The sequence below is a fragment of the Bufo gargarizans genome, chromosome 2 (assembly GCF_014858855.1).
Source record: "Bufo gargarizans isolate SCDJY-AF-19 chromosome 2, ASM1485885v1, whole genome shotgun sequence".
NCBI classification, from domain to species: Eukaryota; Metazoa; Chordata; class Amphibia; order Anura; family Bufonidae; genus Bufo; species Bufo gargarizans.
In genome coordinates, this window is record NC_058081.1 from 579964033 (window position 1) to 580036121 (window position 72089).

Sequence of the window (72089 nt, forward strand, 5' to 3'; positions counted from 1 at the left end):
CAAGGGGTTAATTGGGGTGCAGGGGGGTGATCTGGGGCTAAGTGTAGTGTTTGGTGCTACTCACTGTGAAGCCTGCTCCTCTGCTGAGACCAACCGACGAAAAGGACCAGCAGAGGAGCAGGGCAGCCATTTAACACATCATATTTACTAATATAATGTGTTAACTGGCTTCTGATTTGAGATTTTAAAAATCGCCAGCCTGCCAGCCACGATCATTGGCTGGCAGGCTGGTGACGTGACCCCCCCTCTAACTTTTGCCGGCCCGCGATGCGCATCCGCGGGCCGGCTAAGCGAGTCGTCTCGCGAGATGACGCATATATGCGCGACTGTGTGCAACTCTGCCGCCTCCGGACCGCGATCCTGCGTTAGGCGGTCCAGAGGCGGTTAAAAACAGGGTGCCACATGTAAAGGAGCTGAAACTCCTAAACCCTTCATCCAATTTTGTGAATACCCGCAAATTAAAGCTAAAAGTCTGGACGTTATGTCCATTAGATAACTATAAATTGAATATGTTTTATTAAACAGGTAATAAAAACAAAATTTGTGTCAGTGTCCAAATATATATGGACCCAACTATATATTCCAGTACCCATATCAACTACAGAGCCCCTTTAAGACAGTATGGAAGGGAAAATACAATTTTAACAGTAAGCTTTCAGCCTCTTCCTGAAACTGCTCTGGGGGAGGTGGGGTGTTTAATCTTCTGATCCATTTTATGATGCCCCAGAATGACAACATAGAAAACCATTACTTTCTGTATTTATTTGCAGTAAAGAATTCAACTAATGGACCTTTCACGTCTCTGCCGGAAACCCACAGCCAGGGAATTTCCACGTAAAACAAATAACAAGATCATTTCTCAGCTGCACAGAGTATTTCAGGAGAGGAAATTAAGAAAATTGGAAGGTTACCAAATAAACTGTAAGATGCTTCAAAGATCCCTTACAGCACACAGTATTTCAGGAGTATGCTGACCTTGTACGGGGCAGTGACTTGCAGCAGAATTATACTCTGCAATGTGACGACTCTGCATGCAATGTTATGTTGTGTAGCTTCTCTGTTAAATGGTTGCCTGACACATCGGGGATATGCTCTGGAATCCCGGTTGCAGATTCCACCAAGAAAGGGTGGGTTCACATCACGTTTTTTCCCACCCCTTTTAACGTACAGAAAAAAATATACCTTACTGCGGCATCCATTCACCATAGAGTTCCATTGTTAAAAAAAAATAAAAAAACACTTCGTTTTTTTTTTTACTGGTGTGCTGCATTTTTTTTATCATTTTTTTTGTAACTTAGACGTCAAATAGAGGCATAAAATGGTGTTTTAACAAATCCCAATCACTCACAGCTAGGGATGAGCGAATCTACATCGGATGCTTCATCCAAAGTCGACTCGCATAAAACTTTGTTGTATTAATGTATGGAGTTCCGTACAGTATTAGAATATATTGGCTCCAATAAGCCGACATTACTTTGCAAAGTCTCACGAGGCTTTGTGTAATATCTTCATGAACTAACCATTACTGTAAAAAACTAATACCGAATTCAGTACCACTTAGGACCGAACCAGAGTTCAGTTTCAATATTGTTTTTACATTAATAATTATCACACAAAGTCTCGCAAGTGAACGGATCCGCAATCCTGAAGGAGCGGTTCTGAATAGAGGCACGGAACCTCACGGAAGCACTACGGAGTGCTGCCATGGGGTTTTTCTCAGTGCCTCTGCACCGCAAAAAAAATAGAACCGGTTCTATATTTTTGTGGTGCGGATAGATCACGGACCCATTCAAGTTGAATGGGTCACGATCCGTCCCGGCCACCTAACGGACGTTGCCTGTGCATTGGGGACCCCAAACTGCGGTCCCTAATGCACAGAACGGCCACACAATGGCCGTGTGCATTGTTTGCATGAGGCCTTAGTCATATCTCTTTTCTGGGAAAGCTGTGTGACTTATAACTAGGTAGATCTGCCTTTCAGGGCTTTGAAGTTGTGGTCCCCAATGCATGGAACAGCTGAGCAACGGCCGTGTGCATGAGCCCCAAGGCTTTCAGAGTTGCACCCTTGCTCGAGGGTGTCGTGAGACAAGGGGAGAGAGATAGTCTTGACATCCATCTGTCACAATGTTTTTTTTGTTTTGTTTTTTGCAAAAACCCATTTTATGTGAACAGGTTTAACATTATTATGTTTTTATGGGACAGTGTCACCTACACACTTTCCAGCAGTATTACTGACCCCCCTCCCTGTATGAAAAATCTCTGAACTTATTCACAAACCTGCCGAGCCATGAAAAAAATCCATACAGTAAACAGATGACTGGAGAGGGGGATGCAGCTGCAGTTTCTCACCCTAAGGGTCCATTCACACGTCCATTCATTCTCTATGGGGCTGGAAGAGATGCGGACAACACACAGTGTGCTGTCCACATCCGCATTTCCGGCGCGCGGCCCCCGAAAAAAATAGAACATGTTCTATTCTTGTCCGCGATTGCAGTTCTATGGGGGTGCCGGCCGGGTGTATACACTACGGACGTGTGAATGGACCCTAAACCGTATGAAGGGATGGAGATAACCAGGACACATTTGCTTGGTTCACAGCACATAGGAAAGCGCCGACATTGATTCTGGAAGAGCTTGCTCACTCGGCAGGCGTGGAGAGACAACATGGACATTTACAAAAACCTAAAAGCTGCAGGTTACACCCAGCAATTCTGGCTGCTCCACATCTGCAGCTGGAGGAGGAGAGAGGTTTCTTTTAATCTGAAGAGGCAATTTAGCTATTGGGACATTCCTGTTAAAATTCACCAGTTTATTGTCTTCAATTTACAAAAAAAAATTAAAAAAATAAAAACACATGAGAACTTTAAGGCCTGGGCCACACTGTAACTTTGTATTGAATGACAACTGCAGTCCACAAGATTGTATTCAACTGAATGTATTCATATGGACTGAAGCTGTGATTAAAATCACAGTCTCATCACAAAAAAATAAGAGGTCATCACTTCTAAAGTCTCAGAAGACCCTTTTAATTTGCCTTCAAACAACAATTTTCTTATAATTTGTTGTTGTCCCTCTGTTACACCTCCGAGAAATACATTAATATACTGACAATTGTGCTTTAGCATTCACTTTATAAAAGAGGCGAGTCCCTACAGCACCGACTAAACACTGTCAGGCTATGTAAGGAACACCCAGCTGTCAATTTATTCAACATTTCTAGAAGGAATAACAGAAGAACAGTATACAAGGTGGAATGCTAAGAAAAGATGATCCAAAGCGGTTATATTATGAAGGCGAACTAAAAGAGACATGTCAGAAGAGGTACATGACTGACCAGACAGTGGCTCAGACGTGTGATGTCATCACTGAAACAAAAACTATTAGAAGATTTGAAGGTTTAAAAAATAAAAATGAATTTTTTTTATTTTAAAAAAGTCAACTATAAAAATAAAAAAAATTAAAAAAAAATACATAAAAACACCTTCTCAGCATCTCCCAGCTTCTTTAAACTTTTGCAGCAGTGGTTCGTCTGCCCGCAGGGCGTAGGTCAGGGCACGCTTTGTGTAGTACTGAGTGTCCAACTCTAGATTCTGTATGACGTCACTCAGGAGATGGGCGCGCTCCACAGTGATCCCCGGTGCCTCATGCCCCAGAGCTACAAAATGCACATGTAGGTGGTAATATGAGGGTTGGTAATGAAGATAGATCCGGAGCTGGTTACCCTCGACGTTGTACCGCTTCAATATAGCTGCCTAAAAGATGGACCCCAGACAAGGAAGAGAAGAATGTGCAAGTATATAAATGATGCGTATATGCAGACCGTACTCTAAAGAAACATTCATAGCCCCACAGTGTATGTATTCTTTAAGCACTTTAAAAGGGAATGGGTCATCAGAAAACAATCTATTGTTTATACAGCCAGGTCCATAAATATTGGGACATAGACACAACGCTAAGATTATTGGCCATGGTGATGGACCATGTGATGAGCGCAGGTCCTCAAAGAAGACAAGCCGCTGTAGCGCAGCCTAGTATCGGTAAATGTCAAATCTTGGTATCGAATCGATACAGGTACAAAAGTATCGATTGGGTATCGATAATTTGATACCCACTACGACCCTACCTCTGTGTATAGATAAGACAGGATCCACCATTCACAATAGGCGATTGTCAAATCTATTCTTTCTATGCTTTCACAGAGCATGCCTAGAATACTCTATCATAGAAGTCAATGAGGTGCCCTCATGACCATTGTGTCTATGGCCCTTGTGGCAGACCCCCATAATCCTGTTCAGAAGATAGAATGAAAAAAAATAAAAGAAAAAATCTGTAGTCAGAAAATCAGATTTGCCATCTAGTTTTAACTGGCAAATAACATTTTTGGCGACACTTTTCCTTTAAACACCCAAACTGCTCCGTGGTGATCTACAATGGACTAATTATACGCCTTTGAGGTTTATGTTCACGAAATCTGCGCTTTGAGCAGTCTGGCCGCGCACAAACCTTCCGCTGTGTGAGCAGGATTTAGACTGGACGGTTTTCAGTCTCAAGTAATTCTCCATCATCACTCAGACATGTTAGATAGTTTCCTCTTCCTTAGGTAAACTCAGTGTAATTGATATTACTATTTTGGACTACAAATCACTTGAAGGGGAGCAGTGCTGCAGTACCCAGACACGGCCACTATACGGCGCTGTGCAGTCTGGGTGCCGCAGCTGATTGGAAAGGGTGCATGGTGTCAAGCCCCCACAGATGTAATATTGGTGACCTATCTAAATGAGAGGGCATCTATCAATTAGGTAGACACAACCCCCTTCCCATTTCTCACCTGTCCCTCATGAAGGATATTCTTCAGCAGTGGCAGATGATCCCCATTAAGATCTCGTAAGGACTTGATGCCACGCGGGTGACAGATGGCGATCAGGTACAGATCATCTACCTATTAAACAAGAAAGTCATAAAAAAATAAGCATTTCATAGTAGGGGGCTATAGTTGGCAGGGACAGAAATCTAACCCAGGCCCTGGTATCTGAGGGTCCTTTTGCTACATAAGGGGGGCACCAGTATTATACATGGCAGGTGGTGGGAGTCCCGTTACAGATTTTGCACCAGGGCACAGAAGCTTCAGGTTACTCCTCTGTTTCAGAAAACTGGACTCCTCCAGAAGACACACTTGGGGAATTTAACACTATTTAGGATCAGGGGAGGGGGGAAAGGTTCAGGGAGATACTGCATTACATAGCTGCTTCCCAGATATATCACCTGATTCAACCTAGTGCCAAAATAATAACCCCCCAATGTAATCTCAGCAGAGGCTGGATCTTGGATGCCTCCTCTTTGGCTCATTGCTCGGATGCTGAATGTGATACGACAATTAGTGAATGGATCATCGCGGCCGCCGATAAGGACAAGCTTGGCATTTCCAGAGAACACAAACATCCACTTTGAGGACTAAAACAAGAAAGATATTAAATCTCTCATGCCTGCAGTGAAACGCGAGGACGCTTCAGGACGTCGGCACCAGTCAACTCTCAACAGACCATGACACTTCTCCAATACACTGCTGGAACGTCATCCCTGCTCCTCAGCTTGTCCTGATTGAGATTACCCATGTCTTACTTCTGTTTCTGGGAAAGCTTAGTGACTAGCAGTAAGGTTGCCACTCCCAAAGAGGCTGTCGCCCAGCTTTCCTATTTCAGGAAAGCTGGATGTTACATGGTTGTATTGGCTGCACTAACATGCTGAAACAGACGAGTCAAGATACACACAAGACTCAGTCACCTGATCTGGACTAAACCTTGCATCTTGATGGTTTCCCATTGTCAGCGCTCTCCATCCTCCGTCTCCCATATGACAACTGTGCAGTAACAGGATCCCAGGAATTCAGGGCCTTGATCTTGCCAAACACAGCGTCATTGTACACAGCAGAGGAATCAGAAAGAGCCGGTGACAATCCAACACCAGGATGGAAGGATTCACAGACCGGGGGGAGATAAAGAGCGTATACTTGTTCACTGCTGTACACAAGAGCTCCTGAGGATAAAGGCCTGATTACGGATGCCAGTGGACCTTAAAGAAGACCTGTTTTAATAGCTACATACATTCTCCATGTAATGACAATTCTGGAGCATCTATGTTGTGCCATTTCTTTATTATTCCTGCTAGAAATTATGAATGAATTACTAGCAGTCTGCAGTAAGGGTAATGAGGGGAGGTAACAAGTTGGGGGGCGGGGTGTACCTGCACAGTATGAAAATGGCAACACTGATTCATTCTGTGCAGGTACACCCCCCCCCCCCCCCCCAAACTAGTTACCTCCCCTCTGTACCCTTACTGCAGACTGCTAATAATTCATTTATAACCTCTAGTAGAAATAATAGAGGAATGGTACAACATAGAGCCATAAGAATAGATGCTCCAGAATTGTTAGTACATGGGGAATGCATGAGACTATTAAAAGAGGCATGTCAGGAGTAGTGAAAGGTCCTCTTTAAAAGGTGTGTTCCCGGATTACTATGTAGGTTTTTAACAGATAAGGATACTTTCACACCTGCAGCAGAGTGATATGGCAAGCAGTTCTGTTGCTGGAACTGCCTAAGAGATCCGGCAAAACGTATGTCAATTGATTGCATTTGTAAGACTGAAAAATGCCTGATCAGTCTCAAAAATGCATTGAAATGACAGATCCGTCTTTCCGGTGTCATCCGGCAAAACGGATCCGGCATTTATTTTTCTTCACCTTTACTTTGGTCTGCGCATGAGCAAGCCGGAAGGACGGATCTGGCATTCCGGCATTTTTAATGCCGGATCCGTTACCAATACATTCCTATGGAAAAAAAAAATGCTGAATCCGGCATTCATGCAAGTCTTCAGTTTTTTGTGCCGGAGATAAAACTGTAGCATGCTGCAGTTTTATCTTTTGCCTGATCAGTCAAAAAGACTGAACTGACGACATCCTGAACGGATTACTCTCCATTCAGAATGCATGGGGATAAAACTGATCAGTTATGCCCCTAGGATGGAACTCTATACCGGAAAACAAAAACGTAAGTGTGAAAGTACCCTAAGCTTATCTCCCCCATGTTTTTTTTTCCCAATTTGGACTCCCCTGACCCGTCTTCACTGTGGTTTGTTTCCATCCTGTATGTAGAACTTCCTGTTGCTGTGTCCAACCAAACCCATGATGCACTTCATATTCCTCTGTCACAGCATCAGCACTGCCCCCAACAACACCCAGCTAGTTTATAGCTCCTCCCACCAGCTAGTTACATAGACACTCCCCTAACACCCAGCTAGTTTATAGCTCCTCCCACCAGCTAGTTACATAGACACTCCCCTAACAACACCCAGCTAGTTTATAGCTCCTCCCACCAGCTAGTTACATAGACACTCCCCTATCACTGCCCCGCCCATAGACATAACATCACAGGAAATAGGAAAGGGCTGCACTGACACGGTTATGTGACCAGAGACCAAAACAGGAGATAAGAGCAATAAAAAGGTAAAATAATGACATTACAAAATTACTGCTACCATCATAAACAATATTAAAGAATGTTGATGTAAACTGGAAAACCCCTTTAAAGGAGTTACTCCAAGAAGAATATTATGCATTTAGAAGGGATTCTGTCAGTGGTATTAACCCCTTAAAACTGCTGAAGGCATTATATAGGTGACAGGGAGACCTGATTTTCAGAGCAGAGGGCCATTGGTCACGCATGCTCGGTCACTCTGCCCACAGCTTTTTGCTCTGCTTGTCGGGAAAGGAGCAGAGCTTCAGCAGTAGCATACTGTAATGTCAGCTGCCAGAGGTGAACGGAGACAGATTCTGTCCTAGAAGCCTGGATTAGCAGCAGCTTTAAGGTCTCACAGAAGCAAATGATAAAATGGGTAGTGTTGAAATCCTGAGTTTAACCCTAAGGCCTCTTTCACACGAACGATATGGATTGGCTCCAGATGCGTTCAGTGAAACTCGCACCATTTTGCAAGTAAGTTCAGTCAGTTTTGTCTGCGATTGCGTTCAGTTTTTTTCAACGCGGGTGCAATGCGTTTTGATGCATTTTTCACGCACGTGATAAACTGAAGGTTTCCAAACTACATCTCTTAGCAACCATCAGTGAAATATGCATCGCACCCGCACTTGCTTCCGGTTGCAATGTGTTTTTCACTGAAGTCCCATTCACTTCTATGGGGCCAGGGCTGCGTGAAAAACGCAGAATATAGAACATGCTGCGATTTTCATGCAACGGAGAACTGATGTGTGAAAAAAACGCTCATGTACAGAGACCCATTGAAATTAATGGGTCAGGATTCAGTGTGGGTGCTATGCGTTCACTTCACACATCGCACCTTGGCGGTAAACTCATGTGAAAGGGGCCTAAGGGCGTGTCCACACAAACTGATTTGCTGTATATTACAGTACCAAAGTGAACGAGATCCGTCGAAATCTCATCCAGGCACTGCATACATTTTATATCCAGAAATTGACCCGCTGTGCAGATTTTTCAATCCAAAGCATGACAGATTTTCCCCCAAAACTTCAGCATCATTGCAATTCAGATGCATCATTTTATACATTGAATACACATGATTTGACGCACATTTGCCGATTTGATGTAAAAAAAAAAATATATATATAATAAAAAAAATGCTGTAAATCAGTTAGGGTGGACATACCCTAGGCCTCATTCACAGTCAGTATTTTGCATCAGTATTTGCAAGTCGAAACCAGAAGTGGACACGAAAAAGTCTAATGGACATAACGGTCTTAGATAGTCTCCAAAATACTGACCAAATGACTGAGGCCTTACACTTTATTTTTGCATGGCCATGCAGTATTAAAGCGATATACTTAGTGGAGGTCCTGTGGATTTGATGGGCGCTTCTCCTTTTCACCAGACGCGTTTCGGGGCGTCTACACCCCTTCCTCAGTGGTCCACTGAGGAAGGGGTGTAGATGCCCCGAATCCCGTCTGGCGAAAAGGAGAAGCGCCCATCAAATCCACAGGACCTCCACTAAGTATATCGCTTTAATACTGCATGGCCATGCAAAAATAAATCAAGCTAAGTCACCGGTACATCTGAACCTGCCTAAAGAAACATACGCCGCTGATAAGGTACAACTCCGCGTAATCTTGCGATACTGTGACGCTGCTAGTCCGAGGTGTGCGACGCAAGACGCCGAGTGCTTTCCTGCACCGCTCGCCCCTCGTGTGACAAGACCGCGAACGTCCCAGCAGGAGGCAGGTAGGAACCTGGAAATTACTTCAGCTAACACTGTAACATCTAGTGACAAATAGTCACCACTATATGCGGACATAAGATCACTACAACGTGTCCCAGACAACTGACTTTTGGTGGCTATGGTAGCTGAATAGAGACTACAACTGTTAACCCTAGATGGGTTGTATACACTCATTACCATCTACCATTTACGATAGTCACTGGTGAAAGTGACCTGCTGAACAAATATATAGAGCGCTGCTCTCTTGCTTTTTGAATATCATCCGGCGGATTGAGACATTTGTACACAAAGTGTGACTCATTGATAAGAGTTGGTTATCTCAGGGAGCAAGTTGCTCCGAATTGCTCAAAGTGATATTTATAGCAATACAAACGACTCTCGTTATCCATTGTGGGGATAGAGTGTGCAAATATCACTCCTCAACCAGTGAATCTAGTCCTTGGCATTAAGTGAATGTTTTGTATCTTATATTTCATTAGTTTCGTGTGATATACTATTTTATTTTCAATATTTTATTCTATGTGTAAACTTCCCATTAAATATTTCCATTATGGTACAAATGTTGTGAGTGCTCACTCACTATTCTTTTTTACATTACGCCACTTTGGGGTAGGGCACCCCGTTTTGTGAGCTAGTAGCACCCCGCATAGTCATTAGGTGTGAGCCAACCCCTTGCATTACATTTATAATAATTCATAATTGATAATCTGTAAATAATTTTATATTATATCAGTTTTTGGCACCCGCTGACACCAGAAATAACACAGTGGATGCAGTCGGAAGCAGAAAGCCTGTCTAGTGGCCGTAGAGGTCTGTGTAGTTTGCAGTGCGTGAGCAATGGCTGATCAAAGTGTCGGCCCCCAATGATCTGATATTGATGGGCTATCCCGAGGATAGATCACCAGTATCAAGAAACTGAAGAACCCCTTTAAAGTGGGTGTACGATTTATTTATATTGATGACATGTACTTGGGATAGATCATCAATATCAGATTGCTGGGGTGCGACTCCCAGCACCCCCACAATCAGCTGTTTGAAGAGAAGGTCACGCTCGTATGAGCGCTGCCTTCCCATTGTTGTTTACCTGCTCGCCGTCGCAACGGTCAGCACGTGTAATTACATCCTACTCACTTATATTTTGGGCAGCTCCTTTGTATTCACTTGATTGGGAAGCAGCTATCCCATAGAAGTAAATAGGACGGTGTAGTTGTAAGTACACTGCTGCAGGCGGTGAGCAGGTAAACAAGAAGTGAACACAGTGCTCGTACCAGTATGGCCTTCTCTTCAAACAGCTGATCGCCAGAGGTGCTGGGAGTCTGACCCCGCCAATCTGATATTGATGACCTATCCTGAAGCTAGGTCATTAAAATAAAGCGGTTATACCCTTTAAGAACCTTTCACACAGGTCAATGGGGTACATTTACTGTAGAGTCTGTGCATGTTTTTAGGGTAAATGTGCCCCAATGACTGGCAATGAATGCTCCTTTGTAGTTTGACTGAATTCCATAGGAAGTCAATTAACCCATCAGTATGTTTCTGGAGTAAGGGCCCTTTAATAGGGGCCAAGGATCAGGACAATTATCATGAACATTCATTCCCGACATTGCCCCGGTGTAAAAGGGATGTCGATCACCTGTTGCTCGCATTTTTCATGTGCAGGAGGATTCTGCAGATAAATAATGAATCACAGGGTGCAGTGGACTGAGCATGCCCCAACTGGGGACTGGAATTAATCTATACTTGTGGCAATATGCCTTTAAGAGATTCATGACCATGTAACTGCAGACACATCCGCCCAACATGGAAGTTCCTCAAGAGAAGCATTACAATTCATGCCACAAGCAGAATACTTACTGTACAGGACTGACCCTAACCCCCCCCCCAACTTTGCACAATAACCCAATGTCACCTGGGCAAACAGATGACTCCTTTCCTTTCTGTGTGCACCGGAAACCGATGAGCGTTCACTGCAAACCAGAATCTGTGTACTAGGTCGGAGCTCCACAGCGACTTACAAGCAATAAATCGCACGTGCACATGAAAATGCATTGTGGCATTTTATGTACTAAACTCCTATAGGATCGCATGACATAACATTTAAAACATTTAGGATAATCACATAAAACCAACTGAGGATCCACTCCCTACTTAAAGGGGTTGTCCTCTTTATTTATAGTGATGACTTATCCTCAGGAAAGGTCATTAATATCAGATTGGCAAGGGTCCGACTGACCAGCTGTTTGAAGATAAAGCACAGCTCATACAAGCGCTGCCTTCTCTTCTCTGTTTACCTGCTCGCCATCCGCAGCAGCGAGCACTGTAATGCTCTGTAATAACGATGGCGTTCCTATTCACTTCTAAGGGACGACGCCATCCTATTCATTTGAATAAGGACGCCATAGTTGTAATTACACTGCTCACCTCTGCATTTGCAACAGCGAGCAGGTAAACAGAGAAGAGAAGGCAGCGCTCATATGAACGCTGCCCTCTCTTCAAACAGCTGATCGGCGGGGTGTCGGGAATTGTCCCCACCAATCGGATATTGATGACCTAGCCGTAGCATATCGCAGGCGAGTTTGCCCCTATAATCTTGCATGAAATCCCACTGCAATACATTACGTGCGATATGTATTCGCAGAGCCCTCTTACCATATACAGTGCAGGTTCTATGAGAAAATAACCTCTCATTGTAAATATAACAGCAGTTCGAGGGACAGAATTAACTATTTGTTACTCATACCACTGACCGATGAACTATTTAAAGGCAAACTCCACCCAAACACAGATAACAGGACACATACCCAACTCCACTTGCAATTCAGGGTGGAGTTAAAGGGTGATACACTAGGACAGTGATGGCGAACCTATGGCACGGGTGCCAGAGGCGGCACTCAGAGCCCTCTCTGTGGGCACCCGCGCCTTGGAAAAAGTCTATGGCGTACCAATATGCTTTAGACTTTTCCTGCCATTCATCAGCACAGGACGCACTATGAACAGCACAGGCAGCGCACTAAATGTAGGTTATTAAGCTATTATAGCTAAATGATAAAGTACATGGAAGATATACTATATTGGTATTCAGGTTAAATTGCCGTGTTGGCACTTTGCGATAAATAAGTGGGTATTTGGTTGCAGTTTGGGCACTCGGTCTTTAAAAGGTTCACCATCACTGCACTAGGATTTGTCACCAATGTCAAATAGGTGTGGGATTCACCTCTGGGAACCCCACCTATCTTCAGAACTGGGCCCCTAAAATGAAGGAGTACACCATGCATGCGCTCCATTCACTTCTATGGGACTTCCTAAAACAGCAGAGCGAGCGTGCTTGACTATTTTCAGAAGCCCCATAAAAGTGAATGGACAGCACATGCATGGCCACCTCTCCACTCAACGCTATGGGACTGCAGTGATTGGAGGGAGGGTGGGACACACACCCGAGGCATATTCTAGCGATATGCCACTAATATCTGAGATGGGAATATCCCTTTCACCAAAATCATATTATCATTCAGTGTCTACACTAATAGAGGTGGGGCTGTGACAACTTCTATGTTATTCAAGGGAAAAGTATAGGTGGAGTTAGCCTCCAAATATAAATGTTTAAAGGGTTCATGCTTTTTGGACCAATCCTTTCCATATGGCCTTACAGAAGCAGAAGATAGAGATAATAGTGGGGTGGGGGAACCTGACTCTAAATCCTAGCCAACGAAGCCCCAACCAGCTGCACTTCATGTACAAAATACTTACTGTTCTTTCAAATGAAACCCCAGGGACCCACACACCTGTTTCTGATTCCATTTGAAGTCGGGTAGAAGGATGAAGCCAACCGCTGGATCTGGATTCTCATAGACAATTCGGTCCTCCTCCGCTTTCTTCTCCAGGATATTGTAGACCCACTGTCAGAATAGATAAAAGGCACCAGGCAAGTCATGCACTTTTCTAAAATAGAACATGTTCTAATTGGAATACATTGTATCATTTTCAGCACCGCCGCAAGGATGCAGACAGCACGCGGCAATAAATGGGTCCGTGTGCGAAAAATGGGGATCAGTTGCAGACCAAAACTATGGTCACGTGAATACACTCTCTACACTGTGATCTCTAGCTGAAGGCTAGTGATGGCCATAACCTGCAGCATTATTTTTCACCAACAGTATACCTTTAGGCCATGAACACCAATGCAACAGTGCGCTCCATGCATTCAAAAGGTATTCATCATGGTGCTCCTTGCTATAGTCTACAAGAATAGCTCTGTAACAAAGCAGTTTCCAAAATGGCTGCCGATCTGTAGTAAACATTTTATGCAGCCACTAGGTTCATGTAAAAAACAAATGATAACTGAGTGACAACTAAGGCCGTCTTCACAGCTCTCACAGGGGTTGTCAGTCAGCTTTCCCAGTACTGCCATGCCTAGATATACAGCAATAGGAGAGGCATGGATGCATCACTTGCAAGGTGTAAGCTGTAATACGGTCCATGTTGGTTATCACCCAGCTTTCCCAGAAAGAGATCCAACTATTTTGTGGGGATTTTGTTTGACAGCACCTACCTGGATGCTGAAGCTCTGGGACTCGATGAAGGGGAGAGTGATGTTCTTATAATCCTCCCCGGTTTCCTGAATAAGGTAAAGCTCCTGACGCAAATATTTCTTGACATGTTTTTCAGTTGCAGGTCGGATGATTGTGGTTTTCACTTCTGGATAATGGGGGAAGAAGAGCAGAAATATATTAATATTTTACACAACTCATGTACTGCGCCCTCATCACAGACAATGTTGATACAGATGATACCCACACAACATGAACGCAGCTACAGTGCCACATTCTATTCTAGGCGGACACCATAGCTGCGTGCTACTAGATGGCACAAGTGACCCTCAAAATCCCCAAAATGATTCTGCTGTCTATGTCAGAGACGTGTAGTTCCAAATGTTAAAAACAATATATGTTGTATATATCTGGAGATCAGTTTTTAATGTAGCACAGTGATGCAATATCGCCACCTGGTGTTTAATGGAATGTACTGCAATACCTTCACATTTGTGCTATTATTCCCATTTCTCGGTCCCACTACTGACCTATGAGTACATTTGAGTTACAATTTGTGCAGTTTTCTGTCTATTAATTATAAATCTGTTGGGCACTTGCTTGCCTTGCTGCCTCCTAGTTAATCCTGGCCTCTTAAAAAAATAAAAATAAAGTGAAAAAAGTTGCAGACTATTACACAAATAAGATGGCATTGGTCACCATAATTTGCAGCTTTTCACTGCCACAAACGGCTTAATTCCCCCCAATGTATTTCAAATTCTCATAAATGTTTATGTTTCTGCCTGCAGTCAGCAAATAAGCACTAGTTCACCTTCAGATCCTGGAAACCCGTGTAGACCTAATACTTTCCACAACTGAAATTTTGCTACAGTTGCATCCAGGGGCCAGAACCGCGCTGCCATGCATTACACCCTGATATACAGTTGCAAGAAAAAGTATGTGAACCCTTTTGAATGATATGGATTTCTGCACAAATTGGTCATAAAATGTGATCTGATCTTCATCTAAGTCACAACAATAGACAATCACAGTCTGCTTAAACTATTAACACAAAGAATTAAATGTTTTTATTGAACACCCCATGTAAACATTCACAGTGCAGGTGGAAAAAGTATGTGACCCCTTGGATTTAATAACTGGTTGAACCTCCTTTGGCAGCAATAACTTCAACCAAACGTTTCCTGTAGTTGCAGATCAGACGTGCACAACGGTCAGGAGTAATTCTTGACCATTCCTCTTTACAGAACTGTTTCGGTTCAGAAATATTCTTGGGATGTCTGGTGTGAATCGCTTTCTTGAGGTCATGCCTCAGCATCTCAATCGGGTTGAGGTCAAGTCTCTGACTGGGCCACTCCAGAAGGTGTATTTTCTTCTGTTTAAGCCATTCTGTTGTTGATTTACTTCTATGCTTTGGGTTGTTGTCCTGTTGCAACACCCACCTTCTGTTGAGCTTCAGCTGGTGGCAGGGTGGATTTGATTTAAATCACTAGTCAGTAAGGCTTGATTTAAATTATAGTTTTTTACATAAAGATACCTTTTGGACATTTTTTCTGTTGTACTTAGGAAGGAGAAAAATAATCATTACCTTAATAATAATTTAAATAGGATTTATTCAACTGAAACAATAACATTACAGCATGTTATTTGCTTAAACATCCATGTTTGTTAACTAATATTGTTTATATTCTATTCACTGAACTTTAAACTTAGCACTGAAGGGGTTGATTCTGTATTTATAGGTTTGTAGAAGTTAGGATTAAGATCTTTTTCTCAACTCTTTTCATGTTATAAATTCAGTTTTGAGAACTCCAAAATTAAACCAAGCATCTGTGATAATATCTTGTAGGCAGAGAAACTACCCAGTAATCTTACAAAAACCTCTGGAAGAGCATGAGATTGTGAATGGATTAATGGAATTTAACAAAAAATTAAACATATACAGCCTTATCCTACATAATTAAAAAAGTAATTTCATAATGAAATAACCTTTGGATGGTAATATATTTTCCTCAAAAAGCATTTTATATTAAAAAATCCAATTGAAATAAAAAAATCTGATTTAAAAAAAAAAAAGGTCAGAATAATGGAGTGAAAAAGTCCCAAAAAAAAGTCCCAAACGCTAAAACTGCACACAAATTTGCAACTTTTTTCTGCTCTGCACTATGCTCGCCAGTTTTCTGAAAGTGGGCGTGTTTTCTTATGCAAATTAATCTCTAGACAGATTTACTATTGGGACTATTTAAAAAGTCGCAATTTCCCTCCAGTGAGGACCATGCTTATCTTATGAGGCTTTTTAATAGAACATGCGACTTTTTCATAAAAACGTGCGACTTTTGTAAAGCTGCTTACTGACGGATAAACTGCTACCGTCAAACCACATTTATTACAGTCTTAAAGGGCCGATCATAAATCTGACTTGGCTAAAACTGACTTTAGCCATATGTGAAAGTGGAGTGAGCTGTCAGAGTCATGATAAATCTGGCCCATAGTGTTGTGTATTTCTTCCAAACAACACAACTTTGGCTTCATCTGTCCACAGAATATTTTGCCAGTACTGCTGTGGAACATCCAGGTGCTCTTGTGCAAACTGTATACGTGCAGAAATGTTGTTTTTTTGGACAGCAGTGGCTTCCTCTGTGGTATCCTCCCATGAAATCCATTCTTGTTTAGTGTTTTACGTATCGTAGATTCACTAACAGGGATGTTAGCATATGCCAGAGACTTTTGTAAGTCTTTAGCTGACACTCTAGGATTCTTCTTCACCTCATTGAGCAGTCTGCGCTGTGCTCTTGCAGTCATCTTTACAGGACAGCCACTCCTAGGGAGAGTAGCAGCAGTGCTGAACTTTCTCCATTTATAGACGATTTGTCTTACCATGGACTGATAAACAGCAAGGCTTTTGGAGATACTTTATAACCCTTTCCAGCTTTATGCAAGTCAACAATTCTTAATCATAGGTCTTCTGAGAGCTCTTTTGTGCGAGGCATCATTCACATCAGGCAATGCTTCTTGTGAAAACCCAGAACTGGTGTGTGTTTTTTATAGGGCAGGGCAGCTGTAACCAACACCTCCAATCTCATCTCAGTGATTGGACTCCAGTTGGCTGACACCTCACTCCAATTAGCTCTTGGAGAGGTCATTAGTTTAGGGGTTCACATACTTTTTCCAACTGCACTATGAATGTTTACATGGTGTGTTCAATAAAAACATGGTAACATTTAATTCTTTGTGTGTTATTAGTTTAAGCAGACTGTGATTGTCTATTGTTGTGACTTAGATGAAGATCAGATCACATTTTATGACCAATTTGTGCAGAAATCCATATCATTCCAAAGGGTTCATATAAATATATATATATATATATATATATATAAATATATATATATATATATATATATATATATATATATATATATATATATATATAATTTTTTTTTTTTTTTTTTTTTTTCTTCCCCGGGGGGAGGAAAGAGGGCTACTGTGCATTGTTAAGGTAGGTTAACACAGGTTTTTTGGAGGATGTTTTGATGCAGATTTCACTGCAAAGCCAGGAGGTAGATCCAGCAGGAAGGAGAAGTATAAATCCTTTATATTTCCTGCAAGAAAATCTACCTCAAAACCGCCTCCAAATAAACTCAGTGTGAACCTACCCTTTAAGGCAGGCATCCTCAAACTGCGGCCCTCCAGCTGTTGTAAAACTACAACTCCTACAATGCCCTGCTGTGCGGGCATGCTGGGAGTTGTAGTTTTGCAACAGCTGGAGGGCCACAGTTTGAGAATGCTTGCTCTAAGAGGTTGTTTACCCTTGAAGTGCATTTTTTCAGACCCCCTTTCCCCCCCATCATGGTGAGCATACTCACCTTGCGTACGGGACCTAGTGATGCGACATCATCATCACCAGCCATTGGCTACGGCGTTCCCGTCACCCGTGTCAAACAGGTGGTTGACGCTAGGAGACCCGGGCCCAAGGTGGAAGTGATGGAGCCGGCTCCCAGCAGCAGGGACCAAGAAATTATGCTGACCACAGTGGGTCGGGCCATGCTGGGTGGGTCTGAAAAATGCACACCAAGGGTGAACAACCCCTTTAGGGTCCATTCACACGTCCATAGAAAGGGTCCAGATCCGATCCGCAACGTTGCGGAACGGATCCGAACCCATTCATTTTCAATGGCCACAGTGTGCTGGCCGCATCTGCATTTCCAGTGCGCGGCTCCCGAAAAAAATAGAACATGTCCTATTCTTATATCTGCCAGCATTGATGAAAACACAGATGCCGGCAGATTAACCCCCTGTATGCCACGTTCACGCTGACCACAGCATACAGGGGGTTTGCGGCAGCTTGTACATCCCCATTGGGTCCCCATGCTGCGGTGACAGGGACCCGATGATTGCTATGGCAGCCCCGATGCCATGAACAGGCATCGGGACTGCCAGCTACAGAAGCCCAAGAGATCCAGCCCCAGGGCTGGGTCTCCTAGGCAACTGTTAGTGTCTTACAGTGTAAGACAGTGTAATACACAAATGTATTGTGCTGTATTGAAACAGGGATCAGACCCTGAAATGTTGAAGTCCCATAGTGGGACCAAAAAAAAAAAAGTTTAAAAGAAAGTTGACATTAGGCATCGCCGCGTCCGTATCGACCGGATCTATAAAAATATCACATGACCAAACCTCTCAGATGAACACCGTCCCAATAAATTCAATAAAAACTGCTAAACATTTTTTTGGTCACCTTACATCACTAAAAGTACAACACCAAGCGATCAGAGAGGCGTATGCCCCCTAAAATAGTACCAAACAGTCACCTCATCCCACATCCTTATGTGCCTCTCCTAAAAAATAAGAAGGGAAGGTAACACTGTCTCTTGGGAACGGTGAAAATGGGAAGACATCTTTGGCAAAAAAGAAGGATCAGGAGAAATCACCACCCGATCCTCCAAGATTACCAAGTAGGGAGGGTCAACGGAGAGCAGCAATCTCACTCACCCTCCTAGATATCAGAAGTGAACGTCTTACGACTGGCCAAGAATGTTAACCACATCCTCAGAGAGACCTCTTTTCATTAAAATCTCCCTTTTAACCACCAGGCAGTCAGGTGCAGATTCTTAACCTCTGGGTAAAATATAGGACCCCGAGTCCTGAGTCCTGGGTCCTGGGTCCTGATTCAGTGCGGGTGCAATGCGTTAAACTCACGCATTGCACCCGCGCGGAAAACTCGTCCGTGTGAAAGGGGCCTAACAACTTTGAAACAGTGGCTTCCCTGTGGACTCGTCCTTCGAGGACTCATTTGATGACACCCATTCTCCTTCTTCCACACCAGAGAGTACATCACTGTCACTGGAGGGGGAATCTTTAGCTGCAGAAGTACTGGGGCGGCTTTTAATCAAACCGCTAAAAAAACCTCTCTCACTTCTTCACGGATCATCTGTTTAATGCTGCCCATCAGGGACGGAGCCTCCTCCTCCATTAACTTGCTTATACACACTTGGCATAGGGGTTTTGCACAGGCAGAAGGTAGCTTCTTTTTACACACCGCACATCCCCTTTCTTTTGCTCTGGAGGTCTTCCTGGAAGACTCCTTAGACACCCAAGCACAAAACATGACCCCATGAGCATATACTATAAAAACATTCCGGGGTGCAACCCCTCTTACCCCACAGTGGTACCGGTGTATCATTGGTGGTTTCAGTGCGCCGAGCCTGCTCCATGTTCATAAAGCCAAACCACCCAGAATGGAGGAACTGCCAACCTCTCCCACTCGGCATGGCAGTGAGCTGGATGGGCTTTTCTCCTCGGCGTGCGCATGCCAGCCTCCCCCCCCCCCCCCCCTTCCTTCCGGTCTGCAGCCTCGGCTTCCTCCCACCGCCGCAACCCAGAATGAAAGGATTCTAGAACTCAGGCCGGCGGCCGAACATGCAAACACAGCTGCAGAGGTTCGCAGAAGCTCAGGAAGGCCGAACTCCCCCCCCCCCCCCCCCCCCCCCGGCTCCGGGAAGGAGAACGGAAAGGGGTAGAAGAGAGAAGAAAGCCCAGTCTTCTGCAGTGGCTCCTTATGCCGCACAGGGTAACCCTCCTCTCACTATTACATAGCCAGGGCCCCCTCAGCTCCATGTTAACTCCCAGCGGATCCGATTGCCACCTCTCCCTCAGGACAGGAAACAGAACTGGAGAAAGAGGGGATGGTCCCTCTTTTAGTAGGTGGTTCTGATTCTGGTTTCCTGTCCTGAGGAGGTGGAGGCAGTCTCTCCAGGGGTGCTGTCATAGACGAAAGAGAAAAAAATTAAAATAAAGATTTTGACGAGTTACTTGAATACAGGAATGGTTTGCAGGGACGTGCAGTTCTCGTCTCTCCACATCCGTGCCTTGTGGCTGTACCTTTCCAATCACAGGACAGAGCTTTGTCCTGCTGTGTTTAGCTCAGAGACTAAATGGCACTCACTGTACCAAATCCTCAGGATCGCATTTGCACAGGTGTAAACAAGGTCCACATTCACTGACAGCAAGCAGACATCTTACAACGGTCAGGATCCCAGGTATATTGTGCTCACCATTCAGCTCAGGTGGCGGATTCAGATGGTAAACGCTGTAGATGTCGTTCTTTAACTGAAGCTTCAGCTCAGGATTATTGCCGAGGAGGCGAGAGACTGTATCTGCCTGAAAGGGCGCCCTCTCCAGGATGACCACTGCATCTTCAGCAATCTGCCCCTCACCGCTCACCTGGTGACAAAACAGCACAGGTAAGGAGGAGCTCCGCAGCAAAACCTGACAGTATAAATGAATGGGCCAGGTCCACTTCTGGCCTACCATTGTCTTGTACCATGTATGTACAGCGCCAGGGAATGAATGGCACTTTACAATACTACCTGCCTAAAATGGTAGATAACAGAAAACAATAGCTTGTATTTAGGGTTGCCACCTGGCCGAGATCTCACTGGCCAAGCTGGTTATTTAGTGGCCCTGTCGGTGCCGTTAATTATTTTCTACCGACAATATAAATTGTCGGTATTTTCCTACAAGGGCCATTACTAATGAGCACTTTCATTGTGTTAAGGAAAAAAATTGAGGAGGCGAGTGCTTTTTTTTTTTTTTTTTTTCAGAAGCATCTAAGGGTGCGCTAATGGGGGCATTACACTTATTGAGGAACATTACCATTATTAATTCTGGGGCACACTAATGGGGGCATTATTGATTCTGGGGGACATTACTATTACTGGGGGACACTAATGGGGGCAGTAGGCAGCATTAATTATGGGGGGTGTTAATGGGGCATTATTAATTCTAGGCAGCACTAATGGGGCCATTATTAATTATGGGTGGCACTAATAGGAGCATTACTATTACTGGGGGAGCACTATTAATACTGGTTGCCACAGCAGAGTGCAGGGGTAGTGCTCCCCTCAGCAGAACCCACCTAACACCTTAACTCACTAATATATATATATATATATATATATATATATATATAATCACGTCCATTATAAAGTCGTTACAATGTATCACCTTATGCAGCTCAAATACCCTGCACCCCTTATGTGAGAATGGTACAGCCCAGCCCTCCCTCTACAGCAGTGGTACGGCCCCCTCTGTCCCTGTTCCCTTCCACCCGGTACCTGTCCGTGCAGAAAGATCGTTTTGTCCCTCGCAGATTCTCTCAGAACGCTCTGGAGCTGGAACCCGGAGAGTGGGTGTTCTGTTCCGAGTGAGGGCTCAGTATCCCCGGCCCCGCCATTCTCAACTTCATCTTCCCGCTTCCGCTTCTCTCCTGGTTGAGCCATTGTGGTGTGGAACATGCGCAGTACTGCAGGGTCACAGCGCCATCTGCTGCGCGGTATTATAAGTGCATGTCTAGTAAAATACACTGAGGGCAGGGAGAGCAGTCATCTTCCCTCGCCGGCGGAGCTTGTCCATCTCAGTCAGTCCTGATGAACACTTGTGTAACGGAAAATGAAATATTTCAGTGAAGTTTTATTATATAAATGTCCAAAGAAAAACTAGCATTTTTTAAAATGGAATGATGCTTTAATGTATTATGGACGTAAAAAGTGACTGAATTCTGGAGACTTCCCATGGAGGGGGTCATACGGCCACCTGTTGATAAAGGAGTTCTCAGAGTTTCTTTTACATTTTTTACAGTCTTAAAATAATAAAGCAAGTTATATTTACTGGTTCAAACACCTCCATTCTGATCTTTATGATGCACCCCTATACCACACGTGGCTGTTGCGGTCAATCATGGCTTTCATGGTATACATATACAGCATGAGACCACCAAGGCCAGTGATTGGCTGCAGCGGTCACATGCGGTATACAGACATGCCAAGAACAGGACGCCATGGCTGGAGCAGCAGCTGTGAAAACATGTCAGAGTTAGGGCTCATGCACACGGCCGTTGGCAAAACATTGATACCAGCTGTGTACATTGCGTATTTTGCAGAACGGAATGTCCGGCCCCTAATAGAACAGTCTGAGAATGCAGCCTATCAATCCACTAGAGGGAGACTATGACATCACCAAGAATGTAGCCCATCCATTCACTGGAGTGCAGTAGTGACCTCAGTGAGAATGTAGCCCATCCATTCACTAGAGTGCAGTAGTGACATCACTGAGAATGTAGCCTATCCATTCACTAGAGTGCAGTAGTGACCTCAGTGAGAATGTAGCCCATCCATTCACTAGAGTGCAGTAGTGACATCACTGAGAATGTAGCCTATCCATTCACTAGAGTGCAGTAGTGACCTCAGTGAGAATGTAGCCTATCCATTCACTAGAGTGCAGTAGTGACATCACTGAGAATGTAGCCTATCCATTCACTAGAGTGCAGTAGTGACCTCAGTGAGAATGTAGCCTATCCATTCACTAGAGTGCAGTAGTGACATCACTGAGAATGTAGCCTATCCATTCACTAGAGTGCAGTAGTGACCTCAGTGAGAATGTAGCCTATCCATTCACTAGAGAACAGCACTGACATCACTGAGGATGCAGCCTATCCATTCATTAGAGAGAGGCTATGACGTTACTAAGAATACATCCATTAACCAGAGACTAGCACTGATATTTACTAAGAATTCAGCCTATCCATTCACTAGAGTGCAGTGCTGACATCAGTGAGAATATAGTCTATCCATTCAATAGAAAGCAGCGGTGACATCACTGAGAATGCCGCTTATCCATTCACTGGAAAGCACAGGTGACATCACAGAGAATGCAGCCTATCCATTCACTAGAGAGAGTCTATGACATCACTGAGAATGCAGCCTATCCATTCACTGGAGAGCAGTGGTGACATACAGTGGGATGCGAAAGTTTGGGCAACCTTGTTAATCGTCAGGATTTTCCTGTATAAATCGTTGGTTGTTACGATAAAAAATGTCAGTTAAATAAATCATATAGGAGACACACACAGTGATATTTGAGAAGTGAAATGAAGTTTATTGGATGTACAGAAAGTGTGCTATAATTGTTTAAACAAAATGAGGCAGGTGCATAAATTTGGGCACTGTTGTCATTTTATTGATTCCAAAACCTTTAGAACTAATTATTGGAACTCAAATGTGTTTGGTAAGCTCAGTGACCCCTGACCTACATACACAGGTGAATCCAATTATGAGAAAGAGTATTTAAGGGGGTCAATTGTAAGTTTCCCTCCTCTTTTAATTTTCTCTGAAGAGTAGCAACATGGGGGTCTCAAAACAACCCTCAAATGACCTGAAGACAAAGATTGTTCACCATCATGGTTTAGGGGAAGGATACAGAAAGCTGTCTCAGAGATTTCCGCTGTCTGTTTCCACAGTTAGGAACATATTGAGGAAATGGAAGACCACAGGCTCAGTTCAAGTTAAGGCTCGAAGTGGCGCACCAAGAAAAATCTCGGATAGACAGAAGCGACAAATGGTGAGAACAGTCAGAGTCAACCCACAGACCAGCACCAAAGACCTACAACATCATCTTGCTGCAGATGGAGTCACTGTGCATCGTTCAACCATTCGGCGCACTTTACACAAGGAGATGCTGTATGCGAGAGAGTGATGCAGAGGAAGCCTTTTCTCCGCCCACAGCACAAAAAGTGCCGCTTGAGGTGGGCTAAAGCACAATTGGACAAGCCAGCTTCATTTTGGAATAAGGTGCTGTGGACTGATGAAACTAAAATTTAGTTATTTGGCCATAACAAGGGGCGTTATGCATGGAGGAAAAAGAACACAGCATTCCAAGAAAAACACCTGCTACCTACAGTAAAATATGGTGGTGGTTCCATCATGCTGTGGGGCTGTGTGGCCAGTGCAGGGACTGGGAATCTTGTCAAAGTGGAGGGACACATGGATTCCACTCAGTATCAGCAGATTCTGGAGACCAATGTCCAGGAATCAGGGACAAAGCTGAAGCTGCGCCGGGGCTGGATCTTTCAACAAGACAACGACCCTAAACATTGCTCAAAATCCACTAAGGCAGGGGTGTCAAACTCAAATTCATCGGGGGCCGCATCAGCAGTTTGGTCACCCTCAAAGGGCCGGTTGTATCGGACTTATGGGGGATCTGTGGGTGACACTTATGGGGGATCTGTGGGTGGCTCTTATGGGGGATCTGTGTATGACAGTTATGGGGGGGATCTGTGGATGACACATATATAGCATCTTACGTTATGTGTCATCCACAGATCCCCTCCATAAGTGGCCCTGTAGTGAATGACCTTCAATACACGGGCTAGGGGCCGGCATCTGCTCTTATAATGACAGCGGGGCCCGTGCAGTGACTATTCTACTACACGGGCCCCGTTCACTGTATAATCGTATCTCTAATAGTTAATGGTTACCGTATGTATATAATTGCATAAGGAGCGCTGTGTATTACCGGTACTTACAACTACAAGCGCTCGCCGAGAGGAGGGAGGAGGCAGGCCGGGAGGACAGGCGCTGGCAGCGTGAGTCATACGTCATGCGCCCACGCCGCCTGCTTCATTCATAAAGTGGGAGGCGCAGGCGCGTGACGTATGACTCACACTGCCAGCGCCCATCCTCCCAGCCTGCCTCCTCCCTCCTCTCAGCGAGCGCTTGTAGTTGTAAGTACCGGTAATACACAGCTCTCCTTATGCAATTTATTATCACTTCCTGCAGGGGCCGCCTGCAGGAAGTGATAATAAAAGGTGAAGGCCGGCGGCGGCTACGCGGGCCACATGACGAGGTCTGGCGGGCCGGATTCGACCCACGGGCCTTGTGTTTGACACCCGTGCACTAAGGCATTTATGCAGAGGAACAAGTACAACGTTCTGGAATGGCCATCTCAGTCCCCAGACCTGAATATAATTGAAAATCTGTGGTGTGACTTAAAGAGAGCTGTCCATGCTCGGAAGCCATCAAACCTGAATGAACTAAAGATGTTTTGTAAAGCGGAATGGTCCAAAATACCTTCACCCAGAATCCAGACTCTCATTGGAACCTACAGGAAGCATTTAGACGCTGTAATTTCTGCAAAAGGAGGATCTACTAAATATTGATTTCATTTCTTTTTTGTGGTGCCCAAATTTATGCACCTGCCTAATTTTGTTTAAACAATTATAGCACACTTTCTGTAAAGCCAATAAACTTCATTTCACTTCTCAAATATCACTGTGTGTGTCTCCTATATGATATATTTAACTGACATTTTTTATCGTAACAACCAACGATTTATACAGGAAAATCATGACGATTAACAAGGTTGCCCAAACTTTCGCATCCCACTGTAACTGAGAATGCAGCCCATCCATTCACTAGATAGAGGTGGTGACATCACAGAGAATACAGTCCATCCATTCACTACATAGAGGTGGTGACATCACTGAGAATGCAGTCCATCCATTCACTAGATAGAGATGGTGACATCACTGAGAATGCAGCTTTTCCATTCACTAGATAGAGGAGTGACATCACAGAGAATGCAGTCCATCCATTCACTACATAGAGGTGGTGACATCACTGAGAATGCAGTCCATCCATTCTCTAGATAGAGGTGGTGACATCACATAGAATGCAGTCCATCCATTCACTAGATAGAGGTGGTGACATCACATAGAATGCAGTCCATCCATCACTAGATAGAGGTGGTGACATCACAGAGAATGCAGTCCATCCATTCTCTAGACAGAGGTGGTGACATCACATAGAATGCAGTCCATCCATTCACTAGATAGAGGTGGTGACATCACATAGAATGCAGTCCATCCATTCACTAGATAGAGGTGGTGACATCACAGAGAATGCAGTCCATCCATTCACTAGATATAGGTGGTGATATCACAGAGAATGCAGCCTTTCCATTCACTAGATAGAGGTGGTGACATCACAGAGAATGCAGTCCATCCATTCACTAGATAGAGATGGTGACATCACATAGAATGCAGTCCATCCATTCACTAGATAGAGGTGGTGACATCACATAGAATGCAGTCCATCCATTCACTAGATAGAGATGGTGACATCACATAGAATGCAGTCAATCCATTCACTAGATAGAGGTGGTGACATCACTGAGAATGCAGCCTTTCCATTCACTAGATAGAGGTGGTGACATCACAGAGAATGCAGTCCATCCATTCACTAGATAGAGGTGGTGACATCACATAGAATGCAGCCCATCCATTCACTAGATAGAGATGGTGACATCACATAGAATGCAGTCCATCTATTCACTAGATAGGGGTGGTGACATCACAGAGAATGCAGTCCATCCATTCACTAGAGAGAGGTGGTGACATCACATAGAATGCAGTCCATCTATTCACTAGATAGGGGTGGTGACATCACAGAGAATGCAGCCCATTCATTCACTAGACAGAGATGGTGACATCACAGAGAATGCAGCCCATCCATTCACTAGATAGAGATGGTGACATCACATAGAATGCAGTCCATCCATTCACTAGACAGAGGCTGGGTCATCAATTGAAACTCCTGGAAAAAAATGTGCACGTCCATGTGTGTTTTGCGGATACAAAAACTCGGATAATTTTGCATCTGTAAAGGTCCAAGTTCAGGACATTTTTGTTGTTCACCATCAGTACGCTGTCCGTTGGAGGTGTGAATAAGCCCTAATAATGTAGACTCCTGCTGTCAGATTGGGCAACACATCAAGTCTCCATACATAACATGTGTAACAACCATATTAGCTCTTGTTGTAGCAGAATACCTTATTTGGTTGCATATAAACCCAAAAAGCATGAATAAAAACATGTATAAACTCACCTATAAGAAAAATAGATACTGTATATACAACACATGTAATGAGAAACTAATGGTACATTCTTAAAAGTTCCACACGTAATAACCTAATATCTGCAGTACCCCAGACTTGGAGTTATCTGCAAATGTTTTATTGTGTATTATTTTATGTTTGGGCCGTGTATTCCAGCAATGGTTGACAGGAACAGGACTAACCAACCTGTTCCTCCCCTCTTGGTAGGGGTGTACTGGTCTGGTCTGATTTCCTTTCAGGGGGGAGAAAGAGTTCCAGTAAGGCTAGTTTTACACTAGCGGCAGGGGACTCTGACAGGCTGTTCCGGCAGGTGAATGTGTGCCCCCAGACTGCCGCTCCGTCCCCATTGACTATAATGGGGGCAGCAAACATGCCGAGAGGCGGCCGGACTAAAAGTACTGCATGCAGTATTTTTAGTCCGGCTGCCTCTCGGCGTGCACTGCCATACTGCCGCCGGAACTCCGTCCCCGCCCCCCATTATAATCAATGGCGACGGAGCGGCAGTCTGGGGGCACACGTGAACTAGCGACAAGACGGATCCGACAGGCTGTTCACCCACTGGAACAACCTGCCGGAGTCCCCTGCCACTAGTGTGAAAGTACCCTTAGACAGCAAAGAGAAAGGAAGCACATGCCAGAGTTCCTACTCCAAAGGACCGTACCCAATTCTCCTGTTAGACCCTTACTCCCGTAAGCTTGCAAGAGTCAAGATACAGCTGTCCCAAAAGCTACAGTAGATACAGTCAGGAGAGTGACCAGCAAGATTCAGCTTTACAGACCCTGCTGCTGCTGAGGGAAAACAGGTCAGACACCCATCACCTGGAATAACCACCAGGCCATACTAACTTCAAGCCTGTATCACACAGTGGACACCTATATCCACAAGAGGGTGCAAGTGCCATTAAATTGCAATCCAACCAACCACCATCCCTCCTCATCTGGTGCCGAAAACTGCACTTTGTACCTACTACTGCTGGAAGTTGTATTTTGCACTAAGTAAAGAGATACTTCTATACATTTACTTTTGTCCAGTTTCTTCAAAATACCCTTTAACTGCATTGATTCCCTGAGAGCAACAGCCTGAGGACGTGCACCCTGACCTCATCAGGGCCACTATCACTCCCATCCTCCGCACTTGCTTCTCAGGGGCTCGCTGCATATAAAGAGTTAATAAAGCAGGACTATCACTTGAAAAACGCTTCATGTGAATAGGTACCAATATTTGCATTTTAAAATATTCTCTAATAGCCGGGTATTTTCTGTGAACACAAAAAAATGCTTCCTATGGTTAAATACTGATGAATACCATTTATCACAATTTAACTTAGTGTTAGGGGTCTAATACACACAGTAGCTTGTTATCCCAGGAGCTAATGAAGGAACTTGGGTTCACATGAAATGCATGTATTGCATTTATGCCATGAGTAAGATTGCAGATGTGACTGAAACGCGTAGGCGAGAGTGGACTGGGAACTTAAAGTGGCCATGGGAAAAAAAAACCTAAAAAAGTGGCCCCATGTTGAAGGTGAGTCCAAACTGACAGAAGGCAGGGACAATATAAGTGGGCAGGGCCTGCAATACCGTAGTGCAGCACAAAATACCACCCCAACAGAAGCAAATACACAGTGCAGCACAAAATACTGCCACCCCTGCCGCAGCATTCAATTCTATCACCGTCCTGAGGATGGCAATACGGTTAAACACAGGATCACTCTGTTCTTCGCCAGCCAGATGCATAAGTATCAGATGCTCCTAGCATTAATTAATGCTGAGAGCATTAGATGACTATGTACCGTAAGGAGGGCTTGGGCGGCCCACCAGGACATTTTGCTTTAGGGTCTATGGCCAGTCTGCCCCTGCACGTAGCCATTAATGTACTTACTGCATGCCGTGGTCACTTTTAATATGATACAATAAAGAGGAAGAAGTTTTAATCCCTGAGAAGCTGGATGAAAGTTATGTTGGATCTTATGACTGCTCCTTGGAAGACACCTTTGCACTAAGTGGACACTACACTGCAGTAATATGCAGCATCAGTGATCAATGTGGTCAAGGTAACAAAACGGATACGTAACTAGCAGCTTTATTACAGCATAAACCTATGTCAATACAGTCATGAAATATCAAAACAAAAAAATGCCTAAAAGGGCTACTCCAGTCATGTACATAAAGTTAATCACTGCATAATGTGAAGCTGACACACTGTTACAGTGTGTCAGCCTGGAGCGCTTGGACTGGACACATTATAACAAACCCTTGGCTGTGAAGTTTTAGGTCAGGGCAGTTTTATTTTACTTCTGATTGTTTCCATCACCTGTCAGCAAGGAAAGATCTTTAAATTGATGAGGAATTGCAACGCAAACAATATTAGAAAGTCGCAGACCTTTTAATTTTACAATGATTCACTGATAGATTGGACCAGCCCTTTAACCCCTTGATGAAATGCGCCGTACATATACGATGCATGTTATCTCTTTAAAGATGGCGCCCGCTCTAGAAAAATAAATAACAGATAAAATTAGAAAGTGCAGCTAGTCCTGCAAAAAAACAACACCTCATACGGCTATGTGAATGGAAAAATAAAAAAGTTAAGGATCTGGGAAAGCCGTAAGTATGCAAAAACGGAAACACTCACTTCAATGATCTCCCGCCCGATGGTGCCAGTGCCCTGTTGTTTCCTACTTCCTGCTGACGTCTTGACACAGGGACATATGACCATTACATATCTGAAGCCCATCATTGGCCACAGAAGTCACTGGACCCTTTATTCGGACATCATTCCTGCAGCAGGAAGTAGAGAACAACAGGAGGCCAAGCATCCACCGAACAGGAGCAGCAGGAGATCAGTGAGGTGTGCATGCCTTTTTTTTTATTTCTTCTCTCCCTATTGAGATATTTTAAATATATTTCCCCCCTGAACAACCCTTTAAATCCAGGGACAGATTTGCATAACCACAGGCCAATGGGCCAGGACTAGTAAAATTACCATCAGCCACTGTTCTCCTGGGGCTTCTCAGTCCGCCCCTGTATTAACTGCAGTATAAATTATGAGGGGCGAAGTTCTGATACTTTAATATTATGTTACTAATGAAAAAACACATATTTTCCCATTTTTTCAAATTGGTCACCCCAACTCTACAAAGGTGTCCACAGTAGACCGAGACCCTCCATTGATGACATCTACATCGAACATCAGATTCTCCAGCTCTGTGGCTTACACGGGAACTTGGATACTATTAACAATCCTCTTCTCCTGAGCAGCATCTCTAGAATGTAGTGTACAGAATAATCAATTAAAAGATGAGCTCACTTAAAAATTACTTGCCATAAATCACTGCAGAGTCAAGAAAAGCTGAAAATCTAACAAAAGTCAGGTATTTTAATTAGACTGCATTTTTAAGCTTGCATCAACACCTCTGGCTGGTCCCTCTCAGGACTTGTTACATCCTTTACTTGGTGTGTGTCACGACCCCTGGTCATGGTCGTGACTCCTTGGGAGCCGCATGCAGTTATCCGCGGTCTGGTGTTGTCGCAACCGCAGCTGGGGGCAAGTTGATGTTTTCCCTTCTGTGGTGTAGGAAGGGTTAACTCCCTTCCCAGTGTGTGTGTTGTCACTGGGTGTGGTTGACTGGTGGGTGTGGCCTTTCGGCCTATATAGCCTGAGACTCCTGCAGGCTTCAGTAGGTTGCTCTCAGCCATGCTGGCTGGAGCAGCCTCCTGTTTCCGCCATCTGCCTGGTGAGGACCATCCTTCTGGTCATAAAACCTTGTTAGTAAAACCTTTGTTACCTTGTCTGATGTTATGTTTATGTGTATGTGGTTGCTGGTTTGTTGCACCTTATGGTTCCCTGGTTCCCCGTGTGATGTATGGTGTGTGCTGTTGTCTTTTCTGTTGTTGTTAGGCAGACAGCACTTTTGCATGGGTTCCGGGCTGTGTGTTTATGGCAGGTAGGTGAGGTAGCAGTTCCACATACCTGCCACTGCCATAAGGTGTATTGGATTCCCCTTATTACCAGCTTGGCCTTTCTAGGCTCCTGTTCCTCCGTGTTCGGGAGGAACAGGTAGTCTATCCAGCTCCTAGCCTAGGGACCTGCGGAGGGATAGTAGGGACCCGAGGTTCCGGCGCATGGGTCCTCCTACCTTAAAGGTCGGCCCATGCAGGTTAGGAGTTAGGGTCAGATCAGGGAGACTTTAGGAGGTGACCTGCTCCCTGATCCTGTGGTCCTGGCCTTGCAGCGACCAAACATCTACGGGTACCGCACGGCTGGGGGTTTCCCCCCCCGCCAGCCGTGACAGTGTGATAGTCAGCGATTTGGAAAACATTGGTGTTCTCTGGGACATGTAAGAGAGTTCAGGTCTGAGATCACTGTATTGATGTCACTGCTCACTGCCTGCGGATGTGAGTTCTGCCCTGCAAGCTCATCCATACGACTTGTATAACAGTCACTGCAGTATGAGTATACTTGATCACTCTTTGAATGAAGGTCCTTAGCCATTGACCAAATACCTGAGTCTCCTGTGTCTATTGGCGTTTCCCCGCTGAATGAGTCCTTGGTCACTGCCATGGTGCATTTATAATCTGTACAAACATCTATATTCTTCATATTTGGTAGTGACAAAGAAAGACAGGAAGTCTCAGAGCTGCTCATGGACACATCATGAGTGGTCTCCTGTCTGGTAAAAGAGCTTCTTGTGGATGTGCCACTAGAGGGCTTCTCTGACAGTAAGCTTCTTAATCTAATTTCACTGGTGGCCTCCTGGGTCACTGGGATTCTTAAGGATTTGTTACTGTTGGCTTCCTGTGTCCTTGAGTTTCTTAAGGAGCTCTCAATGGACATGTCCCTGGTGGTCTCCTGTGTCAGTGAGCTTGTCATGGACATGTCACTAGTGATCTTCTGTGTAAGTGAGTTTCTAATGGACATGTCACTGGTGGTCTTCTTTGTTACTGAACAACTCGAGGACACATCACTGGCAGTCTCCTCTGTCATTGAGGTTCTTGAGGACACGTCAGTAGTAAACTCCTGAATCAATGAGCTTCCCATGGACATGTCTCTGGTGGTCTCCTGTGTCACTGAGCTTCTCATGGACATGTCACTGGTGGTCTCCTGAGTCATTTGGGTCCTTGAGGACATGCCACTGGTTGTGACCTCCTGAGTCACTGCACTTCTCATGGACATGTCACTGGTAATCTCTTGTGTCACTGAGCTTCCCATGGACACATCACTTGTGACCTCCTGAGTCATTGATATTCTACTGGACGTGTCCCTGGTAGACTCCCTGGTCACTGAACTTTCCTCCTGGCTATTTCCTACAGGATTACTGGTGCTCTGGCTTCTTTCAGGGGTCCTGCTACTTGGTGGTGTATGTGCGGGAATCTTGTCACTTGTAACAGTTATCATCTCCTTTAGAACTGTGTAAAAGAATAACAAATAGTTACTTGAAAAGTTACTACCTACATAGAACTTCACTTTAAAAGTGGAGTATGTATGTTCTCCCTGTGTCTGTGTGGGTTTCCCCCAGGTAGCTCCATTGGGGACAGCGTGATTATAATTCCTGTAAAGCGCATCGCTATATAAGTGAGTAAAATAAAAAAAATATTTTAGACCTTTTGAATTCTGTCTGCCTGCTGCTACCACTAGAGGGAGCTTAAATAAGATGGATTTATTATTGAGTTCAATAGGAGCTGTATACATCTGAATGTGGTGAGCTCCCCCTAGTGTTGGTTGCAGGCAGATTGTGTCATATAACAACTCTGTACTTACACATCAGTATGGCTGCTTTGATTTTGATGAACACACTGTTGTCATTAAATGCACCCGTGAAGGCGTACATATGCTTCACTTCTGGTGGGTACTGTGCAAATGACAGTCCGATCATAACCGGGATTAAGCGTCCATTTGAGCATGGTGCCTGTGCAAGGAACTGGTGCATCTGGTACTTACACCAGCTGTCTGACAGGAAATGTGGGGTCAGCAGCATCACCCAGCAGTGGCTGCTTTCTAAACCGCTGCACATCTCTGAGGTTATAGCACCCCCTGCCAACATGTCCCTCATTGGAAGGAAGCACCGCAACTTCTCCGGCTGCTGCTCCAGGTATGAAAGCATATCCACTGCATAAGAGCAGTCGGGCTCCTCCCCGCTGTGACAGATGTAGACATCGTACTTCCTCAGCCAGCGCACGCTGTTGTCCGGCCACACAGGGATGGCTTTGGCTGATTGCACTAACTGCCTTGGCACACTTTGGCTGCTGGTAATGGTTCTGGTTCCGCTCCCACAATCTGTTCTCGTAGAAGTCTTGGGCGATGACTTGGTTTTGCTTTCCTTCGCTCCCATTTCCAAAAACCTACAAGAAAAAATGTGTTTTTGAAAGTTATGGAACAAAGAAAAGCGTTCACAATCCATACTCCGTACTGCATTCATATTTTTGATGGTTTCGGACCTTACATCTTGATGTTGTCTGCTTGTTCAGTCTCTGTACACACCAGGGGCGTCGTTAGGTCAAGACATTCGGGGCTTGAGCCCTGGATGTTTTGTCCAGTGCCCCAAATGTTATGCTGGTAGCATCTTTTGGGCTATTCCAAGAGCCCTTTAGTATTGATTGGACCTGGGCAACCCCACAGATCATCCCCCCACCCCCCTTGTACTTGTTCCGCTACTTTCTTGCTGCGCCGGCATGAGTTCAGTCACTTCGGTGGCATCGGTGCGCAATCCTGTCCTGCGGCGCATAATCCCGCAAGACCTGCTGAGGGAGGTCACGGGTCTCGCGGGATCACGCGAGGCAGAACAGGATTGCGCACCGATGCCACCGAAGTGACTGAACCCAGAAGTACAAGAGGGTGGGGGGATGATCTGTGGGGTTTCCCAGGTGGCTAGGCCCTTCACAGTAGTTATTAACCCCTTTCAGCAGTCCCCCATTCACTGAAGGGGGACTGCTCGAATGGGTTAATAACTACTGTGAAGGGGGGGACTGCTGAAAGGGGTTAATAACTACTGTGAAGGCCCCCCCGATGATGGGGGCTTGGTACAGTGGGCTTGTGCCCCGGATGTTTTCAGACCCTAGCAACGCCACTGGTACACACCATGGGGGTAATTTATCATTCCCCTCACGCCAGTTTTATGGCGTAAAAAAAATCACAAACATTGTGGCATTTCTCAGCTGCCCTCGCCACTTTCCCAAAAGGGGGCATGGAGAGGATGGAGCCAGTGGTCCCGTCATATTTATCATCTTTCATACCACTTTTCTGGCGTAGAAGAATGCGGAAATCTTCATCAGCTAGGGGCTGGCGTAGATTTCAGTTTACATGCAGGAGCCTCATCATAAATTAGGTGCAGCCTACGGCAACGCATGGGGCTATATCATAGACTGGCCTAAAACTATGGTCTATGAGAACCCCCCACCACCACACACCGTCTATTTTCTTTTGTCGTGGATTGCAGAAAATGTAGCGTATACACCTTGCAATGTATTCTAATATAAAAAACAAAGCACAGTACACCCCCATCCCCTCCCAACTGGTAATACCCATCAACATGCTAGATTTGTGGTGGATCTCTCCTTTCAGATGGGATCTTATTTCCTCGCACTGAGGGTAGGTATCATGTAGATGTCCGATTCACCCACAGCTCTGTTCAGGTCACGGAGCAGAACAGGCAGGATGGCACACTGAGCAAATACACTAGTCCTGTGGGTAACCTCCGGCCCTCCAGCCGTGATAAAACTATGACCCCTGGCTGTTCTCAGAACTCCCTAGAAATGAATGGAGCATGCTGGGAGTTGTAGTTTCACCACAGCTGGAGTTTAGTCATCACTGACTACTAATCAGTTGGTTGCTTTTCACAAGTCATTGTGACATAATGACTGCAGGTAACACATACAACGTGATCTGAACTCACAGAGTTATCACTGTGTTATTTTTCGAGTTACATAGAACTTTCAGAAAAATACATCCACTTCTCCAGCACTTCCATAAAACATATCTTCTTTATTCAGTTTCGATTAAAAACATCTTGGGCAAAAGCCACAGTGTCTACCGTTTGCTTTTGTAAAAGATGTCTTTAATCAAAACTAAAGAAGATATGTTTTATGGAAGTGCTGGAGAAGTGGATGTATTTTTCTGCAAGTTCTCTAGAAACCTGTTTCCGATCCAGGATTTTCTCCTTGCCCTCAGGTTTCCAGTTTGAGGAGAAACAGACTGAAGTGAGCTGAGTCTCTATGACTGACTGACTATATCTGTACTCAGAGAGTTATCATTCTGTTATCTGTGGTGTTACATAGGACTGCAGGTAACATCTACTACATTATCTGTACTCAGAGAGTTATCACTGTGTTAGGCCTCATGCACACGGCCGTATTTTGTTTCCTTGTCCATTCCGTTTTTTTTCTGATAGGATGCAGACCCATTCATTTCAACGGGCCCGCAAAAAGTGTGGACAGCACACCATGTGCTGTCCGCATCAGTATGTCCGTTCCGTAGCCCCGCAAAAAAAAAAAATAGTGCCTGACCTATTTTTTTCTAGTTTGCGGACAAGGATAGGCATTATTACATTATCTGTACTCAGAGAGTTATCACTGTGTTATCTGTGGTGTTACATAGGACTGCAGGTGACATCTACTACATTATCTGTAGTCAGAGAGTTATCACTGTGTTATCTGTGGTGTTACATAGAACTGCAGGTGACATCTACTACATTATCTGTACTCGGAGAGTTATCACTGTTATTTGTGGTGTTACATAGGACTGCAGGTGACATCTACTACATTATCTGTACTCAGAGAGTTATCACTGTGTTATTTGTGGTGTTACATGCAGTGCATTCGGAGAGTCTTCAGACCCTTTAACTTTTTTCATGTTGTGGCTAAAATAAAATAAAAACTTCAAGTTTGTCTCCATCATTTTGCACTCAATACCTCATAATGAGAAAGTTAAAAAGAATAATTGAAATCTTTGCTAATTTATTGAAAAGGAAAAACTAAAACCTTGCATTGACATAAGTATTCAGACCCTTTTCTCGTTACTTACAGTAGTTGAAGCACCTTTGGCAGTGATTACAGCATCCAGTCTTCTTGGCTATGATGCCACAAGTTTTGAACACCTGGATTTGGGGATTTTCGGCCATTCTTCTCTGTAGATCCTCTCAAGCTCTGTCAGTTGAATAGGGACCATTAGTAGACAGCCATTTCCAGGTCTCTCCAGAGATGCTCAACTGGGTTCAAGTCAGGACTCTGGCTGGGCCACTCAAGAACATTCACAGAGTTGTCCCTAAGCCACTCCTGTGTTGTCTTGGCTGTATGCTTAAGGTCATTGTCTTGTTGGAAGGTGAACCTTGAGCCCAACCTTAGGTCTGGACCAGGTTTTCATTAAGAATATCTCTGTACTTTATTCCGCTGGTATTTAGTTCCATCCAGGATAGCCCATGCTGTACCAAGCTACTCTCCAAACTGCTTGTCAATCAGTTGGTAAAGCAGTGAATATCTGGTGGGCCTGCCAGACTGTGGATCACAGTTTATAACCTTAATAACTCAGTAATGGGTTACAATATCCAGAAGGACCCATCAGAGGCATTACCTAATAAGAGAATCCCCCCACACTCCTGACGCTTAATAGGTTTCTTTTTCTTGGCCACCAAACGATTGCAGCGGCCTGGAAGAAAAACTCCCTGGATTGACCTCAATTTCAGCAGACAGTCATGGTTAATTCTTAAAGGGAACCTGTCATCAACTTTATGATGTCCATACTAACGGCAGAATAAAGTAGAGACAGGTGAGTTGATTTCAGCAGTCTGTCATTTAAAAGTTAAAAGTAAGTGGTTGCCGAGAACCAACATCACAATCATTGTAGACTGGGCCTGGTCATGGCCACCTGAGAGGAGTCCTGGTTATTCATAAATCCCTGCTCTCCTGCCCACCTGCTGATGACTGACAGGCTTCTACCTAGTTTTCTCCCTTTCTCTCTAGGAGAGAACTGCCAATCATCAGCAGATGGGCAGGAGAGCAGGAGATTATAATAACAAGGACTCTTCTCAGCTAGATTTGACTCTTTTCAAGGCCTGGGCTGCAATAATTATGATGCTGGTTCTCAGCAACCACTGACTTTTAGCTCATGAGTGACACATCGCTGACATCAGCATTTCTGTCACTATTTTATGCTGCCCTCAGTGAGGTCAGCATAAAGTTGATGACAGGTTCCCTTTACAGCAGGGCATGGTGGGAGTTGTAATTTTACAACAGCTGGAGAGCTGCAGGTTGGCCATCCATGCATGGGAGGCCCACAGAGCTACATTTCAAATGTCATAGCAAAGGCTCTGAATACTTATGTCCATGTGCAATTTCAGTTTTTCCTTTTTAATACATTTTAAAACATTTCAAACATTCAGTTTTATTTTTTATTATGGTGAATTGAAAGCAGAAAGTTAGGGGACAATTGTAATTTTTATTCTTATTTTAGCACAAGGCCGCAACATCACAAAATGGGAAAAAAGTGAACGGGTCTAAAGACTTTCCAAAGGTACTGTAGGCCTGCAGGACAATACAGCTAGGAGTATGTTGTCACATAAACAATTGCAGCTTACCAGACATTCCTCTTTCTGTAATTTTCTGGAACCATGTATGAAAACTGTTCTGAAGAATAAGAAGCAGAAGAACAAAAACATTAAAAAATAATTTAGATCATCATCAAATATGACAGACAAGCTACAAAAGTGCTGAGCTAAACTGTAAAATAAGTAGGTAGGTGAGAAAAGGTCAGTTTACATGTGAATGTGATGCTATAGTACGGTCATATGCTCCTCACTAACATCATCACCAGTGGACAGCGCACTGTCATCAACAAGTTCAGCACAAGACTCTTATCCTGAAAAACATTCTAAAAAAAAAAATTATAAAAAAAAATACCTAGCCCCCAATGTGGTGGAGTTAAAGGGGTAATCCCATTTGAGACAATGGGAGCATATCGCCCACCTCTGGGACACACACCTACGCCGAGAATGGAGGGGGGAAAGTGGTGGCCGGAGGACCTTGGGCTGTCACCTTTGCATTCAACTGTGTCTGAGGATTCAGATACAGTTGAAAGCGGGGCATACCGCAGCCATGCCGGGACCACAGGGCAGCCACTGAAATCCGAGACTGTCCTAGCGGATCTGGGGCGTTTGAGAGGTATGCATCATGATATTGCCGTTACATTAAGCCCTGTCCCCACTAACATCACCTCTCATTCTCATCCTATATAGCTGTGCCTGTTCTGATTACATTTTATAATAGATGCAAGATTTCCTAACACTCTGGCCCAGATTTACACATTTTTCTGCACCAAAAATCAATTTAAAAAAGTGGCACAATTTGGCGTATCTAGTTTCTATACTTTTTTTCCATACATGCTTAGCTAGGGGCGGGCCTAACATAAAAGAGCGGATCCGTTTTTTCTGACACTATCTGACCCAATAAAAAAAACTGATCCATCCCCCATTGACTTTCAATGGAGTTTATGATGGATCCGTCTTGGCTATGTTATAAATAAGGCTACATGCACACAGCAGTGGTTTTTTGCGGCCTCCGTTCCGTTATTTTTGCGGATAGGATGGTTTTCCATTAATTTCTATGGATCCATTAAAAAATGCAGTGGATTTCTTGTCCACGTCCGCTGTCCGTGTTTCACGTCCGCCCCAAAAATATGGCATGTCCTATTCTTGTCCGCAAAAAAACGGTTTGCGGACCCTCAGAAGTCAGTGGGTCCGCAAAAAATGCGGATGACCGACGGAAGCCATCCACATGTCATCTGCATCTGTTTTTGTTTGCGGACGGTTGCTGGGAAACCTGTATATATTAAATTTCAAGAATTACAGCCTTCAGTTTTTTGGGGCAGACCGCAAAAAAAAACCCTGAAGACACATGGAAACACAACCTACAAAATTTGCGGACAAACGGAACGGATGTGGATGTAAAAAAACCAGGAACACGGATCTGCTATTTGCGGACCGCAAAAAACAACTGACGTGTGCATGTAGCCTAATACAAACAGATCCGTTCATGACGAATGCATGCGGTTGTATTATTGTAATGGAAGCGTTAGTCGCCTAAGCCGGCTAATAATTGGTGTAGAGTCAAAGAAAAGTCCCTGCCCTATATTCATCATCCAGCCTGGGACCCTGTGATAAGTCTGCTGCAGGTCTAGACAGCTGGTCTAAGCTGTCTTAGTAAATCTGGGTGACTCTGTGTTGCTATGAGCATTTTTTAAGAGTCGTCCTGCCGTAACAACTTCATCTAGCCACAGAAGAAGTTATAAGTGTCTGATTGATGTGGGTCCCACCACTGGGACCCCCATGATCATGAGTCAATGGAGTGATGGTCAAGCATGCATGCTGCCGCCGCTTAGCTCTGGTCTATTGGACTTCCCAAGAAAAGCCAAGTTCAATGCCCGGCTTTCTCCTGCAGTCCTCTTGAGATGAACACAATGGCAGGACACATATGTGATCATTAGTCCATTCTCTTGGTGGGTTTAGGGACCCCTGTTCCCAACAATCAAACCCCAACGATTAGATAAGTATCACCTAGGCCGGTACACAGTAATGGGAGAAAATCAGCGTACGGGGTGAGGCCGCATACGATAAAGACTCTGGACTCCTGGCTGATAAGGCAGTGCAAAGATTAAGACTATAGAACTACTACATATTAACACACTAGTAGATAGCCCGCCCCAGGATGATGACTATAACAGAAAATGCATCCACTTATGGACAGAGTAATACAAAGGCATCAGCTATTTCCAATACACAAAACACCAGGACAAACCGCGGTGGTGGGCCCTTTGCGTGTTACCCCCATGGGCCTACTTTCGTAGAAACTGGTGGAATTTTTTGGGGGCCCCGCAGGCTTTTCTTTTATTGTTAACCAATGTAATTAAAATATTTCCTAAAAACAACATTCCAGGTGAATCCGTTGTCACTATCATGTAGTAATCTTCCCTGCAAAGGGGAAACATAAACCTTAAGACTAGTTTCACACTAGGGCTTATCTTTCTACATTCCGGCATTGCAAGAAGCTTGAAAGTTTCGGTCCGGCCCCATTGGCTATATATGGGACTGGCTGCAGCCCGGCTGCAACCTGGCAAATATGCTGAGAATCGGCTGGAAAAAAACTGCTGCGCCACTCAGCATGCTCAAACGCCCATTTCATCGGGCATCTCATATCAGAGCTGGTGTTCTGTTCAAGTGCCTTAAATATTTTGTATCTAGCTAAAGACTGGATAAAGACCCCAAAACGCATTGTCTGTGTTGAAAGAATTTCATCAGTTAAGTACTTATGGTACCTTTTCTTGATGGTCATGTCTTGTGCCCGCTACTGAATTGTGTAGGTTGGGACCTAGTAAGTCCACCACCTCACACCATCCTCTGTCCATGAGGTTGGTGACCGTCTTCTGGAGGAGCTCATGGAAACAGCACTGTCTGCATTGACCTTTCCATCCTGACCAAACTAGTCTACAACATCATATCACTGTAATATAGGTGAGCGCACTATATAGACCTCCGGGGACTTTGGTGTCAAACATTTTTCACCCTATGGGCGCTTTTTTTTTGCCTATACAAGGGAGTTATCTCTATGGTCAATCTGAGGATGACACACCGTGTGCTCTTTTGTTCCCGGTGTATAATAAGGTGGACAAGAACTGGTTCTGCCACTTGGCCTGAGATGAGTCAGCTCCAAATGTCATGAGATCGGAACAGGCAGCAGACAAATCTCTATCACAAACCAGGTCTAACAGATTAGAAGCAAATTAAGGTGTAGAATGAGCAGAGGTAGGGACCTGCACATATGGCAATGACCTAATATTCTTCTATCATCAGAATATATAGTCACGTTCTCCATAGCATTCCAGGCGCAAGTCTATGTCCATCCCTGAATACAGGGTGGTACACAGCTTTGGACTGGCATGGATGATATGAAGGGAATTGCTGTCCATATTTTCTCACTATACAGCGCAGGTTCTCCATGGACTTGAAATTGTAATTACTCATTTTGATTCATCACCAGCCCACACTCCTGATCCTACTATTCACTACCCTACAGTATAACCCATCTTACGCCTGCCCGTCTGTCCCCCGCAGAGAGTTTCCTCCTGATCCTACCAGTCTGTACCTTGCAGTGTTCCTCTGCCAGTCTCTACCCTATAGTAGTCTCTGTTCTGTTCCTGCCAGTATGCACCCTGATTGTGCCTACAAGTCTCTACCCTGTAGTACACTTGCCTCTGTCAGTCTGTACCTTGCAGTATACCCAGTACTGATCCTGTCAGTCTTTACCCTACAGTGTATCTTGTCGAACTCCTGCAAGTCGGTGCCCTGCAGGCTGATCCTGCCATTTACTACCCTGCACTGTGCCCTATCCTACCCATACCAGTCTGCGCCCTACATTGTATGCTGTCTTGATCTTGCAAGCCTACACTTTGCAGTACAACTCTTCCTGCCCCTGCCAGTCTTTACCATGCAGTATCCTGATCCTGCCAGCCTCTGCCCTACAGTGTACCCATCCTGCAGACTAGCACAGAGTTTTCACCTGTTTGTTGCTCAGGAATCATCAGTCTTTTCCATCATTCGTCCTGGGGCCAGATTTGTCACTTGTGTACAGGAGGCAGAGGAGGCCCGGTTTGAGGAGGAAGTCATTACTGGGAGGTACTACGCCTACAACGTCCTCCCTCCTGCTGACATGCACAGCCGGGATCCTGCACAGCCTCTGCTCTGTCATACTGTACTTTATGCTACTCATGGTTACTAGGAGATATCACAATTAAACTAAACATTAAGGCTACGGCCACGTGGTCAGGTTTCCTGATGCAGTTCTGGAAGCCAAAAGCAGGAGTGTATCATAAAAGGAGAGAAAGTATAAAGGACACATACAACTTCTCTTTTCTTAATTCACTCTTGCTTTTGGCAGAAGAAGACCGGGTGGCTGCACCTTAAAACGTCTTCAAGATATCTTAGCATGTAGATATAAAGTGACTTGGAAGAGTGGAAGCCACATAGACTAGTCATACTTACAGGTAACCCTAAAGTGTACTTCCCCCAAATTGGTGTCTAGGATTATTGAAATTACAGGGCATGTGGTCCCCGTATCCTTCCCTGAAGTCATGACCTGCTGTACACGAGCACATGACTGCGGTGGCCAATCATAGGCCTCACTGGTGATGGCTGCTGCGGCCAGTGAGTGGCTGCAGTGGTCACGTGTTGGCATCACCGCTGCAGCCGGGTAAACATAACAGTCAGGTAAGTAACGCTCAGTTCTTTTTTGCTGGACGATACCCTTTAAGGCTTCATGCACACGACCGTATGTATTTTGCGGTCCGCAAAAATACGGATGACGTCCGTGTGCATTCCGTATTTTGTGGAACGGAACAGCTGGCCCCTAATAGAACAGTCCTATCCTTGTCTGTAATGCGGACAATAATAGGACATGTTCTATTTTTTTGCGAAACGGAAATACGGACATACGGAAACAGAATGCACACGTACCTTCCGTTTTTTTGCGGACAAATTGAAATGAATGGTTCCGCATACAGTCCGCAAAAAAACAGGGAATGGACACGGAAAGAAAATACGTTTATGTGCATCACGCCTTAAGGAGACACTCTAGTGAGAACCATGGTTTCCCATGTGACTTCTCCCCTCTGATCCTCAGGTCTGATTTACTGCCATCTCTTGTAGGTTTCTGAGTCATAAACTATCAGGTAGAATATTTTTAGCCGTGCCTATTCTACTGAATCTCCGCAGGCTGCTTTCTCATGATGTAAAGTACTTTTTAAAGGGGAAATTATCACCAGACAGACTTATCCCTGATCATTGCTCTCCTCACGTCTGCTTGTTTATTGTAGATCACATCTTTTATGTGGACGTATAAATGATCATTTGTTGGCAGTACATGCCTTCTTGGAAACCAGGGATATGCTGCCAACAATCATGTAAGCTGTATGGGGACGATTGATTATACAAGTGATCATTTGTCAGAACATACAATGATTGCACCATGAACACGACCGTATGTATTTTGTGGTCCGTAACACACGGATCCGCAAAAAAACGGATGACATCCATGTGATGTCCGTGTTACATCATTTTTTATTTTTTTTTGCAAAACGGACAAGAATAGGACATGTTCGATTCTTTTTTGCGCAACAGACTTGCGGACATATAGATATAGAAGGCACATTTCCGTCATTTTTTTTGCGGCCCCATTGAAATGAATGATTCCGCATTCAGGCCGCAAAAAAAAAATGAACAGACAAGGACAAAAAATATGTTCGTGCGCATGAGCCCTAAATGGAAGAAAACAAGTGCAGACTGACTAGTTATGCTATCGACTGGCATTCGTTACAGGCAGATTGTCTACTCAAGGTTGGGTTTCCAAGGGATGGCGACAATATGGTGACCACAACCTCGTGATTGTGAACCCTAGCCTAAAACCACTGCTACTGCCAGCCAAAACTGTGGAGGCATAGCCAGGATTTTAACGTAGAAGGGATGGAAAAATGGTGGTGTGCAATGTGACCCGTGACTAATTGGGTCACATCCCCTCTCCATTACCTTAAAGAGAATCTGTCATCTGGATTTTGGGTATAGAGCTGAGGACATGGGTTGCTAGATCGCCGCTAGCACATCCGCAATACCCAGTCCCCATAGCTCTGTGTGCTTTTATTGTGTATAAAAACCGATTTGATACATATGCAAATTATCCTGAGATGAGTCAGAGCTTGAAAATATGACTCTTCTCTGGTCACACAAGTAAGATATGACTCTTTTATGTTAATTTGCATACATATCAAATCGTTTTTGTAACACAATAAAAGCACACAGAGCTATGGGGACTGGGTATTGCGGATGTGCTAGCGGCCATCTAGCAAACCATGTCTTCAGCTCTATACCCAAAATCCTGGTGACAGGTTCCCTTTAAAGGGGCTGTGTCACTTCAGCAAATGGCATTTATCATGTAGAGAAAGTTAACACAAGTCATGTATTGTTATTATCCATATTGCTTCCTTTGCTGGCTGGATTCATGTTGCCATCGCATTATATACTTATTGTTTCCATGGTTACGACCACCCTGCAATCCATCAGCAGTGACCATGCTTGCACACTATAGGAAAAAGTGCCGACCTCTCTGATGGCCGGAACTGTGGGAGTGCACATTAGGCTGATGCTTTTTTATACAGTGTGGAAGCACAGTATAATGTGATGCAAAAATGTATCCGACCAGCAAAGGAAGCAATATGGAGAATCACAATACATTAGTAAGTGCCTTGTATTAACTTTCTCTACATGATAAATGTAATTTGCTGAAGTGACACAATCCCTTTAGAGGGGTTTTCCAGTAATATTTTTTTTTTTGTCAAGTGCCGGAAGCTTGCCCTCTGAAACACAAGATTCATACCTACCTGCTCCACTTCTTCTGGTCCTCGTGCTGTTTACCTGCAGATGCCCACGGGCACAGTCACATGCACTGCTCCCTACAATAACAGGCTTCATCGTTGACATGCTGCTTGTAGCCACATCCCTGGTGAAGCAGTGCCTGTGGCCATGCCCATGGCCAGCCGCATTTAAAGGGGTTGTCCGGGTTCAGAGCTGAACCTGGACATACCCTTATTTTCACCCAGGCAGCCCCCCAATGTTGGCATCGGAGCATCTCATGCTCCGATGATCTCCCTTGCCCTGTGCTAAATCGCGCAGGGCAAGGTCTCTTTTGTTTTCAATAACACACTGCCGGGCAGAAACTTCCGTCCGGCAGTGTGTTCGGTGACATCACCGGCTCTGATGGTCTGGCTTTAGCGCTGCCCTAGCCGTTTTACTGGCTAGGGCAGCGCTAAATCCTTCCCATCAGTGCGGGTGACGTCACCGGGGTTCCTGGCAGCCCCATGGAGAGCCCCGATACGTCACTGGATCCCCAAAAATGCCTTTGCCCTGCACATTTAGCGCAGGGCAAAGTAGAGCATCGAAGCATGAACTGCTCCGATGCTCAAGCCAGGGGAGCTGCCGGGGTGAAAATGGAGGTATGTCTGGGTTCAGCTCTTTTTTTTCAGGGGGCAGGCTGCGGGCACTTGATAAAAAATAATTATTACCGGAAAACCCCTTTAAATATATGTACCAGCGATCCACAAAAGTACAATTGGCACACAAACAATTGCTACCACTACACAAACACCAGTGAAAACACTGCAAATAATGCCAAACTGACATGCAGTTCTCTTAGCTTAGCGGAGCAGGCAGAAGCAGGAGCCCGCTCCACTCAGCTAATCCTGGCATAGTACATGGGTACAGGGTACCCATGTGCTATGCCAGGAGTTAGTAATCCTCCGGGAGCACGGGCAGGAGCAGCAATATGCGCTCCTGCCCATACTCCCTGCGCTACGGCCCAATTCATAAATCTCACACTCCGTACACGCCGCTGAGCTGTCAGCAGTGTACAGAGAACCGAGTTTTAAGGCTACTTTCACACTAGCTTTCGGGGTTCCGCTTGTGAGTTCCGTTTGAAGGCTCTCACAAGCGGCCCCGAACGGATCCGTCCAGCCCCAATGCATTCTGAGTGGATGCGGATCCGCTCAGAATGCATCAGTCTGGCACCGTTTGGCATCCGCTCCGCTCAGCAGGCGGACACCCAAACGCTGCTTGCAGCGTTCGGGTGTCCGCCTGGCCGTGTGGAGCCAAACAGATCCGTCCAGACTTACAATGTAAGGCCTCATGCGCACGGCCGTGTTTCACAGCCGTGTGCGGGCCGTGGAACCGCGGCCTGGATCCCTCCTGAGAGCAGGAGCGCACGGCGTCACTGGTTGCTATGACGCCGTGCGCTCCCTGCTGCCGCCGCAATACAGTAATACACTGGTATGATCTATACCAGTGTATTACTGTACTGTGCCGGCAGCAGGGAGCGCACGGCGTCATAGCAACCAGTGACGCCGTGCGCTCCTGCTCTCAGGAGGGATCCAGGCCGCGGTTCCACGGCCCGCATACGGCCGTGAAACACGGCAGTGTGCAAGAGGCCTAAGTCAATGGGGACAGATCCGTTTGAAGTTGACACAACATGGTGCAATTTCAAACGGATCTGTCCCCCATTGACTTTCAATGCAAAGTCTGGACGGATCCGTCTGACTAACTTTCAGACTTAGAATTTTTTATCTAAAAGATAATGCAGACGGATCCTGAACGGATCCCATCATCTGCATTATAGGAGCGGATCCATCTTTGCAGACACCAGACGGATCCGCTCCAAACACAAGTGTGAAAGTAGCCTAAGCACACAGGGAGTGGTGCGCTTTAGGGACATAAAAGACTAAGTAAAATACAAAATTAGTTAATAAATTATATTAGAAAAAGTTTTATTAGGGCATTTAGGGACATCATATTAAAAATTGTTACAAAGGTTTAGTTACTCTTTAAGGACATGAATGCAAGTGAATTCAAGGACAGGGGAGGAGGCAAAATTGCGGTGAAATGATCTGGGAATGATGACTGCCCCCTACTGCCCACCCTTAAATCCACCCCTGGGGTTTACACAATGCCCATGACTTGCAGCTAAACTTGCTCCAGCCACCATTGGCAAGTGCAGGACTATGAATTAATACAAAAAAATCCTATGTATCTCCAGACCAGCTGAAACCCTTATCACTTTTATTTTTTGGCCACTAAACAAACCATTGCGTTTGCTTGGAAAAAACAGAGGTGGACTTTCCTGAGCTCAGTCACCTATCCGGGTTAATGAGAAGCTTATCGGTCTGTTAAACACCAGCAAGGTAGGCATGTAATAGCAGATCTGAGCTCCTGGTGGACTACAGCAGTCACATTCCCTCTGCTAGACCTGTTTGTCTCTCAGATAAGAGTTTTCCCAACTAGTTTCCTCCTCGATCCATCTCAGCAGCCTTCTCAGTGACCTCCCTCTCAGGAACCCCATCCCCTTGAGTCTTCCAACTCTTTTCTTTATTCTAGAAGCAGGGGTGCACCATCAATGAGGCCAGGTGAGGCACCAGGTAGAAGAAAGAGGGGGCAGAGGAAGGGCCATGGGCAATGAGCACTTTCATTGTGGTAAAGGAGTTAGGTTCTCACTATTAGGCCTCATGCACACGGCCGTTGTGCGGCCATCCGTGCATTGGAGACCGCAATTTGCAGTCCCCAATGCACGAGCAACGTCTGTGCGGCGGCCTGATCCTGCCGCACCGCAAAAAAATAGAACATGTTCCGCACAGCAGCTCCGGATTGCATCCGTGATGCAGGGAGCACATGGCTGGTGCCCGCATATTGTGGACCCACTGTCTGCATCCCGCACATCGGCCGTGTGCATGTGGCCTTAAGCCTCATGCACACAACCGTAGTTTGGGTCCGAGTCCGAGCCACATTTTGTGTGGATTGCACACGAATATATTAATTTATATGGGTCCACAAAAGAAAAAAAACAGACGGCACACTGATATCACCCATGTGCTGCCGGTATCCATGTCTCCCTCCCACAAATTATATACAGTATATTTAGTTTTGCAGATAAGAATAGTCATTTCTAGTAGAAAAATGTGGAATACACACAGCCGGTATACATAATCTGCAAAAAGGATACGTTTGTGTGTGTATAGCCTTAGGCTGATTTCACATAAGGCTACATGCACACGACCGTATTTTGTTTCAGTGTCCAATCCGTTTTTTTTGCGGATAGGATGCGGACCCATTCATTTCAATGGGTCCGCAAAAAACACGGACAGCACACTGTGTGCTGTCCGCATCAGTATGTCCGTTCCGTTGCTCCGCTAAAAAAATAGTGCATGTCCTATTTTTTTCTAGTTTGCGGACAAGGATAGGCATTATTACAATGGATCCGCCAAAAAAACGGATCCGCCACAAAAAAACGGATGCCATACGTAACATCATCCATTTTTTTTTTGCGGACCGCAAAACACATACGGTCATGTGAATGTAGCCTAAGAGATACGGAAGGAGTCAGGGATTTTTTAGTGTTTTTCACGTGGACAAATGAAGAATGGCCTAGCAGCCATCAGTGAAAAATGCATTGCGTCCGGATCCCTCCCATTTTTCACACAAGCTGCTGTACCCGTGTTGCAGATCTGTCCTATCTTTTGCAGTGCTGAGGCATGGAACCGAAGTGTCTGAGTGTTTCTGTGGGCTTCCAATCCGTGCCTCCGCTCGGAAAAAGAAAGGACTGCCCTATCTTTTGCTGTATGTTGCGGATCGTGGATCCCTTAAAGTCAATGGGTCCGCATCTGTAGCACGGAGTGCACACGACCAGTGCCCGTATATTGTGGACCCGCTGTTTGCAGTCTGCAACACGGGCACGGCGGCCATACGGTGGTGTAACTGAGCCCTTACTGGTGCACTTTCAGATATGGTTCAGTGCCTTCAGCTGGCCGATTCCTGTTCTCCTCAGACATCTGCCATCAGGGGGGAGTCAGGAGACCCCATCCATACATATTGGATGGTCAGTCGGTCCTGCTGAAATCAGTGGTGTGGCAGACATTTATTTAATGTGTACGGCTTTACCATTGTAAGTTTAAACCATTATAACCAGAGCCCATGACTCTATGGAAAACTGGAAATTGGTTCCAAAGCCCCAAAATAACATCCTAAAATAAGAGAAAATTAAGATTAAATTTAACTACCACAGATAAAGCATATTACTAGCAGCTAGAAGTCTCAAAACTGGTGTAAAGGATAACTGAGTTGCCCATAGCAACCAACCAGATTCCAGCTTTCAGTTTCCAAAGGAGCTCTGAAAAATGAAAGGTGGAATCTGATTGGTTGCTATAGGAAACTCAGTTTTTCCTTTACACCACTTTTGATAAATCTTCCCAGTGTACCAAAAAAATTAATAAAATGGAGGCGTCCTCACCTTATGTCTGAAGGAGAAGCTCATCCTGACACAGATAAAGAGCAGTACAGAACATGTAGTACCACACAGTACCGCAGAGGGGCGCTACTAGGTGGCTAATACAGACGTTTTACCAGTGTAATGGCCGTGTTGATTGGTTGGATCCTCCAGTCAATCACATGAACCACAGATCAGCAGTGTCTGAGGCGTCGTAAGTTGAGACTGGTACGATGGTTTAATTAGGAAATACCATTGTCTGTAGAAAATACTGTATCCCGAGGCCACTGTAACATGAGAGCTGAGGCGTTTTGTTGGACCCGTCTGTATGTTTGCCGTTTTAAAAATGAATTAAAATTAGAATATTGTGAAAAGGTTCAGTATTCTAGGCTCAGAGTATTACACTCTAGTCAGCTAATTAATCCGTACCCCCTGAGCAAAGGGGACCTCAAAATTGTGACTTTGGGGTTTCATAAGCTGTAAGCCATAATCATCCAAATTATAACTAATAAAGGCTTGAAATATCTCGCTTTGCATGTAATGAGTCTCATATATTAGTTTCACCTTTTAAGTTGCATTACTGAAATAAATCAACTTTGCACGATATTCTATTTTTTGAGTTTCACCTGTATGTACATGTGTCATGTGGCCAGAAACCATCGTGGTTACAGTGCTGCCATCTACAGGGGATGGCGGTAACCACATGTATGACCAGTCCATAAGGGCTTATGTACACAAACATTATTTTTTTTTGTTCCGTTTTTTTACAGGTCCACTTCAATGAGTCCGGAAAAAACACAGAAATGATCTGTGCATTCCGTTTCGGTATGTCCATGACGCAAAAAAATAGAACATGTCCTATTCTTGTCCGTTTTGTGGAAGAGGACAGGCATTGTTACATTGGATCTGCAAAAAAAAAAAAAAAGGATGCAATACGGATGTCATCCGCTTTGTTTTGTTTTTGGGCGGATCCGTGTTTTGCGGACCACAAAATACATACAGTCGTGTGCATGAGCGCTAATACTGCAGCACTACAGGCTGCCATGTCACTGAGGAGCTTCACCAGGGATCAGTCCCTGTGTGTGGAGGGGTTGGGATCCGGAGGTTGACCGTTTGGAGACCGTGGCTGGGGGTTGACAGCACTTTTGGACTTGCTCCGTTAGATCTTTCTCACTCTTCTTGCCTTGAAGGTGTATTCCATTTGTGAGGACCTATCCCCTGCCCACAGGATAGGGGATAAGTATTATACCGGTGGGGGACCTACAGCTGGGACCCCCTTTGATCATGAGAGCAGGTAGCCCATACACCTCGGAGCCCCCTTGGAATCAACAGAGTGGCAAATTATACATGCAAACTGCTGCTCCATTCATCTCTATGGGAGTTTTAGAAGTAGCTCAGCGCCATACTCAGCGAGATGAATGGAGCAGCGATGCGTATGCTCGACCCGCCACGCCGTTCATTTCAGGGGGGCTCTGTGGAGTATCTGTTACTCATTGTCATGACAGTGGTAGGACCCCCACCAGTCTAATAGTTATACCTTATCCTGTGGATAGGGGATAACGTTTTAACAACCAGGAATACCCCTTTAAAGGTGTTTAGAAAAACATGGCCAAAAACAGTGCCACACTTGTCCACAGGATGTCAGTGGTATTGCAGCTCAGACCCATTCACTTCAATGAAATTGACCTGCAATACCAGACACCACCCACAGACAAGAGTAGCGCTGTTTTTGGAAAGAAAAAAAAACAGCCATGTTCTCGGCTTTGCGGTTTTTGGCTGCAGCAATAATCTTGCCATTAAATATATCGAAACCCTGGTAGAAAATGAAAGCCTATAGGGTCGTTCGGGACTGACATTCACCCTGGTACAAGCCGCACGGTGTCGGCCTGCAAGGCATCGTCTATCCAGGATGTATAGAGAGGGGGTGATCTGTATTCGGGGTGATCCAGCCAGAACTGATAGAAGATAACGCTTTAGATCCTGGAGAATCTGGCGCTATGCGGCTTCTGATGATCACATTGGCCGATCCCGTCGCACCGCCCCTTCAGCATTTCTGTCCAGGGAGTAGAGGGTTACAGGTGGGGGTGTGACTGCAGCAGCTCGTTCTTATTGGCCTTTCCGGCGGAAGCTCCTCCCCCTGAGGGCATACACTGTTTTGTAACTTTTCAGGTAACGTGATGTAACCGTGTGAGATCCTGGAAGGAGCCCTCTGCTGGACCAACCGGGACACGAGGTACCGACCGCTCTGCTGCCCTCCACTGACTACTACTCTCATCATCATACTGCACTGATACCCAGTAATGTCGCCCAGCCACTATGATTACTCTCATAACCCTTTACTGATACCAAGTAATGCTACTACTCTCATCATCCATCCACTATTCACCCTTTACTGACATCCAGCAATACTAGACTACTACTGTTACCCCACCATCCTTTAATAACTTTACGCTAATAGTCAGTAAACTGCCCTTACCCCGATGATCCTCTATTGACTCTGCAGTGATACACTACCACTCTCATCATCCATCATGATACTGCACGGATACCCAGTAATGTTAGCCAGCTACTATGATTACTCCCATAACCCTATACTGATCTTACAATGATAACAAGTAATGCTATACTACCATTACTCCCATTATCCGCTGACATCCAGCAATACTACACTACAACTCTTACTCCCACCATCCTTTAATAACCTTAGACTGCTCTTTCTGCCACCATCTTCTACTTGCTCCTCTGACCTTATATTGATACTCAGTATGCCTATGCTACTACTACTCCCACCCTTACTTTTGAGTGACAGTCAGCTTTTCTACTTCTCCGGTATTTTCCTCTACAGACCCCACAGCCCATCTGAACCTTCTCCTTTCTGCTCAGCAGCCACCATGCCGCAACGGTCTATCCACTGGTTCAGGAAGGGGTTGCGACTTCATGACAACCCTGCCCTGTTGGCCGCCATGAAAGGCTGTGAGGAGCTGCACCCCATCTTTATTCTGGATCCCTGGTTCCCTAAGAATATGAAAGTCAGCGGCAACCGCTGGAGATTCCTCATCGAGGCTCTGAGGGATCTGGACGAAAACCTGAAGAAGATAAACTCCAGGTATGGCGAAGCACGTAGTGGCCCTGAAGGGGTTAGCCTGTGGCCCCTCTGAGCGGGAGGCCCTTACTAGAAAGAGTTTCTGCTCTAGCTGTTTATGGGGTGCTTCATTCTCCGCTCATTATGTTCTGTGCAGGTTGTTTGTGGTCAGAGGGAAACCAGCTGAAGTCTTCCCTCAGCTTTTCAAGAAGTGGAAGGTGACGCGTCTGACATTTGAAGTGGACACAGAGCCGTACTCCAGGCAGCGGGATGCCGAGGTGGAGAAGATGGCCTCCGAACACAATGTCCAGGTCATCCAGAAGGTGTCAAACACCCTGTATGATGTAGACAGGTGGGTGGAGCGCTCCCTGGTGTTTATTGTAAACAACACAGCTTATGATATTCCAGTGGTCCCTCAAGTTACAATGTTAGTTGGTAGTGGGACGACCATTATATGTTGAAACCACTATAAATGTCCATAACTATATGGAAAACTGGTAATTGGTTCCAAAGCCCCAAAATGAAATGGCCAGGTTGATTGGTTGGGTCTGAGTCTGTGGTATTGTATGTTGAGTCTAGTTTCAGTTTGGGCTCCATCAGACCATGCTCAGACTGGCCCACCGGGGAGGTGGATTCCTCGGTGGGCCCCCAGTCTCCTGCGCCCCAGATAAGACGGAGGAGTAATTATTTCTCTTGTTTCTCAGGAGAGAGAATTATTGTAGCCACTAGGTGGCAGTATCGCACAGAGATGCAGCCTCCTACTGGTTTAAATTGTACAGGAGGCCCCGCAGTATCTTCTAAACTTCCCGGGCTGCTGGCAGTGAAGGAGGAGAGAACATGTCTGGCCATCCTCCTGCCCTCCCTGCTGTCAGGAAACTGGCTGCTGGAGAGAAGGACTCCTCTGCGGTGCTGGGCTGATTTCTCAGCTGTGTGACAGTAGTGAGCTGTAGGAGACTGTAAGGCCTCGTTCACACTTCAGTGTTTAGTCAGTGATTTCAATCAGTGATTTGTGAGCCAAAACCAGGTGCAACTCTAAACACAGAACAGGAGCAGATCTTTCCCTTCTTCCTCATGTCTGTTGAGGCTCCACTTCTGGTTTTGGCTCACAAATCACTGATGGAAATCACTGACCAAACACTGAAGTGTGAACGAGGCCTAAGGGGGAAAGAAGGGATTTGTTTATAGTAGACTCAGATTTGTGTCAGTATGCTGCTCTCTGCAGAGTTCAGAGTGGCATTGGGGGGACTCTGCCCTAGGTCCCCCTCAATGCCTCTGCTTTACGTGCACTGCTATAAGTGCCCCAGCTCCAGATGCCCTCCAATACCTCCACTCTAAATGCACCACTAATATTGTCTCTTCTCCAGTTACCCCTGCTCCAGGATCCACACTATTACTCTGCTTCAGGTGACCCTAATGTCTCTGCTTCAGTTATGACCCTCCGTTTGTGCCCTTGGGCTTTGTTAAAGGTCGTGACCTGCAAAGGGGGTTGGACTTATGCCCGAAAAATTCTGCACATGCGTCACATTCTCCAGTATTGACACATATTGTTTACATGGCGGTAGTGATGATATTCCGTATTTACAGGCATCACTGCTGCCATGTAAAGAGATATTGTTGGTGGAGGATTTAAAGGGGTTGTCCAGGTTTTAAAGTTATCCTCTCCACACCATAGGGCATAACTATATGATTAGTGGGGTCCGATTCTGCAACCCCCACTGATCCCAGGAACGGGTCCTGTTCCCCCTTTTTAATGCCGTGTAGGCTACACATACGCCCTGCTGCTCCATTCATTGTCTTTGGGACCACTGGAAATAGCCAGCGCTGTACTCTGCCATCTCCAGCGACCCCATAGAGAATGGATGGAGAGGCAGGGCATATGCTCGACCTGCCACTCAATCAAGAAGGGAGATCAGTGGGGGCTCCAGAGTTCAGACCCCACGGATCACTTAGTTATCCCCGATCCTGTGGATAGAGGATAACTAGAAAAGTGGACACATGCCCTTAAACAAAAGAGCATTTCTATTTTAGTTTGACCCATATTTTGGGCCAGATTTTAAATTTTTATTAAAATTTTTTTTTTTTTTTTTTTTTACTCCCAAAGAAAACCTTTTAAGGATAGTGAATGTGGAAAGGTGAAACGGCTTTGACATGACAGGTGATAAGTGTTTGATTGGTGAGGGTCTGACTGCTGGGACCACCATGATCAAGGGAACGTGGTCTTAAAGGGTTGTCTCACTTCAGTAAATCTGATTTATCATGTAGAGAAAGTTAATACAAGCCTCTTACTAATGTATTGTGATTGTCCATATTGCCTCCTTTGCTGGCTGGATTCATTTTTCCACAAGAAAATTTAGACTAAAACCTTCAGAATCACAGGTGCATATCCATGAAGCAAACATAATTACAAAAACAAAATGGCTGCACACCATTATATATGCAAACAATAGAGCTAAGAAATGGGGGTCATTCTAGATAAAAGTGGTATAATACCGACTATAAATGAGTAATGGAAGCTCTTAGCGCACATACGTGTCGGGCCCACCTACCAAGCGTCAAGGTGGCTTCCGCAGATGGGTCCCTATCTCTAAAGATACTGCCTCACTTTGGACTTACTAAAGCCTCCAATATTCAGGGCTGTGTAACATGTTCTGTTTCATTTAATTTACAGAACATATTCACAACTTTCAAGATGGGTTTTTCTTTGTGTTACAAAATAACAGAAAAAGTCAAAGTGTATAACTATTCACTCCCCTAAAGTCAATACTTTGTAGAGCCACCTTTTGCGGCAATCACAGCTCCAAGTCGCTTTGGATATGTCTCCACGAGCTTGCCACATCTTACCACTGGGATTTTTGCCCATTCCTCCTTGCAAAACTTCTCCAGCTCCTTCAAGTTGGATGGTGTGAGCTTGTGACAGAAATGCTGATGTCAGCGATGTGTCACTCATGAGCTAAAAGTCAGTGGTTGCCGAGAACCAGCATCATAATCATTGCAGCCCAGGCCTTGAAAAGAGTCAAATCTACCTGAGAAGAGTCCTGGTTATTCCTAATCTCCTGCTCTCCCCCATCTGCTGATGATTGGCAGTTCTCTCCTAGAGAGAAAGGGAGAAAACCAGGTAGAAGACTGTCAGCCATCAGCAGGTGGGCAGGAGAGCAGGAATTCATGAATAACCAGGACTCTTCTCAGGTGGCCGGGACTCTTTTCCAGGCCCAGTCTGCAATGATTGTGATGTTGGTTCTTGGCAACCACTTACTTTTAACTTATAAATGACAGACCGCTGAAATCAACTCACCTGTCTCTACTTTATAATACCGTTAGTATGGGCAGCATAAAGATGATCACAGGTTCCCTTTAAGTCTGACCACAGATTTTCTATTGGATTGAGATCTGGGCTTTGACTAGGCCATTCCAACACATTAAGGCTACTTTCACACTAGCGTTCGGGGCTCCGCTTGTGAGCTCCGTTTGAAGGCTCTCACAAGCGGCCGCGAATGGATCCGTACTGCCCTAATGCATTCTGAGTGGATGCAGATCCGCTCAGAATGCATCAGTCTGGCACCGTTTGTCCTCTGCTCCGCTCAGCAGGCGGACACCTGAACGCTGCTTGCAGCGTTCGGGTGTCCGCCTGGCCGTGCGGAGGCAAACGGATCCGTCCAGACTTACAATGTAAGTCAATGAGGACGGATCTGTTTGAAGTTGACACAATATGGCTCAATTTTCAAACGGATCCGTCCCCCATTGACTTTCAATGTAAGTCAAAACGGATCCGTTTGCACTATCATGAACAAAACGGATCCATTCTGAACGGATACAAGCATTTGCATTATAGGTGCAGATCCGTCTGTGCAGATACCAGTTGGATCCGCACCTAAACGCAGGTGTGAAAGTAGCCTTACATGTTTCCCCTTAAACCACTCAAGTGTTGCTTCAACAGTGTGTTTGGGGTCATTGTCCTGCTGGAAGGTGAACCTCCATCCCAGCCTCAAATAACGCACAGAGTGGTGCAGGTTTTGCTGAAGAATATCCCTGCATTTAGCACTATCCATCTTTCCCTCAACTCTGACCAGTTTCCCAGTCCCGGCTGCTGAAAAACATCCCACCGCATGATGCTGCCACCACCATGTTTCACTGTGGGGACGGTGTTCTTTGGGTGATTGTGATGTGTTGGGTTTGCGCCAGACATAGCGTTCTCTTTGATAGCGGAAAAGTTCAATTTCAGTCTCATCAGACCAGAGCACCTTCCTCCATACATTTTGGGAGTCTACCACATGCCTTTTTCGCAAACTCACAACGTGCCTTTTTGTTTTTAGTTGAAAGTAATGGCTTTCTTCTGGCCACTCTGCCATAAAGCCCAACTCTATGGAGCGTACGGTTTATTGTCATGCTATGTACAGATATTCCAGTCTCTGCTGTAGTACTCTGCAGCTCCTCCAGGGTTACCTTAGGTCTGTGTGCTGCCTCTCTGATTAATGCCCTCCTTGCCCGGTCCGTGAGTTTCAGTGGGAGTCCGTCTATTGGCAGGTTTGCTGTTGTGCCATGTTCTTTCCATTTGCTTTTTATAGATTCGATGGTGCTCCTGGGGATCATCAAAGATTTGGATATTTTTTTTTATAACCTAACCCTGACTTGTACTTCTCAACAACATTGTCCCTTACTTGTTTGGAGAGTTCCTTAGTCTTCATGGCAGTGATTAGTTAGTGATGCCTCTTGCTTAGGTGTTGCAGTCTCTGGGACCTTTAAAAAAAGGTGTGTATATGTAATGACCGATCATGTGACACTTAGATTGCACACTGGTGGACATCATTTCACTAATTATGTGACTTCTGAAGGTAATTGGTTGCACTAGAGATTTTTATGGGCTTCCTAACAAAGCGGGTGAATACATACGCACATGCCATTTTTCTGTTTTCTATTTCTAAACAATGGTTTAATTATATATTTTTCTCATTTCACTTCACCAACTTAGACTATTGTGTTCTGATCCATCACATAAAATTCAGATTAACAAAACATCAAACTTTAGGCTGTAATGTAACAAAATACGAAAAAAGTCAAGGGGGGTGAATACTATTGCAAGGCACTGTATGTTTGTGCATTTTGCTGTGAATATCTACCATCATACTTCATATATAATATTTCTGTTATCAGTGTAAGTGCTCATAAACACGATTGTTGGATGTTTCGCAGTCCGCAAATTGCGGATCTGCAAAACATGGATACTGGGTTTGTGCATTCCACATTATGTGGAACAGAACAGCCGGCCTCTAACAGAACAGTCTTATACTTGTCTGTAATGCCGATAGAAATAGGACATGTTCTATAATTTTGTGTAACAGCCATGCGGACAAACAGATACGGAATGCACATGGAGTCATTGCCGTTTTTTTGCAGCCCCATTGAAGTGAATGGTTTCACATACAGGCCACAAAGGGGGAAAAAATTGTACAGACACGGAAAAAAAATGTTTGTGTGCTGGAGCCCTAATGTGGGCCCCCAGAATCAGTTGCACTGGTGGGCCCTAGGTACCCCAGTCCGGCACCGCATTAGACCACACAATTCTTGGGCCAATTATTGGGAGCAAGCATCCATAGGGACGCTCGCTCCTTATAATTGTCCTGTATAATAGAGCAGCCGACCAGACGATAAATGCTCATTTGTTGGCTGATGACCATCTTCCCTCAAGGTGAAAGATGCCCAATTATCGGCAGCATGTCTACCCTTGTAATCAGGGATGTGCTGCAGATTATCACTCCCACCTTCACTTTGCATCAGTCTGTGTAATATCAGGCAGTGCAGACGAGCACCGATGCATATGTTATTATCCACCGGCGAACATCAGGCAGTTTAGTAGGGCCCTAAGAAAGGTCATTGTAAGTCCTGAGGCCATTGTATCTTGAAGGACATCACAGAGAAAAACAAATTTTCATTGAATAATACCAATAAGATCACATACACGTGGAAAAGCAATGATACAGGGACTGACACCATCTCGTCACAAAGATAAGAAACCCTGGTGGAACGCGCACCGTGCTCTGAAGCCTCTACTAGTCTACCCCATGTGAACGTCCCTGATCGATTGACAAGGGGCAGTTTTTAACAGCAATGAGGCTCTTCATGTGTAGACGCCGCGCCCTCTGCTATATTAGTTGGCAATAACGGTGGGACTACAAGGGGCAAATCTGTATAGAAGAGTAGCGCTCATGTGAAGGAAGTCTAAATGCGCTGTAAGGCCATGACTCAAGGTAAAGAATTGTTGCTGTGCGGATGACGCAGTGGCAGATGCACCAAAATCCCATGACTACGGGAAGAATTACTTTCACCCAGAGGTCAGTACCAAGCCGCTGACTCTGGGACTTAACAGCGCATGCGTTGTCAGACATCGAGTCCCTTGTAAAGAGAAATTTCTTCCATCGGTAAGGGTGGGTTCACATCACGTTTTATGCCTCCGTTTGACGTATACTTTAGAAAAAAAGGATACAAAAACGCAGCACACCGCATTTTTGTATCCTGGAGAGTAAAAAAAAATTATACTTTTTTTTTTCTTTTTACAATAAAACGCTATGGTGAACGGATGCCACTGTGTGGCATCAGTTTGAGGCGTCTGTTTAACGTATACGTTAAAAGGATGTGAACCCACCCTAAGATGCACGCATGCGTCAGACCATAACCTAGGAGATGTATCCGAGGCATGCACACACCCGATAGGCCCGTGGACAGAAGTCTCAGGAGAATGCTGACCTCGCATGTGCACACACCAATACAGTGAAAAGAGGTAAAAATTATTGAAAACCCTACAAAAGTAAAATGCCCAAAATGGAAATGAGGAAGACTTAAAGGGCCTCTGTCAGCAGATTTGTACCTATGAAACTGGCTGACCTGTTACATGTAGGTTTGGCAGCTGAAGACATCTGTGTTGGTCCCATGTTCATATGTGCCCGCATTGCTGAGATAGTTTTAATATATGCAAATTAGCCTCTAGGAGCAACGGGGGCGTTACTGTTACACCTAGAGGCTCTGCTCTCTCTGCAACTGCAGTAAAAACGTAATCACTATTGCTTTTATGCTATTCTCTTTGATATAGATTCCATAAGCTATGTAGGCATTGACCATTTGGTGAGTTATTATGCCTTATGTACTACGTGTGGTTGGTTAATTTCATCACGTCGCATCTTTTCTTGTGCTGCAGAGTGATCGCTGAAAACAACGGCAAGCCTCCTCTAACCTATGTCCGCCTGCAAACAGTCCTGGCCTCCATAGGTCCCCCAAAGCGCCCTTGTCCAGCACCAACTAAAGAAGACATGAAAGGTACAAACTATACTCCTGAAGGAAAATCCAACCAAAACTAGAAATCCGGAATAAAATCCCCAGAAATGAGGAGTGGGGGGGATCAAGGCTACAATGTGTACACAGCCTGATGTTAGACTTCATAAAATAATATTTCGTAGATATATAATAAAATATATTTAATTTAATTGGATTTGAAGGTATGAGGTATCTGCCTCCTCTTGTTAGCGAGTTGCAGTACCATATGTCACCATTGTAGTTTTTTATATACACTCCAGTGCAACAGCGCCCCCAGCTGCAATCTAATGTTTTCCTCGTATATATTTATTAATTCAATTGCTCCCTTCATGAGCCAGGGCAACTTGGCTAATGGAAGAGAAAGGGAGTGTGGAGGTCGCTAAGGCTCCTCTACTTAGGTAGGGCAGCTCACATGGTTGTCACTTGGTTGGAGATGTATTCTGCAGCTTCTAGTCAATTGCTTTGAAAGGAGGATGAAACCATCACTAAATCCACAATCTTTCTTAGATTGCTGCACTCCCTGGAAGCCTTCATATGAGGAGATATATGGGGTTCCCATATTAGAAGAGCTAGGACAAGACCCCAGCAAGCTGGGACCTCACCTGTACCCCGGGGGAGAGAGCGAGGCCCTACGACGACTGGACCTGAACATGAAGAGGACGGTGAGGAAATGCATGACAATTGTCTGCATCCAGATGCAGGTGTTCATTATTGGACTTACACTGGACAGATTGCAGCTGATTGCTTGAAAAGTAATATAGAATTGGAAGACCCTTACCCTGTAAAATGATGATCTATAGATCTGATCTTTTCTTTCTGGTCTCTTCACTCTTAGGCCTGGGTGTGTAACTTCAAGAAACCAGAAACTGAACCCAACTCTCTTACTCCCAGTACGACGGTGCTGAGCCCCTACATGAAATTTGGTTGCCTATCCACACGGATCTTTTACTGGAGACTGACCGAGATCTACCAGGGGGTGAGATGTTCGCTGGTTGCTGTGTTGGGACACTGGAGCAATATCGATTTCCATATTCTCCTTTATTAGAGTCAAAGGTTACGGAGGTTTCCCTTTAGGATTCTCCCTCTATTAGCCTGAGAGAAGGACAACTACAAAGAGGAAACCTGGCACCCTGTTGTATTACACAGGTTCTCACTGACCAGTGGTCACCATCCTTCACCTCTCTGCACAGTCACGATTTATTCACTTTCCACATTTTCTCTTTTTGCATTTGTCCAGAAAAAGCACTCTTCACCTCCAGTGTCGCTCCATGGGCAGCTCCTATGGCGTGAGTTCTTCTACACGGCGGGAGCAGGGATTCCCAATTTCAACAAGATGGAAGGAAACACTGTGTGCGTTCAGGTGGATTGGGATGAGAACAAGGAATATCTCAAGGCATGGAGTGAAGTGAGTAATGTAGAGAGGACTGATATTTTATCCTTTACCCTTTAGACCTGGTTCAGATGGCGCAATACATGAATGATGCAGTGAGGTCCATACATCCATGTAGGACATTGACCTGTGACCGCCAGAGACAGTAGCTCTGGTGAGATGTGACTTGCACCTGTTAGAATAAGGCTTTGCATTATAAGCTCATATGGCGAGGGAATCTCTACTCAGTCTGTGTATGGTGATGATGACCTTGTGTCTTATGACCTTTCTCAGGCCAGGACTGGTTACCCCTTCATTGATGCCATCATGACTCAACTGAGAACAGAAGGCTGGATCCACCATCTTGCTCGACACGCAGTCGCCTGTTTCTTGACTCGTGGAGATCTGTGGATATCATGGGAGGAAGGTCAGCAGGTGAGAATAAGCATAGCTGTGTAATGTGAAGTAAGGTCAGTCCATCTTGGATTATCTGATGAGAGAGAGGGTTGGTAGCCCATTTTGAGGAATGTTACTGTGGGGAAGGGTTTTAGTTGGATTGATCAGCGTGGTCCTGGGCAGTGATCCTCGGCCATGCATCTAGTGGGGTAGGAAGGATCCCTAATGTCCATGTTCTTTACTTGCAGGTGTTTGAGGAGCTGCTGCTCGATGCTGACTGGTCGCTGAATGCTGGGAACTGGCAGTGGCTCTCGGCCAGTGCTTTCTTCCACCAGTTCTTTCGAGTTTACTCCCCAGTGGCCTTTGGGAAGAAGACAGACAAAAATGGGGATTATATAAAGTGGGTATAAAGTAACCTAATTACCTCATTATAAGCATTAATGGTTACTCCGTCACCAGAATGGACTCATATTTTAAAGGGTTTTCAATGGTTTCAAGATCTCTGCTTGCTGTCATATAGTAACATTCTTGCATATACCCAGAGGCTTAAAATTAGAATATAATATTTCTGGAATCTGAAGATTTGTTACAACTGCATTCAGTGGTTGGGTGACCAGACTAACAAACCATCAGTTATGAGAAGTATTACGTCTGTACAGGTTTTCAGCCCTCTAGTCTAGAAAATGGTGAGGAATAGAAACGCACAGTTTATTAGAAAGTTCTAGAACTAATTACACAGCAATTTAACATAGCTTTCCGGTCTAGGAGCAGACAACCACAATGCTCCTAATGTGTGCCGCATTAAAAAAAGACAAAAACCCTTACCTATCTGTCGTCCTGTGCCGCCGCTGCCACATTCCCCGCAGAACAAGATAGTGGTTTGGTCCCATGACAGCTGTCCTCACTGATGTACTGTTCCAGGAGATGTGACCGGTGAGGCCAGGAACAGGGCAGCAGTGTGGGATCGGCGTGACCATGGACAGATATTTTATTTTATTTTTTTAATGGGCAGCACATTGGGATAATTTAAGACTTAATTAAATAAAATTGGAAAATTCCTTTAAATATCTGTACAATACCTTTATAGCACGTTGATGCTATCTCCATCAGTCCTATAGACTTTAAAGGGAGAGAAAGGGCACATACTTATCTGCTGTTCAAATCAAAAGTGGGGGCGGGTACCCCTGTTCTGATGATCATGGTGTCCCAGCAGTTGGACCCCCAGTGATGAAACAGTTAAGGCTACTTTCACATTGGTGTTTTTTGCGGATCCGTCATAGATCTGCAAAAAAGCTTCCGTTACAATAATACAACCGCATGCATCCGTCATGAACGGATCCGATTGTATTATGTCTTCTATAGCCATGACAGATCAGTCATGAATATCATTGAAAGTCAATGGGGGGATGGATCCGTTTTCTATTGTGTCAGCGAAAACTGATTGACTTACATTGTCCCCATTGACTTACATTGTGTGCCAGGACGGATCCGCACCTCTTCGCGGACAGAAAAACGCTACTTGCAGCGTTATTCTGTCCGCGATGGGGATGCAACCAAACGGAACGGAATGCATTTGGGGGACAAAACTGAAGCGCTTTCTTCCGCTATTGAGATCCTATGACGAATCTCAATAGCGGAATTGAAAACACTAATGTGAAGGTCGCCTAAAGGGTCTGTGCCATGAATTACTTTTCACAAGTTAATTTTCATCAAGTATTCTATCTAACATTCCTATTTTTTTAAAATTTACCTCATTTGTAGTTTCTCTTATCCCGTAAATGCACGAATCCTACTGCCTGGTTTGTCCTGTGACTGCTGTCCCGTTATGCTTTGGAGCAGTGAGATATACATCAGCAGGACAACTTGTTTCTACTGTCCATCATTTATAGAGAAAAATTAATGATGTTTATCTATCGGTCTCTATCCATCACTTGCACTGTAACTAACATGTAACTTCAGAACTAAAAAATTTTGGACCCTAAAGGCGACCCAGGATTGTTCAAACATACTTAGTTCAATGGCCAAACGCTATCCAATTCCTGTTTTTAGGTCTTTTTTTTTTTCTTTTTATTTAAAACATAACATTTATTATTTACTTAAGAAACACAAAATTGCCCGATAAAGAAAAGGTTAAAAATTGAAGGTGACCATGTGAGTCTTTTTCTTTTTCTTATAAATTATTTGCATGCTATGGGATATCACCAGAGATATTTACTTCATATCCCCTTGATGTGCAATGGCTATCTTAGGGTACTTTCACACTTGCATTAAACTTTTCCGGTATTGAGTTTCGTCCTAGGGGCTCAATACCGGAAAAAAACTGATCCGTTTTATCCTAATGCATTCTGATTGGAGAGCAATCCTGGAGCGCTGCTGCTTTCTCAAACAGCTGATCGGCGAGGTCCTGGGTGTCAGACCCCCTCCGATCAGATGCTGATGATCTTCTTTTAAGTGTATCAATATCTTACTTTGCAATTGACTAGCAACAGTGTTGTAAATACATGTCTAATCCTTGTTAAGTTGTTGCCATTAACACACAGTCAGTCAGGGTACTTTCACACTAGCATTATTTCCGGGCATAGAGTTCCATCCTAGGGGCTCAATACCGGAAAATAACTGATCAGTTTTATCCTAATGCATTCTGAATGGAGAGTAATCCGTTCGGGATGCATCAGGATGTCTCCAGTTCAGTCTTTTGGTCTTTTCAAGACGGAGATAATACCGGAGCATGCTAAAGTTTTATCTCCGTCCAAAATCCCAGAACACTTGCCGGGTGTTCACAATGCCGGATCAGTTTTGCCGGGTCTCCGCATGCTCCTACTGCAAAAAATGTGAAATGCAAAAAATAAATGCCTGATCCGTTTTTTCGGATGACACCGGAGAGATTGATCCGGCATTTCAATGCATTTGTCATACAGATCTAACAAATGCCATCAGTTTGCATACGTTTTGATGGATCCAGTAGGCCGTTCCGGCGATGGAACTGCCTGCCGGAATCCTCTGCCGCAAGTGTGAAAGTACCCTAAGCGATAGGTTTAGAATCAGTACTAATAATCTACACAAACTATCTTGCTAGGTCTAAACTTCTAGCATTCACACTGTCACTCATTGCTGCTATCTATATTTAATAGATCTTCTCAATCTAGAGATCTTCTTAATATCTTTTGCCCTATTAAAGGCTCTTTTAAGAGGGCGAGTTGGATATCCCCTATTGTTACTTTCCTTGATGAATGACATATCATTAGTACAATTTCTCCGAGCTCTCAAGTATTGGCCAACCGGGATCCCCCTTTTTAAAGGAAAAGCAAATAACTGTTTGTAGAGGTAGATTTTCTGTATATCTCTGTATCAAGATGACCCTCCTCTGTTTTTATTATTTTTAGATCCAAAAAATAGATCTCATTCTCCTGAATTTCATGTGTATTTCATACCTATATAGTTATTGTTCAATGCCTGGGCGAACTCATAAAATAGTGAATGTCCTCCATCCCATAAGATGAGAATGTTGTCTATGTACCTGCCCCAAAATAATGTGTGGCAGGTATATGACGACAACTCCTCTGTGAACACCAAGTGATCCTCCCACCACCCCAAAAAAAGATTTGCATAAGATGGGGCACAAGACGTCCCCATCGCGGTCCCTTTCATTTGTTTATAATAGTGCTCCTGAAACTTAAAATAGTTGTGCTCCAAAATAAACTCTAACATAGATAATACCAATTCATTGTGCTGTTAAAAATTTGTGCTCTTGGCGCTCAAAAAAGATTTTACCGCCTGTAACCCAAAATGGTGCTGTATATTTGTATATAATGATTCGACATCCAAGCTTGCCAATAGAATATTTGATGTCACTGTGAGATCCTTAGTATCTTTAATATGAGGGTAATGATGTAACAAAGGGCCTCAATATTTGGTCCACATAAACGCTAATCCCCTGTGTCACACTATCATTACCAGAGACTATAGGTCTTGTTCTTGTGCACCTGGGGGAGTGCATAAAATGTTGGACTAGTCGGGCTTTCGTTAAACAAGTATAAAAACGTATCCTTTGTAATTAAGTTTTTCTTTTTTTGCCTCCGTCAAAAGATGTTTCAATTTAATAACTTGTGGGATTTTCTTGTAGTACTCTGTATGTCTTTTTTTTATTTTTTATCTCTGAGTAACGTTAAAATCATATCTATATAATTTTCTCTATCTTGGATGATATTTCCCCCTTGTCACTAGGTTTTATTATAATGTCTTCATTTGTTTTTAACTCCTCTAGTGCAAGAAGTTCTTATTGATGTAAATTAGATGCTGCATGACCTTTTCTCAGTTTTAATCCTTTTATATCTCGTGTTACCAACTGTAACTGACACTGCACATAGAGGATTGGTTATTGAAGGAAAGGAAAAGAGCGCTGTGAGCATGTGCGTCCTGTATTAGAAGGCTCCACTGCAGGACGTAACCAAGAGCAACCGAAATCAAACTGATATGCCATAGGCCAATAATAGTACAGCTCCTGGACAGTGTTTATATTAAATGTGACTATAGCACCACTCATCCTAAAGGGTGCACCCATGTACCCATGCTGGGCATTTGGGTCGGCGTTGGGCCCCCCAGCGATGTCGGGCCCGGGGCTACAGACCCAAACGCCCCAATTATAATCCGCCACTGATTGTATCTAGGTCCAGTGGAAGCAGATACAATTGAGTGCAGGGTCCGCAGTCAGAAAACGGCGGCCCTAAACATCTACCGCTCCTGCTGGAGCCCCTTCAAACACATGATCAGCGAGGATGCCGAGAGTCAGACCGCCACCGACCTAATACTGATGGCCGATCCTCAGGACAGCGGTAATAATAGTCTTTCATTGGCTTATTACGTTACACTTAACCCAGCTGGTGTAAATACAGGGGGTCGGTGGCAGTATTAACCCTTTAAATAAGATATGCATCCCAAGTGGATCCATTCTGTGTGGATGTGCCCAAAACATATGTGACTACATGTGTCAGCCTAGTGAATGACTACTACTCCCCACAGGCAGCGTGTAAAGAGGCGCAGGCGAGTTGCGGGTATAAATGGCGCAGACACAATGCAGGAGCAGAGGACGTGGCAGGAAATCAATACAGTCTCGCTCCCGCGGCAGGGGTTCAGTCAGCAGTATGGGGTGCGCCACAGTCTTATCTACCTATAGGGAGGTATGTACTGAGTTCTCCCTGGTGGTGGCTGCAGGCAGCCGGACGTTTTCAGCTGAATTTAATGATTACAAATAGGGAGCAATATTCAGACCCCCCCTTGTGGAAAGCCCAAGGGGAGAAAAAAAATCTGTGTCACGTGTAGCCCACCATGGCAATATATATTTATACACTAAGCCAAGCCTATTACTCCACCCAGTGGCAGCACTGTAAGAATGCCTCATTTATGCCTCTTTATAGTATAATGTACCCTTAGTACTCCTCAAAAAGTATGAGGCCTCCATAAGTGCCCCCTATACAGTATAACACCCCCATAAGTGCACTCCACACAGTGTGAGGCCCCTTAAGTGCCCCCTATAAATTGTGTGACACCCCCAAAAGTGCACTCCACACATTATGAGGCCCCCTAAGTGCCCCATGCATTCCTAACTTTGAAATAAACCCATCCCATGTTCCCACAAGGAGCGGTGCAGAGCAGGACTGCTCTTCTCCCGTCTACGTCATGTGTGGCCCAGCACAGCAGGTTCGGTGATGTCACTGTATCGGGCCTGCCTGCGCTGAACCACTGGCAGCAGCTAAATGGTGGAGCAGGAGGAAGCTGATGGTTCCTTCTTCACCGCTGTGTCCTGAGGATCCACATACAGATGAAGTCGGAATATGCGGCAGCTCTCAGGGACCGGAAGACAGAGAGCGAAATTAGGGACAGTCCTGCTGGATCTGGAATGGTCGGAAGGCAATGTCATACTGTTTATAGGGACACTGTGCTGACACTAATGATGGGGGTCACGCTAACAGTGCTCTTAATGGAGGCACTATGGCTGTTTTTGGGGTGTGGCTGTTACTCCTGGTTGGGGTCTCCTTGTACCATGTGCATAGACCTGAACTGCATAAATAAAAAGGAATCAAAGAACTTAGAAAACCCAGAAAGATTTTATTTAACTAAGTTCATTAATAATATAGAAATTCTGGAGATGTTAGTGGAGCTCTGCATCATGGATATCTGGCGGGATGGTGGTCCTCTGCATCATGGATATCTGGTGGGATGGCGGTCCTCTGCATCATGGATATCTGGCGGGATGGCGGTCCTCTGCATCATGGATATCTGGCGGGATGGCGGTCCTCTGCATCATGGATATCTGACGGGATGGCGGTCCTCTGCATCATAGATATCTGGCGGGATGGCGGTCCTCTGCATCATGGATATCTGGCGGGATGGCGGTCCTCTGCATCATAGATATCTGGCAGGATGACTGTCCTCTGCATCATAGATATCTGGCAGGATGGCGGTCCTCTGCATCATAAATATCTGGCAGGATGGCGGTCCTCTGCATCATAGATATCTAGCAGGATGGTGGTCCTCTGCATCATAGATATCTAGCAGGATGGCGGTCCTCTGCGTCATAGATATCTAGCAGGATGGCGGTCCTCTGCGTCATAGATATCTAGCAGGATGGCGGTCCTCTGCGTCATAGATATCTAGCAGGATGGCGGTCCTCTGCGTCATAGATATCTAGCAGGATGGTGGTCCTCTGCATCATAGATATCAGGCAGGATGGTGGTCCTCTGCATCATAGATATCTAGCAGGATGGTGGTCCTCTGCATCATAGATATCTAGCAGGATGGCGGTCCTCTGCGTCATAGATATCTAGCAGGATGGCGGTCCTCTGCGTCATAGATATCTAGCAGGATGGCGGTCCTCTGCGTCATAGATATCTAGCAGGATGGCGGTCCTCTGCGTCATAGATATCTAGCAGGATGGCGGTCCTCTGCGTCATAGATATCTAGCAGGATGGCGGTCCTCTGCGTCATAGATATCTAGCAGGATGGCGGTCCTCTGCGTCATAGATATCTAGCAGGATGGCGGTCCTCTGCGTCATAGATATCAGGCAGGATGGCGGTCCTCTGCGTCATAGATATCAGGCAGGATGGTGGTCCTCTGCATCATAGATATCAGGCAGGATGGTGGTCCTCTGCATCATAGATATCTAGCAGGATGGTGGTCCTCTGCATCATAGATATCTAGCAGGATGGTGGTCCTCTGCATCATAGATATCTAGCAGGATGGTGGTCCTCTGAATGATGGTGTTCCTCGGGTATGATTAGGTAATTGAATCAGATCTGTGATCCTGTGCTGTATCCGGTGGTAACACATCTGAATGGACGGTGGTATTTGTGTAATCTTCAGCCCATTCAGGACCCACAAAACAGATGTTCTTAAAGAGATTCTGGTTTATTTCTTCAATGTCGTTTTTGTAGACTTCACTATAAGGCACAGGAATTGCTTGGTTGAGAAAGTCACTTAGATCATCAGCCGGCAATGTTACTGGGGAATCGCTTCTTCCAGCCTCCAGGTCCGCTCAGATGATAGATCAAAAAAATGTCTGCTGTGTGGAAGACGCCATACCCGTGGACTAGGAAGGGACACTCGTTGGAAAGCCTTAGGATGTATCTCTCGGTAATGTGGGACTTTAATGACTTGGATTTTGACTGTATCTTAATTGCCACCTGCTCTCTACGGACGACATCTGTCGCCGAGATGACTTTGCCGAACCCACCCTCTCCGAGTATGTGATGGTAGCAAAACGTATCCGCACTTAAAGAGGCGCACACTTCCTTGGAGCAGGACTGGCTGAGAGCTAGCACAGGTTCCTCATTTTTGATTTTTTTCTTACCCGGTCTGGATTCTCTGGTTTTGCTACCGTCAAGTTGCTCGCTTGATCTTTTCCTCTATGGCGGTGATGGACTGGACGGCGTTTTTTCATCTGGTGCTTCTTTTTCGGTCCCGATCCTGGGTCTCTTATGTGGAACTCGCTTTGAATCTTTCTCCTCCTCATTTTCGGCCGCAGCCTCCTCTTTTTTTCCTCCCTCTACGTCTTTTCCTGGAGCTCATTGTCAACGATTCCAAAAGACGTTAAAAAAATAGTCAATTTACATCCAAACTCGCAAATAACACAGAAGTGTCGCGCCAGTTTGAAGTGTCTGGAAGGACTGAGCTTCAGGAGTCTCGGAACTGTAAAAAGGAACTCTATGATGTCATTGGTGATTGTGATGTCATAGTCTACAGGAGGTTGCCAAGTCCTGGTTTGTGATGTCATAGGATTTGCATATTCAGTGGACAGAGGTCAGCAGTGGATTGTGATGTCATGAACTCCATCTTGAAGGGAAGGGGAATGTACAAAGTCTGTGCGGATGAGGCAAACCAAGGCCCATCACTAACATATCTGATCTTATTACACTGGTTTCCAATGGGGGCAACATATAGTAACCACATGCCGGCTCACAAGACCCCGACCCCCCCTGAACTGAGGTGTTGTGAGGGTATTTTACATAATTAATCCCTCCATGACCAGCCTGTTTAGGGCCCTTTTGACCAAGGGATTTTTTAAAAAGAGCTATATTTTTTTTATTTTTCTGTCTATGTAGCCTTATGAGGGTTTGGCTTTTGTAGGACAAGTTGCAGTTTTTAATGGCACCATTTTGAGGTACACATAACTTTCATTAACCCTTTCTGCATGGGAGATAGGAAAAAAACAACAATACTAAGTTTTTACATCCTAAATTTTTCATCAATCACAAACAACATGATGAGGTTACTCTCCGGGTCAGTACCGTTACTAAGAATGCCACGTAGGGTGGGTTCACACTAGTGTTAGGGATTCCGTTATGGCTTTCCATTATAACATGGTTATAACGGAATCCATAAGACGGAAGGACGACGGATCCGTTCCTCTGCCCATAGACTTCTATTAGGATGGAAAGGAAAATGAATGCATTGGGGACCGCAATTTGCGCTCCCAAATGCACGGGCATCATGTTCAACTTGAATGGGTCCGTGATCCGTCCTACTACATGGTGACCTGAGGAACGTGACTTTCTTCACCCATGTGCCTCAAAAGGTGCAGTCTATTGCAAGCCCCCCATAAAACCATTCCCCATCCCTCCAAGCCAGTAGGCCCTGTGAGGGTCAGGAACAGGTGGCCCACTTCAGCCAAAGCCAAGGAAGAGCTTGTTGTTGCTCTGGCTTCCACCTCAGGTGTTAGCCAAGAGCCTTAGGGTCCTTCTTCTTGGACCGATGAGCTGGCAGTTTATCAGGAACAAAGCAGATGCTCCCGATAATCATCAGCATTTACATCCCTCGCCGTATGGGGACAAGAGAGCGATACAGCGACCGCTGGTCCCCATAGAAAGTCATTGTTCCAGTGCAGTAGATCATTGTTTATACGCCACGATCTGCTGAGCAGGAACGATGATTTCTGGTGCTGCCGGAACGACACAATCACCTGACGGTGATCGCTAGTAGCTTATTGGGAATGGGCATTTATAGAAACACTCTTACCTGATAATCTGATAGATCACTGTATTGAATAAAAGGACCCTTAGTCGAGGTGTGGCCCCCCCCCCCCCCCCAAATGCGAAAGACGAGGTTGAGGGGGGCGAGGAACCTAATGGCCATACACGCCCATCCCCCAGACCTCAGGGGATAACCCATAAGGGTGCCGGACCCTGCAAGTCCTTGTGACAGACAATGTGAAAAGTTAACACACAGTGAAACAAAATAAATAAATAAAGTGTGCCTTATAAAAAAAATTATCATCTTGCCCAGCCTGAAGGCCCGAGCAAAGAGAGCTGAGTACGCTTCAAACGTGGGAAAGTGAAGGGAGTCCAAATGTGCCATCAATGGACTCCAACCTCCAGGTCACCACTCCTGGGGCACTTCTCCACCTCAGGCTTTTAAAGGCCATTCAAGTGGCTGTAAATGGGCTGTGTCTGCTGGAGCAGGAGTTCCGGAATTTCAGTGGCTGTGCTCTAACTCATAGAGAAGGGCCCAACACCTCTCACATTGAGGTGCTCCACAACCTGAGGAACATGATCGGATGAGTACAGGATAGATGAGATAGATGAGGATTCCCTGGTTTTCTCTTCCATCCCAAGAAAATATCTGTAGCGAATACCAGTCACGCTTCGGTGTGGGAGGGAAACACCAAACCGAGCATAGGAGGGAAGGGGGAAACAGGGAATCAGGCCTGAGAACTAGGGAAGGAAGATGGACACCTCCTAGTGAAACCCTAACCAAAATATTAGGGATAGGGCACATGCAGAAAAAAGGGGATGGCTGTCTCTACTCACTTGTCCCCGAGCGCTCCCATAATGAAGCCAAGTAGACCCGGCCTCTCCTGTGGAACATCGCAGGTGGTGCGATGATGTCACCACGCCGTCTACGTCACCATTGATACCCTTTTTCTGTCGACGCTGCTGTATGCTCAATTGTATCCAGGGGTGGATTAAGTGCATGATGGGCCCGGGGCTCTCTACCCAACTTGGGCCCCTCCCTCTATTTTAGTTTATTTGTTTTTTTTCTATGTGAAGAGGCTGTGGTGCTTCGTGAGTGCCACAGTCTCTTCCTAGGCCATATGACATCACATTCATTGTTACTTGGCCTAGGTGCAGCTCAGTTCCATCTGAGTGGTTGGGGCTGAGCTGCAATACCAAGCACAGTGCTATCAAATGACATTGCTGAACAAAGAGGCTGCGGAGCTTACTGGAACATCGCGGTCTCCTCAAACAGCTTATTGGCCAGGGTGCCAGGAGTCGGACCCCCACCAGTCTCATATTGATGACCTATCCTGAGGATAGTCCATCAATATATAAATCCCAGAGAAACCTTTTACCTTATGCTATCTGTAGTGTTACATAGGACTGCAAAAATACCCAGGAGCCATTGGCTCCTAAACTGAAAAATTTAGGAGCAAAATTAATTTTTTTGTTGCCAAATTTAAAATACATACCGTATTTTTTGCTTTATAATATGCACCTGGATGTAAGTCACGGTATGGGCAATCGAGGGTTACTCACTTTTCTGAGGAGAACCCTGGGCAGGCATGCGACAGTGAAAGAGAGGCAGGCACTAGTTCCTCTGG

The 72089-nt window shown here is 45.0% G+C and overlaps 3 protein-coding genes across 7 annotated transcripts in view; 1 reads left to right on the forward strand and 2 right to left on the reverse strand.

Moving 5' to 3' along the window:
* Positions 1-2445: 2445 nt before the first annotated feature.
* On the reverse strand, positions 2446-21595 carry DCPS (decapping enzyme, scavenger). Its single transcript, XM_044278222.1, has 6 exons — positions 21401-21595; positions 20339-20507; positions 13793-13938; positions 13026-13139; positions 4829-4939; positions 2446-3752 (listed from the first exon to the last, which is right to left on the reverse strand). Exons 1-6 carry the CDS (start codon positions 21578-21580, stop codon positions 3486-3488), a joined length of 987 nt encoding a protein of 328 aa, XP_044134157.1. The 5' UTR covers positions 21581-21595; the 3' UTR covers positions 2446-3485.
* A 7254-nt stretch (positions 21596-28849) lies between these two features.
* On the reverse strand, positions 28850-41669 carry LOC122926749 (TIR domain containing adaptor protein). 2 transcript variants are annotated; one of them, XM_044278224.1, is made up of 5 exons: positions 41555-41669; positions 37582-37630; positions 32775-33355; positions 31520-32422; positions 28850-30279 (listed from the first exon to the last, which is right to left on the reverse strand). In XM_044278224.1, exons 1-5 carry the CDS (start codon positions 41574-41576, stop codon positions 30206-30208), a joined length of 1629 nt encoding a protein of 542 aa, XP_044134159.1. In that variant the 5' UTR covers positions 41577-41669; the 3' UTR covers positions 28850-30205. The 2 variants fall into 2 exon arrangements, with proteins under 2 accessions (XP_044134159.1, XP_044134158.1); XM_044278223.1 differs by lacking the exon at positions 28850-30279 and having other exon boundaries at positions 31185-32422; positions 41555-41668.
* A 7966-nt stretch (positions 41670-49635) lies between these two features.
* The window catches only part of LOC122926750 (cryptochrome-1-like), a 33763-nt gene continuing 11309 nt past the window's right edge, over positions 49636-72089 (forward strand). Inside the window, exons 1-9 of one of the 4 annotated variants that reach the window (XM_044278228.1) lie at positions 49636-49672; positions 51731-51953; positions 52087-52281; positions 59116-59234; positions 59739-59893; positions 60067-60207; positions 60469-60636; positions 60895-61035; positions 61245-61396. In XM_044278228.1, coding sequence (XP_044134163.1) covers positions 49651-49672; positions 51731-51953; positions 52087-52281; positions 59116-59234; positions 59739-59893; positions 60067-60207; positions 60469-60636; positions 60895-61035; positions 61245-61396 — 1316 coding nt within the window. In that variant the 5' untranslated portion in view covers positions 49636-49650. Of the gene's footprint in view, positions 49673-50945; positions 51081-51124; positions 51145-51692; positions 51954-52086; positions 52282-59115; positions 59235-59738; positions 59933-60066; positions 60208-60468; positions 60637-60894; positions 61036-61244; positions 61397-72089 lie in introns of those variants that run through there. The other 3 variants (XM_044278225.1, XM_044278227.1, XM_044278226.1) reach the window with 3 other exon arrangements.

Excerpts from the sequence above, each read along its gene's own strand:
- DCPS (XM_044278222.1), bottom strand. The coding sequence starts at position 21,580 with ATGTTCCACACCACAATGGCTCAACCAGGAGAGAAGCGGAAGCGGGAA. Across the intron at positions 20,508-21,400 it reads CGATCTTTCTGCACGGACAG|GTGAGCGGTGAGGGGCAGAT; the intron begins GTACCGGGTGGA and ends TTTTGTCACCAG. Across the intron at positions 4,940-13,025 it reads TCAAATGGAATCAGAAACAG|GTAGATGATCTGTACCTGAT; the intron begins GTGTGTGGGTCC and ends CTTGTTTAATAG.
- LOC122926749 (XM_044278223.1), bottom strand. The coding sequence starts at position 41,576 with ATGATTCCTGAGCAACAAACAG. Across the intron at positions 37,631-41,554 it reads GATTCCTGAGCAACAAACAG|AACAGTTTTCATACATGGTT; the intron begins GTGAAAACTCTG and ends CTTATTCTTCAG. Across the intron at positions 32,423-32,774 it reads CAAAGCAGCCATACTGATGT|TTCTAAAGGAGATGATAACT; the intron begins GTAAGTACAGAG and ends TCTTTTACACAG.